This window comes from Zingiber officinale, chromosome 9B, assembly GCF_018446385.1.
Source record: "Zingiber officinale cultivar Zhangliang chromosome 9B, Zo_v1.1, whole genome shotgun sequence".
NCBI lineage: Eukaryota > Viridiplantae > Streptophyta > Magnoliopsida > Zingiberales > Zingiberaceae > Zingiber > Zingiber officinale.
The window spans coordinates 29,249,356-29,321,444 of record NC_056003.1 but is presented as its reverse complement, the minus strand read 5'-3'; the positions used below and the strand labels follow the sequence as shown (position 1 = coordinate 29,321,444).

Below are 72,089 nucleotides of genomic sequence, written 5' to 3'. Positions count from 1 at the left end.
GTGATCTAAACATCTTTGGTATATGATTTGAGGTCTATCACACTTAGGAATATAGAATTTATGGCAAAATGATCAAAATTATCAAAAATGGCAACTAAGGCTAGAATTAGGTATTTTCTATACCTTTATGTGCTATTTACCATATATTGTTTGCCATATGCCATGTCATGACATCATATTTATTTTATGGTCATTTGAAATGTCATGATAATGCTTAGGTTAGTTATATGTCATGCTTTATTTAAGTTTCATACTTTATGCCATGGCATCATGACATTGACACATGTTTTCATTTATGATATCATTTTATGCCATGTCATCATTTCTTGCATTTATAATCAATGAAATTGATCTAAGGATAAACAACACAATTTGATATGGAGATCAAGTTGTTGTTTTAGAAAATGCATGAAAACTTAGCCTAAGATAACCTAAACCCATATCTCACATCAAAATTGACTTGGATGTGTTTGATACACCTTAGATGTGTGTGAGATATTAGGATGATGAGTTAGGATCAAGGTGCATAGTTCTTGTACCTAGATGAGCCTAATTCAAAAATTGGGGATCATAGGGAAAGCTTATGTACAAGTCATGTACATATAGCCCAAAGATTGTGGTCCCAAATTAAAGGGTTTAAAATCATTTCAAAATTGATTTGAAAAACCTTGATGAAGCTTTTCTAGTGATAGCATTCATCATTGAGCAAATTGATACAAAGTTGAGGTAAACTTGAACTATTTCAAAGTTTTTAAACTTTGTATCAAGATTTGAAAATGGAACTTATTTTCATAGAAAACTATTTTTCCATGATAGTATATGTTATGAGGAATGTATCCTCAAAATTTCACAATTTTTGGAATTTTCTGTGATTTTCTAGAGGTTTCTGAATTTCGGGAGAAGAAAAATTCAGAAATCGGAAATCAGAGGCCGTGGCCCCGATCAGGAGGTTGCCTGATCGGTCCAGGTCTGTGTGGATCGGTCACTGTGACCGATCCAGGGAAGACCTGATCGGTCTGGTGACCGATCAGGGCGTGCCAGTTTCGACTGTGCTGTCTGAAATTTCTGAAATTTCAGCAATGAAGTTGGTGTTTTAGGTTTCTGAAGGTTTGAAACTCTCCAAGACATTGTTGGTGCAATGGTCAAGGGGGAGTTGACCTTTAGGGGGAATTTTACCTATTAGTCTAGGGGGAGTTGACTTTTAGGGGGAGTTTTTACTCCTAAAGACTTGAGTGATATGAGATTATCACTAAGTTAATTGTTGACCTTAGTATCAAGGGGGAAATTAAGGGTTTCAATGAAAGGTATGAGACCTTCATTAGGAAGAAACTCTTGACCTTGATTCACTCTTTTTGATGTGTGTCAAAAAGGGGGAGAGTGTAGGTTTGGGGAGAATGTTCAAGGAAGAACATTAGAAAACCTAAGTTAGGTTATGGTTTTGTCAAACATCAAAAAGGGGGAGATTGTTGGTGCAACCTTAGGTCAAGGTTGATCTGGTTGACCCGACTCGAGTTGACCTGACTCGAGTTGTATTTTGATGTTTGACGAAAACAGAAGAGTTGTATTTTGATGGGAGATTGTTGGTGCAACCTTAGGTCAAGGTTGACCTGACTCAAGTTGTATCTTGGGAGGTTGTGGGTGCAACCCTTGGTCAAGGTTGACCTGGTTGACCCGAGGTGAGTTGACCTGACTCGGAAAAGTCCAAGCAGGGAGCTTGGCGCGGGAAAAGTCTAAGCAGGGAGCTTGGCACGGGAAAAGTCCAAGTATGGAGACTTGGCACGGAGAAGTCCAAGTATGGAAGCTTGGCACATGGGAAGTCGGAGAGGGCTCGGTAGCTCGTTCTCCGGACTGTGGTCAGAGAGGGCTCGGGAGCTCGTTCTCTGGACCGGATGGAAGTCGGAGAGGGCTCGGTAGCTCGTTCTCCGAACTGAGGTCAGAGAGGGCTCGGTAGCTCGTTCTCTGGACCGGATGTGGAAAGTCCTGGTGAGTGAAGCCAGGCAGATGGGAAAGTCCTGGTGAGTGAAGCCAGGCAGTTGTGAAGACCCTAGTGAGTGAAGCTAGGTGAAAGTCCTGGTGAGTGAAGCCAGGCAGTAGGAAAGTCCTGGTGAGTGAAGCCAGGCAGTTGGAAAGTCCTGGTGAGTGAAGCCGGGCAGATTGGAAATGATGGTGAGTGAAGCCAGGTGAAAAACCCTAGTGAGTGAAGCTAGGTGAAAGTCCTGGTGAGTGAAGCTGGGCAAGGGAAAATCTAGATGGATCAAGGGTGATCGGACATCTGGTGTTGAGAAGGTCAAGTAGATCAAGAGAGTGACCGGATACTTGACACGAAGAGAAAAGTCCAAGTGGGTCAAAGGGATTGACTGGACACTTGGTGGGGAGTCTTAGCAGGTCAAGGGAGTGACCGGATGCTAAGCATGATGTACCAACAGGTCAAGGTTGACCGGGTATTAGTTTGGACTTGCTTTGGGCAAAAACCGAGCTCTGGATCGATCAGTGGATCGATCCAGTGATACACTGGGTTATCTGATCGGTCTGGTGACCGATCAGTAACCAAACAGTATGCTACTGTATGTTATCTGATCGGTCTGCAGACCGATCAGAAAGCGAACAGAAGGCAAAGAGAAAAGGAGGGGATCGGTCTGTGGACCGATCCACATGCACCCTGATCGGTCCACAGACCGATCAGGAGACGATCAGAGAACTTGGGCGAGTTCTCTGTGAAGAGTGCTGATCGGTCTGGGGACCGATCAGCACAGGTCCTGATCGGTCCCCAAGACCGATCAGAGAGGATCTGGACCGATCAGGCTTCAGCCTGATCGGTCCACGCACTAGCCGTTGCGACACAACGGCTAGATTCTGTGTCTTCTTTGTCTTCTTCGCAGGTGCAGGTATAAGACCTCTACAGTAGACGAAGGAGCATATAACTCTCTTCCTCACGAGACTGTGATTTGAGCTTTGCTGAGCTCTTTGTTTCTGAAGCTTCGTGTGAGCTTCCTCGGCTGGTCAGCTGCTGCTGTTCTTCCGTGAAGTTGCTGCTTCGTCAACGGAAACCAGTCAAAGGCAAGCAAGGTGTTTTACATTCATATTGTCTGTATTTCTTGCTGTATTTCTGTACTTCATTCTTGCTGTTGCAAGAGATATTGTGGTGAGGTTTCTCCACCCAGAAGGAGTTCTTATTAGCCGGTTTTCCGGGGACTCATCCACCGACGGATTGATAGGCTTCGTCCACCTTACGAACACGCCGAGGAGTAGGAGTTTATCTCCGAACCTCGTTACATCGACGAGTTTGAGGTTTGATCTTTCCGCTTTCGTTTCTATTCGTTTTATTTCCACTGCGCTAACTCTAATTGTAGAAAGAAACGAGAATTTGGGGTCGGCTATTCACACCCCCCTCTCTAGCCGCGATCATCGATCCCAACAAATTCTACTATATAAAAACTGTAGATGCTTATCAGTAGCCTGAGCTTCTTTAATCCGCTCTACAATGGGTGACTAGGCAACCATAGTTAACAGAATACCCCGCTTAGTTTAATCCTGCTCTAGTAATCCCAAGTCATAAAATTTCTGTACTAGTTCTGTAACCATCACATGGTGACAAGCAAGAACTCCTCGGGATTTTCTACTCAAAGCATTAGCTGCCACATTGGCTTTCCCTGAGTGGTAATTGATTGTACAATCATAGTCCTTCAAGAATTCCATCCATCTCCTTTGTCTTAAGTTCAATTCTTTCTGAGTAGATAGATACTTAAGACTCTTATGATCCGTGAATATCTCGAAGGTAATCCCATATAGATGATGTCTCCAGATTTTCAGTGCAAATATAATAGCTGCTAACTCTAGGTCATGCACTGGGTAATTCTTTTCATGCTCCTTCAGTTGACGAGAGGTATAGGAAACAACCCATCCATGTTGCATGAGCACTGCGCCTGACCCCTGTAATGATGCATCTGTATAAAGTACGAAGCCATCATCTCCAGAAGGAAGCACTAATATAGGTGCAGAAATGAGTCTTCGCTTGAGTTCCTGAAAACTCTTCTCGCAAGACTCTATCCAGCAAAACCTCACTCCCTTTCTGGTCAGCCAAGTCAAAGGCAAAGCTATGCTAGAGAACCCCTCAACAAATCTCTGATAATACCCAGCTAGACCGAGAAAGCTACGAATCTCTTGTACAAACTTTGGTTGCTCCCAACTGGTAACAACTTCTATCTTTTGTGGGTCCATGGATAAGTCACTGTTGGAAACAATGTATCCCAGAAAACCCACAGAAGATAACCAAAATGCACATTTACTGAATTTTGCATAGAGACGTTCTCGCCAGAGCGTCTCCAAAACTATACGAAGATGTTGTCCATGTTTCCCCTCGGATCAAGAATATATCAGAATATTATCGATGAATATAATAACAAACTGATCCAAAAACTTTAGGAATACCCTATTCATCAGATCCATAAAGACCGCTGGAGCGTTGATAAGCCCAAATGACATTACCAAAAACTCACAATGTCCATAACGAGTATGATAACCATGATTTAGCTACATTATTTTGATTCATAATGCATGTTCTTAATGGTCTACTCTTAGCTTAAACTCACATTTATATTGCATTTCATAAATTGCATTTGATCTTGGACTTAATTACAAATTAGACAATTATTATGGTATTTGATGCTAATATTTGATTATTATTTTGTAGGCATCAAAAGAGTCATGGACCCGATCAGATAAGACCACATTTGGGTTCAAATCTAGGGCTAAACAAGTCGATCAAGCTTTGGAGCATTATGGACCGTTCACCCAAGATCAAGTAGATCTGAGTCATCCATTGAAGATCCAGCCCATCCAACCTAATGAGGAGTAGATCTTATCTGTTGATGAAGATCCAGAAGCTTTGATCCAGATCTGATATGTTCTAGCCGTTGATCAAACCCAGAAACACTCTGGACCGCCCGATCAGATTTGAGGAGGATTTAAAAAACCTTGAGAAGTTACAGTCCTTCCTGGGCTCAGCGTGTTCGCGATTTCTACACTGTTCACTGTCTTCTTCTCCGTGACACTGAGGCTTCGTTCCACATTTCAGATCCGGGAGTTGAGCTTCTTCTCCGCGCGGCGATCTCGAGCTACCGACGTTCATCCTCAGAGATCAGAGAGTGGCAGAAGGGAGGTTTCTTCAGCTGTGATTTTGATTGTGCTTCACCGCCGCATACCTGATCAAGGGAGGTTCCCGATCGACGTTATTCGCATTCAACAGAGCTTCGAGGGAGGTTTCTTGGAGTTTCTGATCCTTTACCGATTTCCATTCCGTAGCTAAGCTAAGTAGATTTGATCAATCGAATTAGTATGGCAATTTACAAAATCTGAGCTTTGTTCTTCGGCTAATGAAGTTACCAGACAGGTGTGAGCTTTGAGGGAGGTTTCTTGGAGCTGTGAGTGCCCCTGGTAATAGTTGGAAGGTTGTTCATTGTTTGTCGGGTGTTTGAGGGGAGGTTTCCAAGAACACCTCTGTTTAACAACAGAGAGGAGAGTTTGAGTTCGGGTTTGGTTGTGGAATGCTTTAGGTTTTATTTTCTTTATCTTTGTCTTTGAATTATTCTTGAACTTGCTCAGATCTGAAGATTTGATAGATAGATTGCATGTAATTCTTTGTTTAGCATTTCATACTTCAATTTGTGTTTGAGTTTACTTCTGTAATTTCATTTTTTAATTTCCTTTGCAATTTCATTTTTGATTGAGTTCTACAATCCAAATCTTGTTTTAATTGCTTGCAATTTATGTTCATTTGAACTTGCAATTCTGTTTATGCTAGATTGGAGTTTTGGTTATTAGTTGGAAATTCTTTAATCTTAACATTCAATCTTTGTACTTTGAGCATGCTTATATGATGAATGCTCAATTCGTGTATGTATTTGAAGATTTCAATAGCTACTGCAAATATAAGTGTTTAATGCTTGAATGTTCTACTACTGTGAATGTAATGGAAGATGTGTCAATTGATGCATTTGATAAAATGATACATGAGAATCCGATTTAATTGTTATTTACTTGATGAGATGGAATAGAATCATGTTCAAATGAGGTTGACCTTTCTTGACTCTGTTCTTGATTTTATTAGATAAGATTAATTTGGATTGTGAGTTAAATGAAAAAGCGTAGTTGATCTTGCGTCAATTCTAGAGTTCATACACACTCACTAGTTATCCTTGGAAAAATACGACTTGGGACTCGATTTTACAACTCTTTTCTTGAGTTTAATTAAGTTCACTATCTTTATTAATTTGATGTGTCACGTGACATATACAAAGATGTTGTCCATGTTTCTCCTCGGATCGAGAATATATCAGAATATCATCGATGAATACAATAACAAACTGATCCAAAAACTTGAGGAATACCCTATTCATCATATCCATGAAGACGGCTGGAGCGTTGGTAAGCCCAAATGACATTACCAAAAACTAATAGTGTCCATAACGAGTACGAAATGATGTCTTTTGTATATCTGAATCCCTCACACTACGCTGATGATAGCCAGAGCGTAGATCAATCTTCGAATATGCACAAGTATTCTTGAGTTGATCAAACAAATCCTCTATACGTGGCAGTGGATATTTGTTCTTAATAGTCACTGCATTCAGCTGCCGATAGTCGATGCATAACCTCATCGATCCATCCTTCTTCTTCACAAAGAGTACTGGAGCTCCCCATGAAGAAACACTAGGACGGATAAATCCTCTATCCAGTAGTTCTTGTAACTGCACCTTCAACTCCAACAATTATTTAAGTGTCATGCGATACGGAGCCTTTGATACCGGTGTTGTCCCCGGAATCATCTCAATCGTGAACTCCACTTGCCTTTTTGGGGGCAAGTCAGGTAATTCCTCTGGAAATACATCAGGGTATTCATGAACTATAGGGATATCCGAAGGTTGTGAAGCATGATTCTGATCAACCTTAATCATGGAAAACAAATACCCCTGACAACCTTGGGACAATAACCTCCGAGCTTGCAATGTTGAGATAACAGAAATCCCATCATCCTTGGTACCCATGAATACCCAAGATGGTTGACCCGGAAGTCTAAATGTAACCACTCTCACGCTGCAGTCAACAGTAGCATAATACTTTGCTAACCAGTCTATACCCAAAATGATGTCAAATTCCAGCATATCCAGAATTTGTAAGTCCACCATAAGGGTCTGACTCTCAAAATCCAATGAGCATTCTTTAATCTCCTGACTAATATTTAGTATCTCTCCCGAGGGTAAAGATACTGCTAATCTGTGCATCCGACGAACCGGTAATCTACAAATTTTACCCAGAAATACCCTGAAAATGAAATAATGGGAACTACCAGTATCTATCAATAATTCAGTAGGAAATGAATACACAGTAACCATACCCCAAAAGACCGATCCCTCGACCTGCTATGCCTCCTCGCGTGTAACAGCATAAACCCATCCTACCTCCGGGCATGCTGGCGGCATCTCAGTGCTAGTCTGAAACTGTGCTGATGGAGTAGTAGTTAACTGCTGAGACTAGATCACCAGACAAGAGCTAGGTGGCGCCAAAAAATACTGATGTGCCAGATACATCTGATGTGATGGGACTGCGGTGGAATACTACATAGTCACTGGTACTGCTGGGTATTGCTGACTCTGGATATGATATACCTGTGCCTAAGAAGGTGGTATACGCTGTTGATGTGGAGCACCCTGTGTCTTCTGCGTTCCCTTCGGCTGTCGAGTCTGAGTAATATGACTTCCTTGAGCAGCAACCTTGGCAGCTTGCATTTGGGCTTTCAGAGTACAATCGCGGCTCCCATGCCCCATAAGCTTGCAATAGAAACATACATTTTGACCCAATGGACAATTGGTCTTAGAGTGACCCTCAACACCACACTGAAAACATACAAGTACACATGATTGATCCTTCCAGTGCTGCTGAGAGGGCCGAGAGGAATTAGCTGATGATCGTGCTGTCTTCGGTAATCAATGAGACTCTCTCGAAGTAGCCTGTGATCCATGACCTTTAGTTCGCCTTTTTTTACCTTGATTCTGTGACTTCTGATTTGAAGTTGCACCTTGAGCTTTTTGTTTATTCTTTTCCCGTTCCTGGGAAACTTGCTGCTGTGTCATCTCTATAACCAAAGCTCGATCTAATGCTACTCGATAAGAGCTAGGAGTAAATCCAAACATCCTGATACAAATAAAGCTGCAAGGTCTTGGGTGAACTGATCTAACCGATCGCTGTCCTGAGCAACAAGATGAGGACAATACTTAGCTAATCGGTTAAATTCCGCATTATACTCCATCACAGATCGATCACCCTGCTTAAGATTTAAGAACTCCTGTCGACGGGCCATATGAAAAGGGGCTGGAAGATATTGTCTCTCGAATGCATCTCGGAATAAAGTCTAGGTGATACTCTGATCCCCAAAAAGTGACTTCTACAACTTCCACCAAGTAACAACCTGATCTCGAAGGTGGTACGCAGCTAATTCGACTTTTTCTTCCTTGGTACACGATAAATACTCGAAAGTATCCTCCACATTTCCCAACCAAGAACGAGCAACACTAGGGTCGGGAACTCCATGGAATAAAGTAAATCGATCCTTTATCGATCGAGCCAATAACGGGATACGAGCTCTATCCCTCATCCAAGGAGTAGCAGCAGGAGTAGGGACTACTGATGGTAATGTAGGAGGAACCACCTGAGGCTGGAAATCCTGATCTCTCATGGGAACCTGGTGGGTCTGTCCACGACTATCAATCTCAACCTCTGTAGGATCCTTGAAAGAATCCACCTCCTGCTCAACTGGTTTAGATTCTACTGACTCAATAGGTTGTTTTCGTGGTCGCTCGGACCACGATGCTGACTAGGGGATGCCTCTCCACACTTCATACCTGATATCAACAATAAGGTAAGACTGCAGAAGTATAATATAATAGAAACTTATATCCTATAGCTTAGAGATATCCTGCCGATGCCTGATCCCAATATCCGAAAAGTCATATCGAGGAGATAAAATACGAATCCCAATTATAAACTTCATAAATCTCGTAAAACTCATAAAACCTTGTAAAACTCGTAAATCTCACAAACCTCGTAAAACTTGGCTCTGATACCAAATAAATTTTCACACCCTACCAAATAAACTTGGCCCTACCAAAAAATCTCGACAGCATCTTCCTTGTACCGGTGACAATTTGAAGCAATAAATACACATAATATATCCATACAACCATCAGCCTACACGGCTAGAACAAAAATGGAAACAACCATGCAGTTAATATACTCAACCTACCTGGTTGGATAAAAAAAATGAAAACAACCACGCAGTTAATATTCAGGCCACACGACTGTATCAAAAACACAGCGGAAAAAAAATGAAAAGGAAACTCACAAATGCAAAGTCCACAATACAAGTATCAAAACATAGTTAGTTCTCACAACACCAAATCCAACGAATACGAAATGTAAGTAAAGAGAAACAAGAAGCCCAAATGTTAACCAAAATTCCCATCAGATCCAATAACCATATTCCCATCAGATCCTTAAACCATATTCCATTTACACTCTAACTTAAACCATCCAATAACCAAAATTCCCATCAGATCCTTTATTATCCCTAATCCTTCCATAATCATCTAACAAGAAGCAAACCTAAACATCACGGAATTCATTTCAGATTTAGGTTAATCTACATTTACAACCTTCAATTACCCAACATAGCAACTCTTATCACTGTTAACTAATCCCGATTAACAAACCACAGAATTTCTAGCAAAACAATACACTCAAAACCTCCAACATCTAAATAGAACAACTCTTGTTGATTCCATCATTGATCTAGATCAAGCAATACATAGTGTTGGAACCTCAAGGTTGTTTTGGTGTGATCAACAAGTTAAGTTAGGTCTTGGTGTTTCTAACCTTGTGTCTAAGTGTGCAGGAGCTTAGGAGCACAGGTACTTGAGCGGAAGACGCAACTAGCGAGAAGGATGGCATGCGGTGCGTTCGAGGGATGAGGTGATGCGGAAGAGTACCCTGGTAGACGAGAAGGAAGCATGCGGTGGTTCCGAGGGACGAAAGCCGGAGCGGAAGATTGCTCGGGGAGCAAGAGACGCAGCTAGCGAGAAGGTCGGCACGGGGTGCGACCGAGGGATGAAGATTGCAGATGAGTACGCTGGTGGACGAGAAGGAAACACGCGGCGATTCCGAGGGACGAGAAGCCGGAGCGGAAGGCTGCTCGAGAAGACCGGAACTTGGGTTCGGGTGAGCCCTCTTCTGGATGGCAGAGATCACCCAAGCGAGCGGATCCGGAGGAGAAGAATCGGACCGAGGCAGGACTGAACCAGAGAAGAGGTCCCGGATGAAAAATTCAACATCTGTTGACTTTGGGCTCCTGGGCGCCCGGAGCCCTCCGGGGCGCCCGGAACCCTTCCGGGCATCCGAACCAAACTTTTGACCAGGATCGAGATTTGACTCGATCTGATTCTTGGGGGATAAAGTTTATCCCCAAGGTTGTTTTGGTGTGATCAACAAGTTAAGTTAGGTCCTGGTGTTTCTAACCTTGTGTCTAAGTGTGCAGTTGCTTAGGAGCACAGGTACTCGAGCGGAAGACGCAGCTAGCGAGAAGGATGACACGCGGTGCGTTCGAGGGATGAGGTGCTGCGGAAGAGTACCCTGGTAGACGAGAAGGAAGCGTGCAGTGGTTCTGAGGGACGAAAGCCGGAGTGGAAGATTGCTCAGGGAGCAAGAGACGCAGCTAGCGAGAAGGTCAGCACTGGGTGCGACCGAGGGATGAAGACTACGGATGAGTACGCTGGTGGACGAGAAGGAAACACGCGGCGATTCCGAGGGACAAGAAGCCGGAGCGGAAGGCTACTCGAGAAGACCGGAACTTGGGTTCGGGTGAGCCCTCTTCCGGATGGCAGAGATCACCCAAGCGAGCGGATCCGGAGGAGAAGAACCGGACCGAGGCGGGACTGAACCAGAGAAGAGGTCCCGGATGAAAAATTCAACATCTGTTGACTTTGGGCTCCGGGGCGCTCGGAGCCATCTGGGGCGCCCGGAACCCTTCCGGGCGCCCGGACTAGACATTTGACCAGGATCGAGATTTGACTCGATCTGATCGTTGGGGGATAAAGTTTATCCCCCCAGGGCACCCGGAACCCCTTCGAGGCGCCCCGACCAAGGTTAAAATATAGCCTTGGTCCAGAAGCTTTTCAACGAACTCAGAATTGTAAATCCAACGCTTGTGCGCTTTAGAGTTTTAGTTGAGCTTCTTTTTTTTTTTACGTCAACGTTGTAAGAGGCTTCTCCGCCTGAAGGAGATTGATATTGGGCTTAATCTTCCTTGGATTAACAACCACATCGGTTGTAACCAAGTAAACACTCGTGCCTCTTATTTTATGCTTTTTAATTTACTTCTTAATCTATTTATGCAAGTGCTAGCTTAAAGAGTTCGAGGAAGGTTGTTTTTGTTTTTATTCTATAGGACTATCCAACAACCCCCTCCTAGCCGACCCAACGGTCTTACAAGTGGTATCAGAGCCGAGACGCTTCAGGAGGACTAAGCGCCGAACGAAACAACGATGGTTGAAGCTGGCGTCTACCCACCAGCATTCGAGGGGGAGTTTGATTCTTGGAGGCAAAGAATGGAGGTATACCTAAACTTAGATATTGGTATTTTTCTAATAATGAAAATAGGTTATGAAGCACCGAAGAACACGAACGGAGAAAAAAATCGACATACGCCTCTGGAACGAGAAGCAACGTGACGAGTCCATGGCAAATGCTCGGGTAGAGTTTCACATTCTAAGCGCAATACCAACTAAAGATTTCGACAGAGTCGGAGAGTACAAAAGCACGAAAGAACTTTGGGAAAAGTTCTTAAAGCTCTACGAAGAACCGGTTGAAGTCGTCTCCTCAATAGACATCGAGTCGTCATCAGAAGAATCCGAGATGGAAGAAATTACCGAGACAGCCCCAACAAACTCAATGGTCGAATTCCATCCCGAAGCCACAGAAAGCCCATCCCGGATGAGCAACGATGAAGGGGGAGAGACTTCGGAAGAAAGCAACTCGACAGGGGGAAAATCAACTATCGAAAAGGTAAGTCAGGTATGGACTCGAACTTCTGATCAATTGGTTCAATCAATCAAAAAATTGCCTGAAGATTTTTTCGAATCAGAAATTGAATCTTCGAAAAAGTTTTTTAGATTAAGAAATCTATTATTAATAGACTCCTGCAAATTAGAATTTTTGTTAAAAAATTCCTGCAAACTATAAAATATTTTTTCGAACGAATCTTGCACATTGCCGAAAGAATTTTTTATATCGTCGGAAAAAATTTTTGGATTAAAAAATCTTTTGTCAAACAAATCTTGTAAAATAGAAAAATTGCCGAAAGATTTTTTACCTATTATTTTGCTGAAAGAATGTTGCCAAATAAAAGTATTGTCAAAAGAGTCTTGCAAGTTACAAAATACTTTGTCAAACGAATCTTGCAAACTTGAAACATGTTTGAAAGATCTTTTTTCAAATATTTCGTCAAAAGAATTTTCTACATGTTTAATATTATTTACTTTATATCTGAAAAAGTGTGATTTAAGAAGTTATGATATATTGAAATGGAAATTTAAAACTTTCTGATAAAAGTATTAGAATAAAATAAATAAATAAATAAATGCATACAAATTTTTTTTTAATATTATCAATTTTCTTAAATTCTCTTGCATAAAGTTTTGGGCTTAGAAAAATTTTTTTATGGTGAAAACTTAGAAATTTTCCAAAAGTTATTCTTAACTTAGAAATTTTCTCTGATATTTTGAGATTGCTGTTGTGAAAATTATTGCAAAATTTTCAAAGTTCTCAAAATTTACTAAAAAAGGTCTTAATGACTTGGAAATTTTTTTTACCTAGAAATTTTTCTTGACTTAAAAATATTTTTTTTCTAAGTCTTTAACCCTTAGATTGTTTTTCTTGAAACCCAATTTTTTGTGATCAAAGGGGGAGAAGGGAAAGTATAAGTCTAGGGGGAGGTAGATACATTTAATTTTTTTTTATCTTTTCTATCTTTTTGCACTTAAATTGTAAATTAAGTAATTTACTTAATTTTATTTAATGTTTATTTTAACCCTAGCTTAACTTGGGTTGATCACACCAAAAAGGGGGAGATTGTTGAAACCCCAAGGTTATTTTGGTGTGATCAATAAGTTAAGTTAGGTCCTGGTGTTTCTAACCTTGTGTCTAAGTGTGCAGGAGCTTAGGAGCACAGGTACTCGAGTGGAAGACGCAGCTAGCGAGAAGGACGGCACGCGGTGCGTCCAAGGGACGAGGTGTTGTGGAAGAGTATCCCGGTGGACGAGAAGGAAGCGTGCGGTGGTTCCGAGGGACGAAAGCCAGAGAGGAAGATTGCTCGGGGAGTAAGAGACGCAGCTAGCGAGAAGGTCGGCACGGGGTGCGACTGAGGGATGAAGACTGCGAATGAATACGCTGGTGGACGAGAAGGAAACACGCGGCGATTCCGAGGGACGAGAATCCGGAGCGGAAGGCTGCTCGAGAAGACCGGAACTTGGGTTCGGGTGAGCCCTTTTCCGGATGGCAGAGATCACCCAAGCGAGCGGATCTGGAGGAGAAGAACCGGACCGAGGCAAGACTGAACCAGAGAAGAGGTCCCGGACGAAAAAGTCAACATCTGTTGACTTTGGGCTCCGGGGCGCCGGGAGCAGTCCGGGGCGCTCGGAGCCCTCCGTGGTGCCCAGAACCCTTCTGGGCGCCCGGACCAGACTTTTGACCAGGATCAAGATTTGACTCGATCTGATCGTTGGGGGATAAAGTTTATCCCCCCAGGGCGTCCGGAACCCCTTCGGGGCGCCCCGACCAAGGCTATAAATATAGCCTTGGTCCAGAAGTTTTTCAACGAACTCAGAACTGTAAATCCAACGCTTGTGCGCTTTAGAGTTTTAGTTGAGCTTCTTTCTTTTAGTACGTCAACGCTGTAAGAGGCTTCTCCGCCTGATGGAGATTGATATTAGGCTTAATCTTCCTTGGATTAATAACCACATAGGTTGTAACCAAGTAAACACTCGTGCCTCTTATTTTATGCTTTTTAATTTACTACTTAATCTATTTATGCATGTGTTAGCTTAAAGAGTTCGAGGAAGGTTGTTTTTGTTTTTATTCTACAGGACTATCCAACAACCCCCTCCTAGCCGGTCCAATGGTCTTACACATAGGACCCACTAGATAACATCTACTGCAACTAATGATTGATCAAGAGAACAGAACAAGAACTAAACGACACATCAATTCTCTACAAATAGAAAAACTACTTACTGCATCTCCACCAACCGGCTCAAGAAGAAAGAACAGCAAGAAATCACCAAGACGATATGTTAACAACAATAACAAACTGATCTCATTACCTCTTCTTCTTCAATCACCGGAGACGATCACAGATCCGATGGAGAAAGCGATCCCTAATAGAGTTGTGGTGGCCGAAACCAAAACACCAATCTTTGTTTCCCAGAAAAACTACTCGAATCAACACTAGAAAGAGGATCGGAAGTTTGAATTCACGACCAAAACCAACCTCTTACCTCCAAGATCACAATTAGGGCAACGATCTGTTCTTGCCGACGAACATAGAAGAAGATTGGGAAGGGACAATGGTTGTTACCTCACCCAATCAGTCGACGCTGGCCAGATCCAACGTCGGTGCCCTCGATTCCCTTCCAACAGTAGGCGAAATCAAAGATCGAAGATCCGTCGCTGCTGTTTATGGAGACCAGAGAGGAGAGAAAAGCCGAGGAGAAGGAGGGTTCGGTTGTAGCTATCCCCTTCCTCTCAACGCTCCAAGATCCACTCCTCGTCGGCGACACCGAGAGAAGAAGAAGAGAATTGCCGATCGTCGAGGAAGCCGTTGGCGTCGGGCCGTTCGTGCGCGTGAGAGAAAGAGGAAGAGAAAAGAGTTCGGGTCGGGTATTTGGGTTCGGATGAGAGATGAAGCCCAATTAATAGAACTCACTTAGGGTTAAGGAAATTAAACCCTAGATAACTCCTCTATCAAACTTAATAATACATATAGATTTAAACAGGCTTCTTCCTGCTCGATATGCCCATCCCCTTAAACAGCTCATACGAGCTCCATATAAATCCATAAAAATTTCTAAAAAAAATCCTAAAAATTTCGTAAGGTTATTCCATGATAACCCTAAAAATAAATTCACATATCTTACATTGGGTTTGGGTGAGCCCTATTCCGGATGACCCAAATCACCCAAGTGAGTGGAGCCGGAGCAGAAAACCCAGACCGAGGCGAGCATAACCAGAGCAGAGGGCTCGGACCAAAAAAGTCAACCATGTTGACTTTGAGGGTCCTGATGTGCGTAGATTTTATATACTTTTATGCATGTTTTGACGCACATTTACATACTTTGAGCATGCTTGATCTATGCATTTTTGTACTTCCAGTCTTTCTTTTAGCATATTTACTCTTTTTGTTCGGAGATCTACTTTTGTGCATTTTCTGTACACAGGAGTCGAATTCGGTGAAGATTCTGCATTCTTGGATAAAACTTATAAGCTAAGCAAGCGAGAAAGCACCTGGCCGTGTACCAAACACGGCCTTGCATTGGTAGGGAGCTCTGGCCGTGTGGAGTTCAGAGGTCGTGTGACAACAACAGCAAAGGAAGAAGTCCAGGCTGTGTGAACCTCACACGACCGTGTCAAGTTTTGAAGCAAATCAGAGTTCAATCCTTACATGACCGTGTGGATTTACATGGCCGTGTAAGGTTTCCAGAGACTAAGAAGACCCTGGCCGTGTGCACCACACGGCCGTGCAGGGTTCCCAGAGCTTAAAAGTGTTCTGGCCGTGTGCACCACACGACCGTGCCAAGTTTCCAGAAGCTGGGGCAGTCTAGGCCATGTGGATCTACACGGCCGTGCTTGGAGGTCTTGAAGAGAGTTGTCCACGACCGTGTACCACACACGGTCGTGTATAGATGGCAGAGAGGGGAAAGGCTTTGGCCGTGTGAACCTCACACGGCCATGCCTCGGGGTCGTGTGACGCCCAAAAGCTTCCCTCTATTTAAGGCCTCTTTGGAGATTTGAAAGGGGATCTTCTCCCCTTTGGGAGAAAGCAAGTTTTGGTGGATTCCTCCCATTCTTGGGAGGATTTTTGGGTGATCTAAAGGGAGATCTTGGCGAATTCGACTCCGGAAGCGAGGATTGGATCCGAAGATGGAGCTATATTGTAGATAAGTTTTCTTTCTTTCCTCTTCTTGGATTAGGATTGAAGAATGCTTGTAATCTCCTTATCTTTGGTCTTCTTCCTTTGTTTTATAGAGCAGGTCTTGCTGTTCTAGGATGGAGGGAGTATTTGTGAGATAAATTGATGTAAACTCTTGTGGATTTGTCATTTCTTGTTTTCTATGATGTTGCCTAGTTTGTATCGATTGGATCTTGAATGATTAATTGTGATTAGGGCTTAATTCTCATTCTTGATTGATCGTTTGGATATCTTATAGACTTTGTAGGGATAAACCCTCACTCGATTTTCTGAGGGATCCACGTGACAGGTGCAAGCCCGTGTAAGGACGTTTGGGGGAAAATCTTGAAGGGGAAATGATAATATTCAAGAGGGTAGGATAGATTTTATGATTCAATCCTTGTATCTTTATGGGTTAAGAAGCTATGAACTTCTATGTTGATATCCGAGGGAAGCATAGTAATAGGTGCAATCCTGTGTAAGGACAACGTAGGTTCATATCTAATTGATTACATTTAGGTACAATTTCAGTCCTAAGCCGGTGATCTATTGCAAGAGAGAACCGGCAACCTTCTACAATTCTTAGACAATTGAGAAATAAGAATTGGTAAACCATATACATTCAAGAGATCTTACAAAGAAATCAAAACTCCTAGAACCTCCTTTTATCATAACTCAAACCCCCAAATTCATGTTTGTTAGTCTTTCATTTTAGATTTGTTTTTCATCCTTAGCATTTGAAACCAATTGATTAGTTGTTTAGCTAATTCGCTTTGAGATATTTCTAGTGTTTATTTCAGTCCCTGTGGATACGATAATCTTTTATATTACTTGCGACATTTCCATACACTTGCGGAAAACAAGTTTTTGGCGCCGTTGTCGGGGACTGCGCTATAACATTGGAGATTATCAATTGAGTTAGACTAGACATAACTTTTCTTTTCAGCTGCATAGTTGTAATCTAACTTTTAGAATTCTATTTTCATATGTTTTTCCTTTCTTAAATAACATTCTTAGCAGTTGCAATTCTAATTCTAATTCTAACTTTGCATTCTTGATTTCTAGCACTCTAATCTAACTTTTCTCTATTTTCTTTTTTAATCTAGTTTCTTTCTTCTTTTCTTTTGTAAACATATCTTGCAATCTTTAGCATATGAATTATTCTAGACATTTTTTTTCCTTTTATCTTTTCTTTCTTGTTTTCATTATGCACTTTCTTTCTTGCAATTTAAATTCTGCATTTTCTTTCTCGCTTTTCATATTGCGTTTTATTTCTTCTCTTTGATTTTTCATTATATAATTTTTTCTTGAATATCCATGAGCAATAACATGTCAAGTAGACCCATGAGAAATTTTTCTATATCCTTTTCTGCAAGATTTTTATCTCCCATTGTGCAACCTCAAATTGAAGCAAAAAGTTCCAACTAGACCCAGAGATAATTTCCATGATACAAGGTCACAAATTTGGAGGAGAAGTATCAGAAAGTCCTTATCTGCATCTTGAAACATTTTTAGATATTGGTGATTTGGTGAAATGTGAAGGAGTATCAGCAGATGCAGTTCGATTGATGACATTTCCTTTCAGTATCAAGGATAAAGCAAGGACTTGGCTATATTCTCTCTGTCCTCAAAGCATCACAAGTTGGGAACAATTGGAGAAGCAATTTCTGAATCATTTTTTCCCTCCAAGTAGAACAGTGTATATGAGGAATTGCATAACAAATTTTGCTCAGGCATATGGAGAATCATTATTTGAAGCATGGGATAGATTCAAGAGTCTTCAAATACAGTGCCCTCATCATGGTTTTGAAAAATGGTTGATTTTGCACATATTCTATGGGGGAATTTCTTTCTCAGACAAGAGTTTATTGGATTCATCAGCTGGAGGTTCTTTTATGGACAAAAGTGTAGATGAAGCTTATTCATTAATTGATCAAGTGACATTGAACCTCCATGAATGGTTGAACAAAAGTTGGATGGAATTTCCCTCAGATATTCAAGAAGTGCAAGCCATAAATGTAAGAGAGCCTGTCAAACAAAATGAAGTTCAACCACCTAAAAATGTTGAAATTCACAAGTCACAGAGTGAGGAGTTCAAACATTTGGGGGAAAAGCTTGATAGTATTGTTTCAAAATGGTTTAAAGAAGATCCCCCTCCTACACAGTCAAGATCTAATGAAAAGTGTGATGATGTTGGTGTTGGTTGCTACTCGGAAAACCTAATGGTTCCACTGTACAAAAATTTTGTACAAAGGTTTGAACCTTTTCCTAGCTACCATGTGTTCTTTTAAATTAAACTTGGATCACCTGCGGAACTTAACACGTTTGATCCAAAGTTTAATCTATTTGTTCTTTTAGGTTTTGACTTGGATCTCCTATGGAACTTAACACGTTCGATCCAAATCACCTAAGTTATTAATTCCATTAAATATTAATTTCCATAATTGGTTCCCAGTACTGACGTGGCGAGGCACATGACCTTCTTGGATATGGGAGCAACCACCACCGACTAGACAAAACCTTTTAAGGAAAGCTAATATTTAATTTCCTAAAATAACTTTAGGTTAACCGAAAGGAACAATCAAATCACAAGGAAAAGAAAAAAAACAAAGAACACAACATCGAAAACAAATTCGAAATACTAGAATCGCATGCCTCTTGTATTTGGTATTATTTCCAAAAATAACTAGTATGATGCGGAAAGGAAAAATATTAGTTATACCTTTTAGAAAGATCTCTTGATCTTCTACCGTATTCCTCTTCTAACCTCGGACGTTGTGTGGGTAACGATCTTCCGAGATGAGAACCACCAAGCACCTTCTTCTTCCTTACAAGTTTCGGCCATCAAAACTTCTCCTAGGATGAAGAGGTTCGGCCACCACCACCATGCTCCAAGGGATGCTAGAAAAGAGGCTTCTTTTCTCTCCTTCTTCTCCTTCTTAGATCCAGCCACCAAAGTTATCTCCACCATGAGAAGGTTTCGGCCACACAAAGGAGAGGAAAGGAAAGAAAGGGCCGGCCACACCCAAGGAGAAAAGAGAAGAAAAAATAGAATAGAGATGTTCACTATGAAGTCTCCTCTACCCCCTCTTTTATAATCCTTGGTCTTGGCAAATAAGGAAAATTTAATAAAAACTTCCTTAATTCTTTTGCCATTGAAAAAGAAAATTTATTTAATTAAAAATAATTTTCTTCTCATCAATTCATATGGCCGACCATATTAAAGCTACAAACAAGGAGAGTTTTAATTAATTAAAACTTCCTAATTTGTCTAGAAATTTATAAAAATTTTCTCCAATAATTTTCATCCCTTCATGATTGGTTAATAAAAAGGAAATTTTATAAATTAAAATCTTTCTTTTAAACATGTGGATAAAAAGAAAGTTATCTCTAAAAATTAAAATCTCTTTTAATCTACAAATAAGGAAAGATATCAAATCTTTTCTTAATCTCTTGTAGAAACTTATAAAAGAGAATATTTAATTTTTAAACTCTCTTTTAAATCATGAACATGGTTAAAAAGGAAAGTTTTCTTAAAATTTAAAATCCACCTTTTAATCAACAAATAAGGAAAGATTTCAAATTTTAAACTCTCTTTTAAACATGTAGATGATTTACAAATAAGGAAAGTTTTTACCAAAAATTAAAACCATCCTTTTAATCTACAAATAAGGAAAGAGATTAATCTCTTCTCTTAATCTTTTGTAGAAAGCTATAAAAGGAAATTTTTAATTTTTTTAAACTCTCTTTTAAAACCATGATATCCACATAAGAAATAATTTTAATAAAAAATCCTTTTTAATATTCTAGTGGCCGGCCACCTAAGCTTGGGACCCAAGCTTTGGCCGGCCACCTACATGACTCATCCACTTGATCTTGGCCGGCCCTAGCTTGGGTTCCAAGCTAGCTTGGCCGGCCCCATTGGATGGGTAAGAAGGTGGGTATGCGGTGGGTATAAATCTCTATATACTAGAGGCTACGATAGGGACCGAGAGGAGGAATTGGTTTTGGTCTCCCGATGAAATTAAGCATCCCGTGTTCGCCCCGAACACACAACTTAATTTCATCAATAATAATTCATTCCACTAAAGAACTATTATTGAACTACCGCACCAATCCCAAATTACATTTTGGGCTCCTTCTTATTATGAGTGTGTTAGTCTCCCTGTGTTTAAGATAACAATCGTCCACTAATTAAGTAAGTTACTGACAACTCACTTAATTAATATCTAGCTCCAAGAGTAGTACCACTCAACTTCATCATCATGTCGGACTAAGTCCACTGCAGGGTTTAACATGACAATCCTTATGAGCTCCTCTTAGGGACATTCTCAACCTAGATTACTAGGACACTTCCTTCTATAATCAACAACACACACTATAAGTGATATCATTTCCCAACTTATCGGGCTTATTGATTCATCGAACTAAATCTCACCCATTGATAAATTAAAGAAATAAATATCAAATATATGTGCTTGTTATTATATTAGGATTAAGAGCACACACTTCCATAATAACTGAGGTCTTTGTTCCTTCATAAAGTCAGTATAAAAGGAACGACCTCAAATGGTCCTACTCAATACACTCTAAGTGTACTAGTGTAATTATATAGTTAAGATAAACTAATACCTAATTACACTACGACCTTCCAATGGTTTGTTCCTTTCCATCTTGGTCGTGAGCTACTGTTTATAATTTATAAGGAACCAATAACATGATCTTCTGTGTGTGACACCACACACCATGTTATCTACAATATAAATTAATTGAGCAACTATATTTATCATAAATGTAGACATTTGACCAATGTGATTCTTATTTCTAGATAAATATTTATACCAAAAGCTAGGCTTTTAGTATACACTCTAACAGTTGGGTTGAGAAATGACAAAAATCATGAAGAACTTCTGAAGAATGACATGTTTAGAATTGAGGAGAAGAATAATAGAAGATCACAAGAACTCAGTTTCATTTCTCTAGGAAGTTCCCAACGGCCACAAGTACCTTTCCCTCAACGATTAATCACACCAACATTAGATAAGCAAGTTGGACCTCCTCCAAAAGCTTAAAGGGAATTTGGGAAAAAGGAAGTTCAGTCTTTCCCAGGACCTTCACTAAGGGTTCCTTTTCCACAAAGGTTAGTGGGAGTCAATGAAAATAAAGACTTCGGCAAATCCTGTGACACTAATATGGTTGAGTGCAGATTTTTGAATATATATGAAGATGAAGATTTTTCAGATGAGGATTTTATTGATAATGCAGTGGTAAATAAGTTTTCAGATCTACCTCAAAATTTTATAAGGTGTTATAGTGACATTGAATTTTCAGATGATGAATGTGATGTGGTAGATCAACTTAAAACTGCAAGTGAAGTTATTGATCCTCTTGTTATTGATTCTCCTATTGAGGACATAGATGTTGGTTTATTTTTTGATGTATGTGTTGATGATGATGATATGGAAGAATGTGTAGGGAGCTGTGTTGTGGAAGCAGCATCTCAAGGATCACCACCTTTGTCAACACAACCCTTAGAGGTTTTAAGAATTGATCATGTTGTGGAACAATGTGTAGGGACTTATGCAGAGCTAGCAAAGTCTCAAGAATCACCATCATTGATATCATCAACACCTGAGCTAGAGCCAGAACCATCATTTGATTCAGAGGAAGTCACATCTACATGTTTAGAAATTTTAGGTATTTCTCAGCAAAGTAAGGTTAGTATTTCTTGTGATCTTTTGGAAAACTTTATGGAGGTACTTATAATTGATTTTGTTAGATGTGATTCAGTTTTTATTACTTATTCATCTTATCTTGATATGGTTCTAGCTCTATACTATATAACATGCTTGTGGGAGATTTGTTTTTCTTTTGGATGTGCAGATTTCACATGGGCCAATAATTGGAAGCTCAATCTGAACCGTCTTCGACCACCTGAAAAAATTTCCAAGAAGACGAAGATGGAGAGAGTTATACTTTACTTTGTAGCTCCTTTGATGAAAGCTCTCTCCATAATAAGAGCCCTTGGTAGGAGAGTTCTAAAATATCTTACCCCTCCAAGAGCAAGATTTAGATGAATTTAATGAGATGGTCGAGCTAATGACCTTAAACAAGCGCTTCTTGGGAGGCAACCCAAGTTCATTTTCCTGATTTTCTTTTATGCCTTTTAGTTCTCTCTTTATAATAAACATGTATCCTCTACTTAATTTTTCTTGTCTATCTTATTGTTGTAGAATTCAAAGTTGTGGAGGAATGTGAGTATTGGATGGAGGAGTATCTTTAAAAACATGAATGTCAACCATTTGGAGCTCATCACTTGGTAACTTCTCTTAAAATCTCCTCCACATTGTTTTTAGTTTTTATTGGGATAATGAAAAGTTTATGTCTGGGGGGATTCATTAGATGCATTTGATTTGCTTTGTTATTGATTATGTCTTGTATTTTGTTTTGATTTTTTGTGGCATACATCTTGAGAACATCAAAACTTCACTTATATGCTTTCTTGTCTTCAAGATAAAATGTTAGCACGTTCATTATCCAGATTCATGATGTTGTAAATGATGCTAGTAGTAAGCTTTATGTACTTCTTTTCTCTATCTTGGGTAGCATGAAATAAGCTAAGAATCATATGGAGATGAGCTTTAGTCTTGGCTTGACTTTAAGAATCTTATTTTCACTACACTTTGACTTGATGCTTGAATGGTTGATATCATTGAAATAGTCATGATTCATCTTATTTGCTTAGTACTTGGTTTCCATGGTGATTTTTCAAACTTCATTTTGGTTACTGAATGAGGCTCAACTCATGCAAGCTCATTTGAAAAAAAATCAAAATATCCCAACATTTGTGCTAAAAGTACACTTGTGAAATAAGATTTGCACAATGCAAATGTTTATGAAAAAAATTGAAAAAAAAGTGAATATGGGATATAAAAAATAGTTGTCGTGAGTGGAATCTAGCAAATCACCCCTTTGAGACCGAGTTAGGTTACTAGGGAAATGACTGTTTAGTTTTTCTTGAGATTGAGCACACCTTTGAGACCTTGGGTTGATTGAGAAATATGAACCAAGTGAGTGGCAAGTAAGTGCCTATCACTGGTTACTTGTCTCTCACCGGAAACATTAGGAATTCAAATTTGATGACGACTTGACTAGGACATAGATTGAAACTTGAAGGGTTTTTGAGTTACTTTTACACTGTGCACAGGATGTTTAAGCTTGAGCCATACTTGATTTATTTCCATGATTATGCTTGTTATTGGAACTCTTTGATACAGTTAGGAAAGTACATTAGGGTTTATGAATGCGTTGTAGAACATATGAATTTAGATTGCAGCATTTTACTTGAGGACAAGCAAAGGTTTAAGTCTGGGGGTGTGATGTGCGTAGATATTATATACTTTTATGCATGTTTTGACGCACATTTACATACTTTGAGCATGCTTGATCTATGCATTTTTATACTTCTAGTCTTCATTTTAGCATATTTACTCTTTTTGTTCGGAGATCTGCTTTTGTGCATTTTCTGTACACAGGAGTCGAATTCGGTGAAGATTCTGCATTCTTGGATAAAACTTATGAGCTAAGCAAGCGAGAAAGCACCTGGCCGTGTACCAGACACGACCTTGCATTGGTAGGGAGCTCTGGCCGTGTGGAGTTCAGAGGTCGTGTGACAGCAACAGCAAAGGAAGAAGTCCAGGCCGTGTGAACCTCACACGACCGTGTCAAGTTTTGAAGCAAATCAGAGTTCAATCTTTACATGGCCATGTGGATCTACATGGCCGTGTAAGGTTTCCAGAGACTAAGAAGGCCCTGGCCGTGTGCACCACACGGCCGTGCAGGGTTCCCAGAGCTTAAAAGTGTTCTGGCCGTGTCCACCACACGACCGTGCCAAGTTTCCAGAAGCTGGGGCAGTCTAGGCCGTGTGGATCTACACGACCATGCTTGGAGGTCTTGAAGAGAGTTGTCCACGGCCATATACCACACACGGCCGTGTATAGATGGCAGAGAGGGGAAAGGCTCTGGCCGTGTGAACCTCACACGGCCATGCCTCGGGGTCGTGTGGCGCTCAAAAGCTTCCCTCTATTTAAGGTCTCTTTGGAGATTTGAAAGGGGATCTTCTCCCCTTTGGGAGAAAGCAAGTTTTGGTAGATTCCTCCCATTCTTGGGAGGATTTTTGGGCGATCTAAAGGGAGATCTTGGCGAATTCGACTCCGGAAGCGAGGATTGGATCCGAAGATGGAGCTATATTGTAGATAAGTTTTCTTTCTTTCCTCTTCTTGGATTGGGATTGAAGAATGCTTGTAATCTCCTTATCTTTGGTCTTCTTCCTTCATTTTATGGAGTAGATCTTGTTGTTCTAGGATAGAGGGAGTATTTGTGAGATAAATTGATGTAAACTCTTGTGGATTTGTCATTTCTTGTTTTCTATGATGTTGCCTAGTTTGTATCGATTGGATCTTGAATGATTAATTGTGATTAGGGCTTAATTCTCATTCTTGATTAATCATTTGGATATCTTATAGACTTTGTAGGGATAAACCCTCACTCGATTTTCCGAGGGATCCACGTGACAGGTGCAAGCCCGTGTAAGGACGTTTGGGGGATAATCTTGAAGGGGAAATGATAATATTCAAGAGGGTAGGATAGATTTTATGATTCAATCCTTGTATCTTTATGGGTTAAGAAGCTATGAACTTCTATGTTGATATCCGAGGGAAGCATAGTAATAGGTGCAATCCTGTGTAAGGACAACGTAGGTTCATATCTAATTGATTACATTTAGGTACAATTTCAGTCCTAAGCCGGTGATCTATTGCAAGAGAGAACCGGCAACCTTCTACAATTCTTAGACAATTGAGAAATAAGAATTGGTAAACCATATACATTCAAGAGATCTTACAAAGAAATCAAAACTCCTAGAACCTCCTTTTATCATAACTCAAACCCCCAAATTCTTGTTTGTTAGTCTTTCATTTTAGATTTGTTTTTCATCCTTAGCATTTGAAACCAATTGATTAGTTGTATAGCTAATTCGCTTTGAGATATTTCTAGTGCTTATTTCAGTCCCTGTGGATACGATAATCTTTTATATTACTTGCGGCATTTCCGTACACTTGCGGAACGTAACAGATCCTGATGCCCGGAACCCTTTCGAGCGTCCGAAACCCGAAATTTATCATCATCGACGTGAACTTTGACCGACGCGTCAGGGATAAAATTCTATCCCACTCTAGGCGCCTGGAACCCTTCCAAGTGCCCTAACCAAGGCTATAAATACAACCTTGGTTCAAAAGTTAGAAGAACAACAAACATTCTTGCATCAACACTTGTACACTTCTTAGTTTTCATTTAGCTTCTTATTTTCTGTGCTTACACTGCTGTAAAGAGGCTTCTCCGTCTGAAGAAGAAATTAGTGCTACTCTATTCCTTGGATTAACAACCTTCCCGGTTATAACCAAGTAAATCCTCTGAGCCTCTGCCTTTTTCAGTTTATTTTTTCATTTATGCAAGTGTTCGTTATTTAAGTTAGTTGTCCGAGAAGGGTTCATTTTTGTTTGTATTTATGCAGGGGCTATTTACCCCCCTCTAGCTGGCCAACGAGTCCTAACAGTTGATTCCCGATCTCTTTCCGCTCGATCCCTCTCTTCTGTTGGAGTCTATAACTGTGCTCAGTGGGGGACCGGCGCATTAGGGGCTGCCCCATAGTTGCCGATTGGCTTCTTGTTTGGTTCCCGAGTGGAGAGTTGTTCCACTCAGTCCCATTGCTCAGTCTGGCGACCTGCCACTGAGGTTGCAGACTCTTGTGCTTCGCGATCGGCCAACGCTTGCTGTTGTTGTTGCTCTACTATCTTCATCGCTCCGGACTGTATTAGCATGTCGAGTTCCTCTTGCATCAACATCACCGTCGTGAATTGTCCAGGATCTTCCATCTTCTCGTTTCGGATGTAGGTTAAATTCCTACAGACGATGCCAAAATGTTCCTGTCTGAAAGCATGAAGCTGGAAAGCTGGGGAGGTGGCAACTCTGTGACTGGATGAAGACTTCACTCCTCTCTGCAAAACAAACCAAACCAGAGAAGGAGTCCCTGACGTTGGCCCTCCGACGCTCAAGTTAGAAACGATAGCATGAAGAGAAATCGAAAATAGTAGAGATAGATATGAATCTTGCCTTTCTTCATACATACCTAACATACTCTTTTATACCTTTCTTAGTGACCCTCCATCTTCTCCTGTTTAATGACATTAATTATCGACAGAAGATATCTTTGTCTTGACTTTTTCACATTAAATGATACATGAAATCTTCTTTTTTGTTTTCTCTTTCCCTTAGTAAGTATCTGTCTTTTCCTCTTTTATTGTTTTATCGATTTGCTATTATGTATAGTGCCAATGGCATACCCCGAGTTGGATGAGTGGCCCATTCGGCTCGTTCTCTAACCGACCGGACTGACCAGACACTGACTCATCCGAATGTCCGACCAGACAGTGGTACCTCCGATCGACTGATGTATCCACTTCCCGCTCGAGTTATACAGACAAGTCTTGCTTAGGACCTAACATTGACCATCTAAATTTTGATCTATACCATACCCATTGATAGGTCCTCTTTATCGTCGCATCTCCTTATCTCCTTCCAAATTGAGTGTACAACTTTACTAGTGGAATCATCACTGATTTTTTTTAAAATCTAGATATAACTTCATCCTGTTAATCTTGAATCTAAATGGCCATCCTCTACGTAACTTTAATCTCATAACAAAATAATGCTGTTAGTGGAGCTAAGTTAGAAAATTTTGCTTGATAAATTTTTTAATAAATAAGTTTGAATAAATTTACTGAAGAAATAAATACGTTTGAACACAATCAAGTTTAATTCAGCTCATCGACACCCCTATAGTATATCATGAAATTAACGGATAGATAATGATACAATGGTTGTGTTCTCTAATAGATAATTAAAAGATTTAATATTCGAATCTTAATCGATAATTAAAAGATTTAATATTTGAATTTTAATTGTAGGAGATTTTTTCTTGAGAAACATACTTGAAAATGTTAATAGTCTAAATGAGCCTCTATTAATATTTTTTGATTTATTTTAATAATCAATGAAATTTTTTTATAAAACTGACCAATCATCTTAGGATCAATCAATTCGAATAACTAGATAACAACATCAATAAAAAAAAATCAAACAATTCGAATAACTAGATAACAACATCAATAAAAAAAATTAAAGATAATTTTGAATATATTTGAAAATATCATAAGATACCAAAATTTATACTAAACTTTATAACTAACCTTAGTTTAATATATTTAAGGGATTTATAAGGATAAACATTCGATTAATTAGGTATTACTTTTGTATAATTTTTTTTAAAATTTTTAAAATAAATTTAATTAATTCAGTGTTAATTTGAAATAATTGATTTTTAACTTATTCGATTAATTCATTTTTAATAAAATTTTGATTCAATTTGATTAATTAATATTAAATTAATTTTTAATTAGTTTAATTAATTTGTGGATTGAATTAACTAAATGTATGCATAATTTATAGATCTTAATATTGAGGCAGAGATTTATTTCACAAAAGAGTTTTCAATTATTTTCTTTTTAATTTACACACAAGAAAATTAAGTATTTTTAATGAATTTATTTCTTTCTTTACATGTAAATATATTATAAATGCCCTCTTTTATTTAAAAAAATAATAATTCCTTCATATTTTTGTAAAAATTTAAAGTTTGATTTAAACTCGAGTCCAATCAACTGACTCGACCATCAATATAGATAAGGGAGGACAAGAGTGTCTTAGTTTGAAGCAGTCCTGAGCCAATCAGAAGTCGGCAAAATGCGCCTATAAATAGAAGGCTTGAAAGAGGTTCGTCGTTTTCATCGCTCGTCATCCCGGATCGCTTCCTCCTCCCCTGCTTCTCCAGCGTTCGATCTCCGAACCGAAAAAAAAAATCAATAATACCTCGCGGCGCGCCAAATACGAATCAAATCAAAGGTAACGATCTATCGCACCGACTCCTTCGTTCTCCTCTCGCGATCTAGGGTTCGCCTTCCGTGATTTTCGCAATGTTTCTAGGGTTCCGGCAGCGAGGCGGTGGCCGATGGCGGAGGCTTCTTCGTCCAGCACGGTAGATGGAGCCGGAAGCCACGAAAGTGGCGGCAGCGTGCGGGAGCAGGATCGCTTCCTCCCCATCGCCAACATCATTCGGATCATGAAGAAGGGCCTCCCAGCCAACGCCAAGGTCGCCAAGGACGCCAAGGAAACGATGCAGGAGTGCGTCTCGGAGTTCATCAGCTTCGTCACCAGCGAGTGAGATCGATGGCCATCTCCTCTCATTCGTAGTTTTCGTTCCGTTGTTAGTTTGCTGATCAAATCGGAGGGTGTTGATGATGGAAGGGCGAGCGATCGTTGCCAGAAGGAGAAGCGGAAGACGATCAATGGGGACGATCTGCTTTGGTCGATGGCGACGCTAGGGTTTGAGGACTACATCGAGCCGCTGAAGTTATACCTGCAGAAATACCGTGAAGTATATATGTTTATATTCTATGCGATGATCTTAATCGTGCACTCTGACCTTTGTTGTTTTTTTCCCTCTTTTTTTTTTCATCTACCGATTTGGATGGATTTTGTCGACGCTAATGCTATTGTTGTAGTTGGAGGTAATTATCTGTTCCCTCTACTTTGCTACCTTTACCCGCTAACGCATTTGAAGTTTGAACGAGGGTACATAAGTTTGATTTTCTGCCCAGGGTGGAGATGGAACTGCAAGGAGAGAAATGGGGGGATCTCATCCTGGCACAACCACACCAGGGGAATACCAGGTACCATGTTCAATGATTCTTCTACTCTGCTTGTTAAGAGGATCGATTTTTAATTGTCTTCATTCTTTTTGGATACGGTGTAACTAGGTTCATCAACAAAATTCTCTTGCACAGGGCATGAATTACGTGAATCCTCAGGTAATTCTCCTTCCAAATATAGGAAACTTGTTATAATATCATATACAGACACAATTAGAATTAGAATCCTTTGTAATTTCTTGATCTAGTTTACTATGTTTTTTATTTGGTCTAGTTTCTTTTTCAACTATGTGCAGTTTATAACCTTTGGTTAGAGCATACACTTGGTGGCAATGGTTTCTTTTAGAGAGTTTTCTTTGCTTTCAGACCTCCCTGGTTAATAGATGATATGCACATACCAATCAACTAAGGGAGTTAAATCTATGGGGTGAATATCAAAAGTTGTACATTTTCCCTAGTTTTCATTTCATGGGGAGTAAATGACAATTTTGATCTGAAAAATTGCTAACTAAATTTGGTGTTGTCCATACCTCTATTTATCATCTTTTGCAACAATCTGGATGGATGCTTGACCCCTCAGATTTTTGGTTCTTGATTTTGTGACATACATTTTTTATATACATTATCATTCTCAAACTTTATAATTCACTTTATTTGGAAAATTTGGTGTTGGTATTTGGACATACTAACACAATAAGATTGTAAAGTTATCTTTCTGCAAACTTGGTCTATGGAAAGTACAGAAACCATTACATGGTAGATTATACATTTAAATTCAACTCATTCAGGTTTTGACAAATAAAAGAACTGTTCTGTATGCATGATCTTGAAGCACTACCATCACTAGCTTCAGGGTTGCTATATTTCCTGCCATTTGACAAGTTTGTACGTTTTTCTTTGTTTTAATTGACCAATTTTATTAGATTGTTGATCGCCTAGGTAATTTTTTTAGCACGTTTGTACAGTTTTTGTTTGTTTTAATTGTCCAGTTTCTTTTGGTTTTGTGTTTTGACTTAATTTACTTGGTTAATTGTCCTGGTCAACAGTTAAAAAATAGTATGATATTAAAATATTTTTCACATTTTTCTTTAGGTTTAATTAGATTGATAATTTTCACATGTAAGATCCTAATTGTTTAGGTTACCTATACGTATAGTTGTTTTTATTCCACATTATCCTAACAACATCAGCAACATAACAAGGACAAATCTCCTCAGTAGCCTTATTAGCAATAAATTCAACTGGACAACATTTAGCATCATGCATATGATTTTTTTTTTAGTGTGTACCATAGCCACTTCAAAATCTTATGGTTGGAACAATGATGTTCCATCTTTTACAAAAAATTCTTCGACTAATCTTTTTAGCTAAGTGGTGTTTCATTGTCATTGGCAACAAGATGATGGTAAAATAGGTGTAGTGGCTCATTTTATGATTTTTTGTTCTCTATCCATAATATCCAAGGATCATTTAGCTTTGTAAAGAATACTAGAAGAAATTTACAATTACCAGAAGAAAAACAAATAAATGAATTATAGCCTTATTTTAAACTTGCACCAATTAAAGAACTGAAGTATAATCTAATATGATCAATCCAGTGCAAAATGCTCAATTTTAACTTGGTGGTGGTATAAGTATCTGGGTGAAATCTTTTGTTCCCTGCTGATTAACACACAAGAAGGCACTAGACACGGTTGCTAGAACCTCCTTTCTTCATTCGAGACTGTGAATGATAAAGTAAGACTAGGGTTCCACAACGAGACTTCTTTAAAGTAAGCCTCTTCCTCCTTTTCCTTTGCTTTTGTCCACCTTGCCCTCCTTGGAATGACTAACATTCAACTGAAATGGAACAATATTATCATGTTGAACTTTGGCCAAAACTTCAAATCAGGTTGAAACTTTAAAAGTGAGTGCAAGTTGATTTGTAAATCAACTCAAGCCAACATTTTGACCATGGGTGAGCTTCAAAATATTATAAGTAGAATATTGATACTTTAATATGCTTAAAAGAGTTTATTTTAATACAAAAAATTAATCTCAATTTGTTTTGTAAAATCACATGCCCTGTAATTTAAGGTATTTTGTGAAGAAGGATGCTTTTTGGTAAAACAATAGGGCTTGCCTTTTGGTAATTTTGTAATTTGGTCATTTTCCATTAGATGTGATACTTATGTTTAAGAGAGATTATATTAGTGTTCTAAATATCGGTCTAGGTGACCTCCTAGGCGCCAGCCAGTCACACCGAAAACATGCTAGTTGGCCAGCCTAGGCGGTCTTGGCACCTACGCGAGATTAGATGACCCTAGGCGTTGACTAATTGATCGAATCGTCTAGGCACGATAAAAATAGTGCAGGGTTTTCATGATTTTTTTTAGTTTGGAATTTTAGAGTTAAAGCCCAATTAAAAAAATAGAAATGTAACATTTATTTTTATTGGGCTTAAGTTTTATAAGTCCTAAACTTTGGTCCAACAAGAAAATTGATTTGTTAGCTTGCCCTAGTGGTTAGCACCAAACTTCATCTTCAACGTACTGAGTAATCAAAGTTGGAGAAATCAGAGCAAATGAAGAAACCCACATTTATGAGAAATTTGAGAGCTAAAAGACTAGAGAAATTAATTTGAAGACAAATTTGTTGTTTGATCCTTCTTAACTGAGCGACTTGGAAGCGATTGAATTGAAGGTTAGCCAAAGCCTCATCCTTTGGAAACGTCATTTCATCAAACAAATCCGAAGAAACTCTAGAGTGAGAGAACTTCATGAGGATGATTTTGCATCTGAAGAAGAAGAGGAGGATCACAATAATAATATTGAATTTATGTTTGATGAAGAATAAGTTGTTGAAAATTATAGAGAAGTAGAATAAATTTGTGATATTTTTTTAGCTGTGTAATTTTAAGTTCATTTTAAATTTGATGTTATTGTGTTGGAGTTATAGAATGTGATATATTATGTAATTTATGTTGATACCGTGGTATCTGTCTAGTAGCGCCTAGTCCCCGCCTAAGTGTCCTAGGCACTAGGCGCTGGTCTGGCGCGTTTAGAACCTTGGATTATATAATGAAAAATATAATGGAAAGCTATTTTTTAACTTATGCCTTGTAATTAAGGGTATTATGGAAAGGTGGCCTATTGTTTATAAAAGAAAATTATAGGGGTTCTTTTTGATCATTCTCAATTATAAAGGGTGTGTCTTGATAAATTGCTCAAAAAAATTCCACTTGAGCATGATAATATTGGAAGTCCGAAGTATCTAATTCAGTTGTATGATACTTGGAAGCACCTAGTTGACTATATGCTAATTTGGCACATGTAATATTGTGGCTGATACAGAACTTTCTTTAGTCAGTAAAATTGATGTTTCTTTTATCTCCACATTGTAGTTCTATAACGGCGACATCTGACTTTCAATATCATCTGTTTACATTCTAGGAGATATTTCTTCCAGGTGAGTTTGCTGATCTTTTACATGGTGACGTTCACTTAACATTTGAAGTTATATCTTTTGCGATTAATGCTCAAATGGAGCATTTAAGTATCACATTTTTTTTTTGGCCAGAATCTGTTTTAGTTTCCTAAAATATATGTTAAAAATAAGACTACACAATAGCTGTTTCTGTTGCTTGTTCTCTACTGTTCTAGTAAATGTGTTCAAGGATTGCCTCACAAAGCTGAGTTAGTGGTATTAAACTAATGGTTGTTTCCTTGTACCAATTGTTGGCGTAGAGCTTTATGCCTTGACGAAGGCTTTCTTTGCTTCATTTTTCGTATTCCCTAATTTTTACAATATAATGCCTCAGGTTCTCTACATAAATTATAAGTCAAGAGTTAGGATTTAGCAATTTGAATGGTAGACGTGAAGATTTTGTGTGCTGAATATATCAATGCCTATCCTCGTTCTTATGTTTTTCTTTTGGATTTTATATTGAATTTGGTCCAGCAAAGTACAGGAGATTTGTTGTCCATCAGGTTACGAAATCGTATAATTAAATCATGCACGAAGTATCCGCATTTGTCAATGTGGTACACGAACTGTTTTTAACACCAACAAACCTTTATTTTATGGAGATGGATGGAAAGCTGAAAGAGAGACCAATCAATCATCTATTCAGTCTAGGAATAATTGTCTAGTATTATGACAAATTACCTAAGGAAAGATAAGAAGGAAGGACAATAAATAATATTGGAAAATAATTAATTAATTTGTTTTTTTTTTAAATTAACTACAAACGTGAATAATGGCTTATTTACTTGTGTGGATAGAACAGGAGATTGGTTAAACACAAGGGGAGGAACATAAAGATGCAGAGGGAAAGAAAAGTGTTAAAATTAGAGAGCTCAGTTTATTAAAGTAGCAGGTCATTTAGGTTGATGATAGCTCAATATTTAAGCTCAAAATACCAGCTTTTCTTTTATGTGTTCCCCCTTTCATATCTGAATTTATTGCAGTGCTGATTCCACTCTGTCAATTAAATTTTGCTGGTATAACTAATCCGTTCGCTGCCTTTGTAATACAGGTTCGGCCTGCAACGCAAGAAGTATTTCTTCATGGTGCCTTTGTTTTTTTTTTCCCTTTTCATTTGGTGCAAATTGTTTATTTTTGTAGATGGCCAGTTTTCCATAATTCCAACTACTGATCTGGTATAATTACCGATCCCATTTAACTTAAGACAGACCTGTTAATTTTGTTTTTTTTTAATTAAAGTATTTTATTTGTTGGTCTCTGCTTGCTCGACGCACTTGTATATATTTTTTAAGATAACAAGATCGCATTTGGATGCACTAGTTAACCATATAAATAGAAGAGTCACGCTCTTGAAGCCCTAAGAAATAGGCTTGATCGGTTCGAATCCGAATAAGGGCTCTTTCTTATTCTTTCTCTTGAAAAGGGGAGTCACTTACCCAGAAAAGATGTTGCTAGGTAGGCGGTACCCTCGGCAGCCTTTACTTGGAGCCCCCTCCTTTCACTCCATGAAATAGGCAGGCTCGTTGAAGCAGACCTAGGCAGAAGGAAAAGAGGTCTTTAGATGGCATTCGGAACCAGCAGCGAACAATGCGAATTTCCATCACACAACTTGAATCGTACCTTTTTCAGCATTTTCTTTTTCTCTCTTTTGAAACGAGTGATTATCACTAACGGTTCAGTTCTCTTTGTTTTTTTTCGAAAAAGAATTAAGAATTTAATTATCATAAAAGCTTGAGACTTGGATGTCTTATTAAATGATCGGTTTTGTACTTGAGAGTTCTCAGGTAATTAAAGCATTAAAATTTTAGACAAAACTTAAAAGAGCATTCTACATTTAATAAGCTCTTTTTATAAAATCATCAAATGGACACTTTTAATATTGTAATTAGTTGTTATAATGTGTAATAATTATTTATCATTGATATTAAAAATGTAATATTTAAATTTAAATTATTATATATAAAACATTTTTTCAATTTAATTAAAGTTAATCATTTTTATTTGATTAAAATTATTTTAATTTGTTTGGGTAAAAATAAAAATGCAATGATAAATTGGCATTTTTTAAATTAAAGTAGGGCCTTCTATTTAAAATAAGCTATCTAGAATTATTTTGGGGACATGTTTTAAGGAGATATTATGATACTTATTATTTTTTAAATGAATATTATTTGATCATAATCGTCTATGTAAAAATTAATAGGTAGTTGTTATAATATGTAACAACTAGTTGTTAGCTTCTATAAATTATAATAATTATTTAGTAATTTCTCCATGTTATAGTAGCCACTGGGATATCTCTAGTAACAACGTTCATGAATATATTTGAGATAAAATTATTTATGAAACTCCCGTTTAATATATTTTTTTAAAAATAGTGGTACAACACCGTAAGAAGCAACAAAGATTTAACATATTTCAACAAAAATAACAGCAGATAACAGCAGCAGCAGCATATTGAAGCCGTCTTCGGACTAAACTGAAATCATCTCTTCTTGTGTATCGTTCCTTCCGGCTTAATAAACGACTTCTTCAGTCTTCACAATCAGCCAATTGAAATCCCAATGCGAATCAAGCAAAGAGCAATCGAATCGCCGAAGGAAATAGGAAATAAGAAACAGTTTCACAAAAACACAAAATTTGGGAATTAGAGTCTTCCTTCGAGGGAAGGAACTGGCAGATCCTGGGAAGTCGACGAAAGCACTCTAGAAGGCAGAGGAATATTGAAGAGAGTTCACACGAAGCAACCTGAAAAACGAAGAGGGTCTTACTGTGGGTGTTCTTCCGGAGCACAGATCTCTTGGACCACTTTTTTATGGTCCAAGGGATGTGGTACTCGTATTTGCAACCGGGTCGTGGTCGTGATCCGGCCGCAAATTATTACGATCCCTTCTTGGGTTCACCGTCCCTATCAGGTTATAGTTTTTGTTCGGAGCGGACGGCCGGAGACCGCCCGAAGGCCTCCGATGGTGGATAAGTGGCCAGGTTACTGGGCGTCGAGTGAGGGTGTCCTTCGGACGGCCTCCGACTGCCCGCTCCGAACAAAAACTATAACCTGGTGGAGACGGTGAACCCAGGAAGAGATTGCAACCATTTGTGGCCGGATCGCGGCCACGATCTGGCCGCAAATACGAGTGGCACATCCCTTACACCACAAAAAGTGGTCCAGGAGATCCTGCCTCGTTCTTCCCGTCGTTGATTCCAATCCCTAATCGAGATGGTCTGTCAAATCATCTCTCTGCTTTAGGAATCACCTTTCACCGATCACTTCACTGTGTCGTTGCGTGACTGGGCACGATTTATTAACCCAGTAGGGCCGGGAGGTTTAGGGGAGAAGCTCCTAACTTCTCTCTAAGATTTTTAATGCATCGATAAGTCTTTTGTTACAAGTAGCTTTCAATCATGGTCGAAAGTGGTTTTCTTCCCACTCACCAGTAGGAAGAGGGCTTGGTACTGCACTGTGGAGGGCATTGTTAATGGTATTTGAAGGCCTAATCACTGAGGTAAGTGTTCATATAATTGGCTTCTTTCGGTTTTAGTGTTCTATGATAGTTTTGGCTTCTCCGATGATTTTTCTAGCAAACTTCACCGACTCTAATCATCTTCTCCGGTCAAGGGCCGCCCCTCCCACCACTACTCTGCTGCCAAGTGGTTGGGGAAGGTTTGGGTGACTTCCCACTCAGTAGTGTTGGTGCAACCTTAGGTCAAGGTTGACCTGGTTGACCCGACTCGAGGTGACTTGACTCGAGTTGTATTTTGATGTTTGACTTAGGAAGATTGTCGGTGCAACCTTAGGTCGAGGTTGACCTAGTTGAGTTGCATGTTGATGTTTGACACTCGTGAGAGAGTTCTATTCTTGATGTTTAACAAGAATAGGTGTTTGGGAGATTGTAGGTGCAACCTTAGGTCAAGGTTGACCTGGTTGACCTGATTCGGGAAAAGTCCAAGCAGGGAGCTTGGCACACGAAAAGTCCAAGCATGGAGACTTGGCACTGGAAAAGTCCAAGTATGGAGACTTGGCACGGGAAAAGTCCAAGTATGGAGACTTGGCACTGAAAAAGTCCAAGTATGGAGACTTGGCACGGAGAAGTCCAAGCAGGGAGCTTGGCACGAGGGAAAGTCCTAACTGGGATGTTGGTGTGGAAAGTCCGGTGAGTGAAGCCAGGCGGTGGGAAAGTCCTAACGAGATGTTAGGCGGTGTGGAAAGTCCTGGTGAGCCAGGCGGTGAGAAAGTCCTAACTGGGATGTTAGGCGGTTGGAAAGTCTGGTGAGTGAAGCCAGGCGGTGAGAAAGTCCTAACTGGGATGTTGGTATGGAAAGTCTTGGTGAGTGAAGCGGCAGGAAAAATCCGGATGGATCAGGGTGATCGGACATCTGGTGATGGGAAGTCCAAGTAGGTGGTCATATGGGGATATTGTGAAGGAAAGTCAAGTGGGTCAAAGGAATTGACCGGACACTTGGTGGAATTCTAGCAGTCAAGGGTGACGGATGCTAGGAATGAAGTACCAACAGTCGAGGTTGACCGAATGTTGGTTTGGAAGGCTTGGGACTTGGCTTGGGCAAAACCAAGTCACTAGTTATCGATCGGTGCGACCGATCGGAAGGATCGATGGCGCGAGAAAGGCGCTGATCGGTGCGTGGACCGATCGGGAGCTCTGATCGGCCGTGGCGACCGATCGGAGACGATGTCGCGAAGGAGCCGAGTTGGGATCGATGCGTGGACCGATCCAGGTTGATCGGTCCAGGCCGTCGAGTACGCTGAAGGTTACGTGCACTGACTGATCGGTCTGGGGACCGATCAGCACAGGGCCTGATCGGTCCACAGACCGATCAGGGTTCTAGCCGTTGCGACGCAACGGCTTGTTTCTTCGCTGTCTTCTTCGCAGGTATAAAGGAGTCGAGGGCTGCTGCTGCACGGTAACTTCTTCTTTTCTGCTAGAACTTCTGTTCTTCTGCTGCTGAAGCTTCTGCTTCAACTGAGCTTCATTCCACGACTGGATCAGCTGCTGCTGAGTTGCTTGTTGGCATCCGTCCGTGAAGTTGTTGCTTCATCTGGGACTTCAGTCGACAACGAGAAGGCAAGCTAGTGTTGTTGTATTCATATTGTCTTGTATTTCTTGTTGTATCTCGTGTACTCTTTGCTTGCTGTTGCAAGATTTTGTGGCGAGGTTTCTCCACCCAGAAGGAGTATATTTTAGCCGGGTTTCCGGGGATTCATCCACCGACGGATTGACAGGGCTCGTCCACCTTACGGACACGCCGAGGAGTAGGAGTATCATCTCCGAACCTCGTACATCGCTGTGTTAAGGTTTGATATTCTTCCTTTCGTTTCTAGTTTATTTTTCCGCTGCGCTAACGAAGTGTAGGAAGAAACGCGAGCGATTTGGGGTCGGCTATTCACACCCCCTCTATAGCCGTACGAAGGATCCTAACAAGTAGGAGGCCTTCTAGGTCAAACACAACTAATGTAAAAGTTTCTGATTGGTCAATTTGGGTAGTGAGCTATTTCAAAGGGACAACTGATTGTTTTGCCATGCATGGCAAAGGGAAAGTAGAAGTAGGGATGACAATAGAATAGGGACGGATTTGTTTGAATTTTATCCCTGCCCCCATTGTCACTTTTTCGAGTTCAGGGAATTTTCGAACTCGAACCAATGGGGATCAAACCTCCATCTCTGCTCCCATTCCCAAAATTAATTTATACTATTATTATTTTATTATTAATATTAATTGTAATATTAATATCAATATCAATATTAATAATAATTTTATTATTAATATTTTAAAATATTTCAATATTAATATTATTATCAATATTATTTAATGACACTATTATTAATATTTTAAAAATTATTATTATTATTATTATTTTGGGGGCAGATTCAAGGATGGGGACAGTATTCCTATACCTATCTTGAACCTACTCCCATCCCAAAAAAAATCTCCGAACCCGCTCCCATCCCCGAATAAATCGTGGATCTCTGTCCCCATTTTGGGCTTTTCCCGCGAGACTCCAAATCCGTGGGATAAATTGTCATCCCTAAGTGGAAGACCAAGAGACATTCTGATCAAAAGGCATCTACAGAGGAGGCAAACCAAGATGAGGTGCCATATGAAGTGTCTTATGTGGCAGAGACAATGGAACAAATGGACCAATTGGACCATGATGACTTGGAACAACATGATGACGTGGTTAATGAAGCTGATGAGATAAACACGCCACTTAGAACAAATGTTCCTCCTCATCCTCAGCAAGCTCATGCTCATAGAAGCAACCCACCACCACTAGTGGTGGAAGAAGAGATCTTGTTGGAGGAAGTAGAACAGCAACCTCTGGTGGTGGAAACACAACCAGACCATGTTGATAAAGCTGTAAACAATGGAAGAAATGTGCAACAACTAAAGAAGAAGAATTGGGCTAGCCTTTTCAAGGACAACTAGAAAACAAAACTTGCTATAAATCTAGATCAGTATGAAGCAAAGGGAAAAAGGTTAGCTTTTGATTATGATGACATAAATAGTGTGGAGGATGCAATCGGTTTCTGTCTTGTTGGCTGTTTCATGGCCGACATCCGGTTAGAGGTGGTGTCTGAATCATTGGTTCTCATTGGAAGATTCCCCACAAGTTTTTCATGTATAAGAGTGGGTGGGTAATCTTTCACTTTGATAAGAAGATCAGGAAAAAGTACTACAAGGAGGCCCCTACTTTGTCTTTGGTATTCCAATGTTTCTAAAGATAATGCCCAAATATTTTTTGTTTAATGAGGATGGACATTTTGTGCCTGCTTGGATACAAATTTATGGCCTCCCACCAGATTGTTGGACTCAAAAAAGTGTTAAGTATGATTGGATTGGAAATTGAAAAATTAGTGTACACCGACAATTTGACACGTACAAGGGAACACTTGGAGTATATGCATCTCATGGTGGTGGTCCCGGCTTTTGGAGAGTGGATTCATGAGGTGTCTATCACCCTACCTACTGGTGTACAAGTTGACTTAAGAATTATCTATGAAATGCTTTCGGATTTTTGCCAAACATGTAAGAAGATGGGTCATCAATGGGAAACTTGTTGTAGAAGAATTGCAGAGGTTGGGCAACAACCTACATGGCCCAACAAGGATGCTTATGCTGATCCAAATAGGCAAGGATATGGGAGATCGAGATCTTAATCAGTTAAGGGTCGTTGAAGGACAAGAACAAGATATAGAAACCGAACAAGGCAATAATGGCGACCAATACAACAAAGACCAAATGTTGAAGTACCGGTTGAGCAAAATGATCTTACCATCATCCTAGTAAAGAGTCCCATTCCGGTGGCAATTGAGCCCCCTATTGTTGAGAACAATGATCCCCAAGGAGCAGATCAAATGTCACAACAATAGATTCCCCAAATAGTAGAAACAAATGTAAAAATACCTCAAAGAAGTGCCGAAATACAACCACCACAAGCAATACACCAGCTGACAGATTCTAGCTTGGGGAGCTCTTCATCCTCTTCATATTTTGCGGACTCAAGGGAAAATGAGGCAACAAGTGAGACAATCCATACAACATCTGAGGCATCAACATCTTCTTTGCCCTCAATTGCAACAGTAATTGATAATACACCGACCCCAACAAGTGGTAGACGACTATGGGTACGAGCAACCTGAAGATGTGATAAATGAAGGTAGCTTTTTGAAACGTTAGGGGCTTCCACAAGTCCCTAAAATATGGAGCAGTGCAATACCTTCTTTAATAAAAAGATATCCAAGTTATGACATTAATGGAGATAAAGTTTAATGAGATCTCCTTAGGTCCAATATTACAATGAAGATTTTTAGGTATGGGTCATGCACATAATTTTGGCATCTCTAATCATGATCGCATACTTTTCTTTGGGACTTGTAGAAAATTGATATGAATATTATTATGACTACAGATCAACATATACATTGTCATGTTTGATATCATATTTCTAGCAGAGGCTTCTTGGTGATTTTTGTATATGAGCTACATTTAATTGCTACAAGAAGGCCATTATGGGAGGCACTCATAGATCTAGGAGGCACCTTTTTTTATGCATGGATGATTATAGGGGATTTTAACTCTTATTTATCTATTCATGAAAAGTAAGGGGGATCTCTACTTACAAATCATGAAATGAGGGACTTGTAGATTTTTGCACAAGCTTGTGGTTTAGTGGATCTTCGATCCATTAGATGCTATTTTACATGGTCTAATTGTAATGTTTCTTGTAAATTGATAGAGCTTTAGTAAACTCCTTTTGGTTGATGGTAGATTTTGATGCATATGCGAAGTTTACAATGCCTGGATGTCTCTCGGGTCATTCACGTACCATTGCGTACACATTAGCCAAGGACCAACCACCAAATAGGGCTTTTAAATTTCTTAACATGTTGCTATTGCATGAATATTTCAAGAAGGTTGTAGAAGACTCATGGGCAGCCCCGGTAATGGAAATGCCCAATTTATTTTCAAAACAAAGTTGTTTTGATTGAAAGAACATTTGAGGGAGCTAAACAAGAAGCATTTTAGGCACATTTCAGAGAAAGCAAGAAGAGCAAAGGAAGAGCTAGAAGAGGTACAAAGAGGTATTCCTGATGGAGGTCCAACTCCCATGGAGTATTGTCACATAAGAAAGCAAGTCAACCTACTAATGAAAGCTGAAAGATAATTTTATCAATAAAGAGCAAAGAATGCCTACTTGAGAAGTGCGGGCAAATGTACAAAATTCTTCCATGATTTGGTGAAAAGGAACAATAAAAGAAATGCAATCATTACACTAAAGAAAAGAAATGGAGAGTAAACTACAAGTATAGGTGAAGTTGTGGAAGAATTTGTTGATTAATTTCATGATTTGCTTGAGCAAAAGGATATGTACAACATCTTGGGCAGTAATGAACTCACAGAAAGGAAGCTAACCATAAGACAATCTAAAAATCTGTGCAAGATAATTGAGCTAGAAGAAATAAAGGTTGCTTTGCATGACATTGGATGTGGGAAGGCTCCAAGAACGAATGGTTATTGTTCGAAATTCTTTATGTCCTCTTGGAATATTGTTGGTAATGATTTTATTGTAGCCGTGCAGGAATTTTTTTCAAAATGGCAAGCTACTCAAGCAATGGAATCGCTCTTTGATCTCACTTGTGCTGAAGGAGACCATGTTGTGGGTGTTTCAGACTATATGCCAATTTCTTATTACAATGTGTTCTACAAAGTTATTGCAAAGATCCTTGCTGGCCGATTATCTAAAGTTTCAGATTTCTTATTAGATCTAGCTCAAGTAGCAATCATCAAGGGGTGCTTTATAGGGGATAACACATATATAACTCAAGAATTACTTCGAAAGTATGCATGCAAAAAGATCTCCCCTAGATGCATGATCAAAGTGGACTTGAAGAAAGCCTTTGATATGGTTGATTGAGATTTTCTTATGTTGGCTCTCGTTAGTTTTGATTTTCTCCAACGATATTATAGTTGGATCAAGAAATGTGTCACTATGGTATCTTATTCAATTTCTTTAAATGGTGGCATATATGGTTTCTTTAGTGGCAAAAGAGGACTTAGGCAAGGGAACCCCCTCTCTCTCTTATTGTTAGGACTATGCATTGAAGTGTTATCAAGGAAGCTCAAGACCACTGCCACATTGCCATCTTTTCATTACCACCCAATGTGCAAGGAGGTGGGCATTATACATCTTGTTTATGCAGATGATTTAATGTTGTTTTGACGAGCGGATATATCATCTATTCAACACATAGTGGAATGTTTGGACCACTTTAGAGGAATTTCAGGGTTGTGGGCAAACCCTCAAAAGACACAAGTTTATATGGTTGATGTGGAGGCAAGTTTAAAGAGTCAGCTTCTTGGTCTCATGGGGTTCCTCCAAGAAGGTTCATTTCCTTTCTGGTACTTGGGCATCCCATTGGTGGCAAAAAAGCTAAGGATTACTAACTATGGGCCTCTCCTAGATGCTATTACAAGAAGGATAAATGCTTGGCCAAAGCATACTTTATCCTACGTTGGACGTTTGGAATTGGTGGGTACATTTCTTCAAGGTATGGAGTGTTTCTGACTCTCAATGCTTCCAATTCCTAGTGGAATAATTGACAAGATTAAAGCTCTTTGTCACATGTTTGTTTGGTCTTCAAAACACCCATCTATATCTTGGTCAAAGATTTATTTATCAAAGAAAGATGGGGATATAGACTTAGAGATCTTCTTTCATGGAATAAGGCTTTGTTAAGTAAGATATTATGGGATATCAATGTCAAAAACAAATTCCTTATGGGTCAAATGGGTGTATCAACACTATATGAAAGGGGCTGATTTTTGGGCATGGGAAATCAAGGCTTCGGACTTACCCTTGATCAAGAGACTTATAGAAATCTAAAATAAGATCTTAAGAATCTTAAATGTAGTTGGTAGAGAAAATATGACAATGATGGATTGATTTGTTGGGGAAGAAAAAGGAGTTGCAAAAGCTTATCAATTCTTTATGTCAAGAGGTTCAGAGGTGGCTTGGAATTCTATAGTGTGGAGGCTGAAAATCATGCCAAAGCATCGGTTCATCTTATGGATGTTAGCAAATGGAAATCTAAGAATCAAGGATAGAATGAAGTATGAACCAAACAAAGAATATGTATTGTGTCAGCATCAAGAAGAATTAAATCATCACTTGTTCTTTGAATGCTCTATAGCTTGCGGATTGTGGAGCAAGGTGAAGCAATGATTGGATATTAATATGATTTTCCACTCTTTTGATGAATTACAGTAGGTTCTTGGGTGGAATTACAAAGATGGTAGACGGAAAGTAATGGCTTGATACCTAGGCATATCAAGCATGGTCTACTTCATATGGGAAGCTCGCAACAAAAATCGGTATCAAGGGATTGCTCCAAATGTTGATTGGATTTTTCAAAAAATTCATATCCATATCCACAGGTTTGTGGATCTCAAGCCAACATAATGCTTCTCATTTGTCTTTGCATGGTTCGGTTAGTGATTGCTACATCATGAGGTGTAATGACTATTTTGGTTTTGTGATTGATTGTGTGTAACTTTGTGGTGTGTCCTAGTTTGTCATGATATATCTTATGTATACTATATTGTGATCCATTACAATGGGTAGAATGTTCCCATGTAATGCATAATGGAGTATAGTGATTGAGTGTTGATTATGGAGTTTACCTTAATTATAGAGGGTTAAGCTCCTAGACATTTTGTATACTTTGATATGTTGCTTGAGAGTTTTTACCTCTCAAAGAATATTTATACAAGATACCTATTTCCAGTGACCGAGCGTGATTTTCAACAGTGCTCCATCAGAATTTTTTACAACAACACCCAATAAGATTTTTTTACTTTAGCAATGGTTTAGGTTCGATGTTACGACCTAGTTAATCATGCTTTTAAAAAAAATCTTAAACTATTTTTCTACTATAGCAACATCATTTTGTAGCAGCTATGATTTTGTAACTGCTATAATGAGGTAACACCACTTTATTATAACAGCTACAAAAATGACATACCCGTAAGCTAACAAAATAAACAAAATGATTTATAGAAAAAATTATGTACAAAATGATATATTTTTCTAATGTAGCAACATAATTTTGTACAAAAATGACACCACACACACACACACATATATATATATATCATTTTTTTTTTTTTGTTTAAAATATGGATTAAGTCAATTAGATTTTATGGCAATTTAAATTTTCTATTTAGGGTTTAAAGGTTGAGTTATAGTATTCAAGCTAAAAAAAATTAGACTCTCACGAGATATATACTTTGAGAGCCTAATAGTATTTTTTTTAAATTTTTTTGTTTATTTATTTTAGCTCTGGGTAAGCCAATTAAATTTTACCTTTAGGGTTTAAGGGGTGAGTTATAGTGCTCAAGCTAAAAAAATAAAAAAATAAAAAATTTAGGTGCTCACATGATATAATATATATATATAAGGTTTAGGATTTAAGGAAATATTTATTTAAAAAAAATGAAAAAATTGAATTTAGATGCCTATATCATTGTGGCGCGGACTAGTTCGTGGCATATATATATACCTTATGCCCGTATGCACTTGACTTTTTTAATTCTTAATACTATAATTTAACTCCTAAATCCTAAAACTAAAACCCTATAAGACAATAAAATCTATTGCAACAAGGTGTAGAACTCTGCAACACTTCGTCCGCATACACACACACACACATATCGAAAAGGATGCATATTTCTTTTCATAAATTGGTGCCCTTAAAATTATGGAATTCTAAAAAAATCTTGACTAACTTTCAAATCAGGCGTATTTGTTTTTCATTTGATTCCTTCCATCAATATTAATGTATTATTGTATTTTAAAGAATAATACTATTATGGTATTAATTTTTAAAAATCAACATCATAGTAGTGTTGATTTCAAGCACCACAGTAGTATTGATTTTTAAAAATCAACACCATAGTAATGTTGTTTTTTAAAATCCAACACGATAATGATATTGTTCTTTGAAATTCAACACAATAGTTATAGTGGTGTTATTTTTTTAAATGTAGTACCATAGTTTGTGGGAGAGGTAAATGGAAAAGAAGTGCGCCTTTTAAGAAATTTAAAAGTTAGGCGTGTCTTTTGAGAATTTCACAACTTTAAATACGTCCTTTAGTCAATTGTTGTATTTTTTTTAATATCATTTCTTCAACTGTCTACATTTCTCCTTCCTCCATCCTCTATTTGATTGACGATGGCTTAAGCTAGTGGCAGAGGCACCACCAAATCACCGCCTTATGGTGGTTCAACTAACTTAGTCGTTATTTCATGTATGCCTCCGCTATCTATTTGAACTGCCGCAGATAGGACAGAGAAGTTAGACGTCACAAGGAAAGGGAAAGGGTACTATGGTGTCATTCTTCACTTGCTCGAGCTCCTCCTCTCCTACTTCCTCTTAAGTTGTGATGAGGTAGGTCCTCTAGTGCATCTGTTCTTGGCGTCTTGTGAAACAAAGGTTGTCAATTGGGGGCTGCCATTATCGATGTGATCCCTCTAATCAGGGGTGTATCCAGGATTCAAAGTTACCTGGGGCTAACAGTCAACTATAATTGATATACAATTTAATTAACTCAAAAATACAAAAGTATGCGAAGATTAATTTTTCAAAAACATGACACAAAAATATTTAATATTCATCACATTTAAATGCATAGAATAAAAATATTATTAAAGTTAAGCATAGAATAAAAATATTATTAAAGTTTTGCTCTTCAGTTTTTCTTAAAATGAAACTCATTAATTATTATATCATTATCAATACTTTCAACCAACTCCCATTCAATGTAGATAACCATAAAATCTATTAAAAACTCTTCTTCTATCTTATTACGAAGAGTTGCTTTAACAAGTTTCGTAACTAAAAATGTATATTCCGTTGTTGTTGTAGAGATGAGAAGAGTTAAAACAAGATGAATCAATGTGTCAATTAAATAAATATATAAATATATGATATAGTTATAATATATAAACTATAAGAAATGAGAAAAAAAATTATATGTCAATCAAATTGTAGGTTCGTAATTTATTTGTTTCAACTAATTTTTGACATAATTAAGAAATAGTTGATACATTCTAAAATCTTCCATACTCAACACCAACCTTACAGTGATCTAATTACATTATCAAGTGGTGCAAATCTTGTGCATCCAGATCAAGAGGATAGAATTTCTCAGCAAATCGATAAATGTGATCCAGATCAAGAGGATAGAATTTCTCAGCAAATCGATAAATGTGATCGACATTAAGAAGCTTAGGTAGGATCGTTGCATGTGAGAAGGGGTGGGGTGAATCAAATGTATTAAAAAAATTAGGTTTTAAATTAAACTTAAAAGAAAGTGCAGCGGAGAATAGAAATTAGGTGAAGTAATAAAAATTAACGAACACAAGCATTACCTGGTTTAGAGCCTTTGTTGACTCTTACTCCAAGATCCACTATCACTCGGATCGTATCAATGGACAATTCACTAAAAACCTCTTCCAAAATCGTCGAAAGAGTGAATCTATAAACTATGACACTCAAATAATAATTAAATAATAAGATTATTTGACAGATAGTCTTATTAGATTTTTCAGGAATTTTTAGAAATTTTCTGAGAATTTTTCGGAGCCCGTTTGACATATTTTAAGGGGATCGATTGTGGGCTGTAAGAAAATCTATTTGAAACACCATTTAAGTGGGAGTTAATTGGAATATAAACTTAGTTTGATTGATTAACCCTAAGTTCAATAAACTAATAAACCTGAACCCCACTCTCGATTTCCTCTTCTCCCCTTGCCCCGATCGCGAGCCTTCCCCTCTTCATCGCCGATTCTTCTCTTCACCGTTCCTCTCCTGATAAGATCCTTTAATGGATCTATTCAAATAAATCCTTTAACTTTATTTCCTTTAAGTTTTAGACTTTTTCTTTTTTCTTCTAGATAAGTTTTAATAAGACATTTTCTCTTGAAAATGTATTTTTATTTTATTTTTTTTAGACCTTTTCTTTTGAAAAGGTAGTTTACGTCTTTATTTAAAGAGACGTTATGTAATTTTGGAAGACAAGTAATTTCTCTTTTAATTAATCAATTTCGTTTGATTATTGGATATTGATCCCCTCGAAGCGATCACCCTATCCCCCTTTCCCTTTCTCTTTCGATTTTTTTCCACATGATAGGCCCCTGGGTTCCTACCAACTTGGTATTAGAGCACGATCACTTCATCTTTGCCCTATAGTATCTCGCAGCAACTTCAACAAGCGCATGGTCTTAACCCGACTTCAAGAGAAGAAAATTCACTCTTACATGACGACCACAAGATCTCATCCTGATGCCAAATGGGCTCTAGAATTTGAAGCTAAGCACGAGACAAGGATGGATAAACTCAAAAAAACTATGACATTATTGGTCACAATAGTGCAAGAATTGAAGGATCGTTTAGAAGCAGATTCCAGCTCAAGCATACTAATCAAAAGGGAAATAAATCAGCAGTCTTGACAACAACAATATGGCCAAGGAGCAAACTCAAATGAAGATCGAGAGCACAACTATCCACGTATGAAGGTAGAATTTCCTCACTGGGAGAACAACGATCTGATTGGATGGATTTCAAGGGCTGAAAAATATTTTCGCTTCCACAGCACATCGGACAATGCAAAGTTAGAACTAGCATCTATAAACCTCGAAGGCGATGCCATCCAATGGTATGACTGGCTTGAAGCATGCCATGGGCCTCCAAAATGGGAGGAATTCAAAGAAGAACTCATCAATTGATTTGGTCCCTCCGGTTATGAGAATGTTGATGGAGAATTAGCCAAAATTCGACAGACTTCAACCGTACTAGAGTACCAAGGACGATTCGAGTGACTCTCTAATCGAACTCGTGATTTGTCAGAAAAGCAACTACTGAGCACTTTTATTGAAGGGCTTCGCCTTGATATACGACGAGAAGTAAAAATGAATCAACCCTGCACCATGAAGGCTGCCTTATCCTTTGCACGACTACAAGAAGAGAAGATCAATGAGGAAGGAAGAAGAAATAACAAGGTAGTTCATGAAATCCCATCACATTATTCAACAGCCCGTAGATTAACAAAAGAACAGATCAAGGAAAGGATGGCAAAGGGATTATGCTGGCATTGCGATGAAAAGTGGCACCGTGGTTATCAATGCAAGCAAAAGAGGATATTGATGATTGAACCAATAGAGAACTCTGAGGAATAAGATGATTTCGATGAAGGTGAAACACAAGATAATATCAACGAAGTACAAGATGACTCTATAGCATTATCAGTACATGCCTTAAAAGGACTACAAACTCCGCAAACAATGAAGGTAAAAGGATTCATTAAAAAGCAACCAGTAATGATATTTATAGATTCAGGAAGCACCAACAATTTTCTAGACTCAACCTTAGCAAGAAGGCTTAAACAAAAAATAGAGCGAGCATCTACATTTGATGTTAAGGTGGCGGATGGAAGATTACTTACAAGTCCAGGAAAATGCGAAGGTATTAAAATTTTCTTACCAAATTATGAATTAATCGCAGATCTCTTTCTTCTACCCCTGGATGGATGTGATGTTGTACTTGGAGCACAATGGTTGAGAACATTAGGAGACATAATATGAAATTTCTCTCAACTAATAATGTGCTTCCAAGATCAAGGAAAAGAAGTTTGCATCAGAGGCAAGAGTGTAATGCCCGAAAATTCTCAAAATAATTATTAGAAATATCCTAGTATTTTTATGGAATTTTAGGATATTTTTATGGAATTTTTAGAGTAGCGGAAGTAGAAAAAATAAATGGAGTCGTAAAATAGCTTACGCGGGAATTGAACCCGAGACCTATTGGGTCCTACGACTTATAGCAGACTCTAGTAACCAAGTGAACCCAGCAGAGTCGTGCTGAAAGAAAAGGGAGGCAATTAAATTTATATTAGAGTTGAGCGAAATTACCCACTTAATATAAATAGGGAATTAATAAGTGAAGAGTTATTTTTTAACGTAACTTTTCCTCACCCTCACCCTAGCCACGTCGCCCCCTTCTCCTTTTCTTCTCTCGGCGCCAACCACAAGCACACCTAGGGATTCCGTCCCTAGGGCCATAGGAGGAATTTCCAGCGACATATTGGATACGAGGACGCTCTGTTGGAACCCCAAGGTTGTTTTGGTGTGATCAACAAGTTAAGTTAGGTCCTGCGTTGTTTCTAACCTTGTGTCTAAGTGTGCAGGAGCTTAGGAGCACAGGTACTCGAGCGGAAGACGCAGCTAGCGAGAAGGACGGCACGCTGTGCGTCCGAGGGACGAGGTGCTGCGGAAGAGTACACCGGCGGACGAGAAGGAAGTGCGCGCGGTGGTTCCGAGGTACGAAAGCCGGAGCGGAAGATTGCTCGGGGAGCAAGAGACGCAGCTAGCGCGAAGGTCGGCACGGGGTGCGACCGAGGGACAAAGTATACGGATGAGTACGCTGGTGGACGAGAAGGGACACGCGGTAATTCCGAGGGACGAGAAGCCGGAGGGAAGCACGCTCGAGAAGACCGGAAGATGGGTTCGGGTGAGCCCTATTCCGGATGTCAGAGATCACCCAAGCAAGCGGAGCCGGAGCAGAAAGACCCGGACCAGAGGCGAGCTGAACCAGAGAAGAGAGCACAGACCAATATTCAACTGGGTTGACTTTTGGCTCCGGGGCGCCCGGAGTTGTCCGGGGCGCCCGGAACCGTCCGGGGCGCCCGGAAGGGACTTTTTCACAGGATCGAGCTTTGACTCGATCCAACCGTTGGGGGATAAATTTTATCCCCCCAGGGCACCCGGAACCCATCCAGGCGCCCCGACCAAGGCTATAAATATAGCCTTGGTCCAGAAGCTTTAAAAACAATCACGATCATTCTATTTCCAAACACTTGTATACTTTAGTTGTAGTTAAGCTTCTGTTTTCTGTGCCTAAACGCTGTAAGAGGCTTCTCCGCCTGAAGGAGTTTTTGAGCTTAATCTTCCTTGGACTAACAACCACATCGGTTGTAACCAAGTAAACATCTGGTGCCTCGTCTTTTCTTTTATGCTTCTATTTATCTGCTTAATTCATTTTACAAGTGTTAGCTTAATCGTTCGAGGAAGGGTTGTCTGTTTTTAATTGACAGGTTATTTACCAACCCTTCTAGCCGGCCCAACGGTCCTACAAGTGGTATAAGAGCCGAGTACGCCTCAGAAGGACTAACCGCCGTCTGAAGCAACAAAACGATGGCCGGAGCTAGCGAATATCCACCAGCATTCAAGGGGGAGTTTTCTTCATGGAAGAAACAAATGGAGGTATATCTTAACTCTGATATTGGTATTTCACTAATAATGAAAACAGGTTATGAAGCACCAAAGACAACGAATGGAGAAGAACTCGATCTACGCCTATGGAACAAGAAGCAACGTGATGCGTCAATGGCAAACGGTCGGGCAGAGTTTCACATTCTAACCGCAATACCAAATGAAGATTTCGATAGAGTTGGCGAATACAACAGCGCAAAAGAACTTTGGGAAAAGTTCTTAAAACTCTACGAAGAACCAACTGAAGCCGAATCCGACTCTTTGATAGACACCGAGCTGCCGACAGAACAGTCTGAGATGGAAGAAATTACCGAGACAGCCCCAACAGCCGAAGTACATCCCGAGAGTGATGAAGGGGGAGAATCTTCGGATAAAAGCAACTCGACAGGGGGAGAATCAACTACCGAAAAGGTAAGTCAGGTATGGATTCGAACCTCTGATCAATTAAATGATTCAATCAAAAAATTGCCTGAAGAGTCTTTCTAATCAGAAATTGAATCATCGAAAGAATTTTTCGAATTAGAAAATCAATTGTCAAACTTGCCTTGCAAATTATTATTAAAAGAATTTTGCAAGTTAGAAATCTCGTCGAAAAACTTTTGTAAATTGCAAAATATTTTTTCGAAAGAATTATGCAAATTAGAAATGATGTCAAAAACTTTCTTCGAATATTTTTTCGAATTACAAATTACTTTCTCGAAAGAGTTTTGCAATTCAGAAAATGAGTCATCGAAAAAGTGTTTCGGATTAAGAAATCTATTATTAATAAATTCCTGCAAATTAGAATTTTTATTAAAAAATTCTTGCAAATTATAAAATATTCTTTCAAACGAATTTTGCACATTGTCGAAAGAATTTTTTATAGCGTCGAAAAATTTTATCAAGTTAGAATCTATGCTATCGAAATATTTTTGTGAACTTGAAATTCAAAAAATAATAGAAATTAACATGATACAAATTGTTGCATGTTTAATATTTTTTGCTTTAAATCTGAAAAAGTGTGACTTAAGAATTTCTGATAAATTAAAATAGAAATTTAAACCTTCTGATTAAAGCATAAAATATATAAATAAATAAATGCATAGAAAATTTCTCTTTATGTTATTAATTCTCTGAAATTTTCTTGCATAAAGCTTTCTGTTTAGAAACTTCTTAATCTTGATGTCGAATGACTTAGAAATTTGTCTTGACTTAGAAATATTTCCCTGAAAATTATTGAAATATAGTTTCAAAATTTTTTTTAATGTCAACCCTTAGATTTCGTTTGTACCCCATTTTTATTGTGATCAAAGGGGGAGAAGGGAAAGTATAAGTCTAGGGGGAGGTAGAAAAAATTGAAAATTAAAATTTGGAATGTTTGAAATTTAATTTTTTCTATCATGTTGCATGTTATTGCAATAAACTGTTTAATTTCATATCTATTGTTGACCCTAGCTTAACTTGGGTTGATCACACCAAAAAGGGGGAGATTGTTGGAACCCCAAGGTTGTTTTGGTGTGATCAACAAGTTAAGTTAGGTCCTGCGTTGTTTCTAACCTTGTGTCTAAGTGTGCAGGAGCTTAGGAGCACAGGTACTCGAGCGGAAGACGCAGCTAGCGAGAAGGACGGCACGCTGTGCGTCCGAGGGACGAGGTGCTGCGGAAGAGTACACCGGCGGACGAGAAGGAAGCGCGCGATGGTTCCGAGGTACGAAAGCCGGAGCGGAAGATTGCTCGGGGAGCAAGAGACGCAGCTAGCGCGAAGGTCGGCACGGGGTGCGACCGAGGGACGAAGTCTGCGGATGAGTACGCTGGTGGACGAGAAGGGACACACGGTAATTCCGAGGGACGAGAAGCCGGAGGGAAGCACGCTCGAGAAGACCGGAAGATGGGTTCGGGTGAGCCCTATTCCGGATGTCAGAGATCACCCAAGCAAGTGGAGCCGGAGCAGAAAGACCCAGACCAGAGGCGAGCTGAACCAGAGAAGAGAGCACGGACCAAAAGTCAACTGGGTTGACTTTTGGCTCCGGGGCGCCCGGAACTATCCGGGGCGCCCGGAGCTGTCCGGGGCGCCCGGAACCATCCGGGGCACCCGAAAGGGATTTTTTCACAGGATCGAGCTTTGAGTCGATCCAACCATTGGGGGATAAATTTTATCCCCCCCAAGGCGCCCGGAACCCATCCAGGCGCCCCGACCAAGGCTATAAATATAGCCTTGGTCCAGAAGCTTTAAAAACAATCACGATCATTCTATTTCCAAACACTTGTATGCTTTAGTTGTAGTTAAGCTTCTGTTTTCTGTGCCTAAACGCTGTAAGAGGCTTCTCCGCCTGAAGGAGTTTTTGAGCTTAATCTTCCTTGGATTAACAACCACATCGGTTGTAACCAAGTAAACATCTGGTGCCTCGTCTTTTCTTTTATGCTTCTATTTATCTGCTTAATTCATTTTACAAGTGTTAGCTTAATCGTTCGAGGAATGGTTGTCTGTTTTTAATTGACAGGTTATTTACCAACCCTTCTAGCCGGCCCAACGGTCCTACACGCTCCCCTCCGCGAGAGGAACGCATAGACGCGAGAAGATCGTCGAAAGGATCGTCTTCTCCGGAAATCTAGCTATTAGAATCATAAGAAACTTCGAGCAGGAGGTAAGAAACCCCTCACCTGCAGTATAAGTAGCTTCCGTATGAATTTTATGTTTCAGTTTAGCAGTATGTAGATTTTCGGCACAAAGGATGTGAACTAGCGCATACCAAGTGTTCGATTAAATTAATAGCACAGTTAAAATGCAACTTAGGCATTTTATTAGCTTAGATAAATGCAATAGAAGCATTTTCACAGCTTATTTAGTCTTGCTACAGCTATCATGGGACTAGATGTCCAATGGGTGGGCTCCCATAGTCGCCTCTAGGTTTAGACAACCTAGCTCTAGGTTCAGATAACCTAGAAAGAGCAAGACAAGCAATAATTAGCTATATTCAGTATTTTACTTTTAGCAATGGCACTGTACTGGATTAGATATCCATTGGGTTGGGCTCCCATAGTCGTCTCTAGGTTTAGATAACCTAGTAACCCTACTGAATTCGGGACTTGCAAACCCGGGTTTAGTTAGGGATGCGCACATAGCAAGTACAGTTGCCGGGCCCAAACAGCAGCATGATTATGTATTTTCATCTATCTATGGTTAAATAGTTTTCAAAACTCACAAACCAGTTGTGTATACAGTTTAAACTCAGTTCTAGCTTAGTTTTAGTTTTAGCTCAGTTCATGCTTCAGTTTAGTTTTCATTATTGATACATGTGATAGTTCTATGATCGGTTTTGCTTTCCATGTGTTGTATGCCATGCCATGCTTAGCATATTCAGTATGTATTTCAAATAGCATGTTTTAAAAACATACTTTGCATCGTATGCATGTTTTGTGAGGTAGATGGTTTCTTACTAAGCTCTCAAGCTTACAGATACTATTTTCCTTATACTGTAGATAAAGGTAAAGGGAAGATGGACTAGTGGAGGCTGGAGGTCAATGCAGTGATGAAGATGTGTGTGGATGGAACTTGGAACAAAGATCTTAGGGGAATCTCAGTGAGTTTTGTTTTGAACATTAGAACTTTCTAACATTTTAATATTCCACACCTTAGTATGTTAAATTCCATGAACTAGTAAATTATGCACTCTACCATGCTTAGAACATTAGTTATGTGATGCTAGATCGTCTCCTAGTCATTTTAGAACTTGTATGTGTGATTGAGGCACGAAACAGTGCTGAAATCAGACTTCGGGTACGAAATCAGAAACCCCAATCGATCGGCCGATCGATTGGAGGCTTCTCAATCGATCAGTCGATCGATTGAGAAGTTCGTACCGCGAACAGTAAGCTCTTGGATCGATCAGCCGATCGATCCGGATGCCTTCTGTCGCGAACAGAAAGCCCTGGGATCGATCACTGGATCGATTGGCCAGTCTGGATCGATCAGCCGATCGATCCAGAATATTGCCCGAGCACAGTAGCGTGCTGAATCGATCACTGGATCGATCCAACCTAAGTTCCGTAGACAGTAGCCACCTGGATCGATCAATGGATCGATCAAGCCATTCCAATCGATCCGTGGATCGATTGGGAGGCCTGATATTAGCAAGAAACTTTTAGTTAAGTTCCTTGACCATTGGGGGGGATGTAATATATGTCATGAATAGTTTAGATTACACCCCTTAGCACATTTAGAACCAAGAACTGGTATTAGCATAGCAAAGTTTTAATTAGTACAGCTTCCGCACCTAGACTTAGTGATGGTCATGGATATAGTTTAGCACAGCATAATGTGACGGTCCGACCTTACAGCCTAGTTAGTAGAAGGCGGGTCGTTACAAAGAGGCAAGATACTATCACATCAATCTGTAGTTATCAGGCAGAGCGGTTATTAAAGAAAGATTGCTCCATTTTTATCATGCAACTCTCCATCAAAAAAGATCCTAAAGGTATCTGATATACCCCTCCAGAATTAGAGGCACTTCTTTCAAACTTTTCTATGATATTTGCTGAGCCAAAGGGACTTCCTCCATCATGTTCACATGACCATCGTATACCTCTAATACCGGGGAGTGCACTAGCAAATGTTAGGCCTTATCTCTACCTTTACATACAGAATGAGTTAATTGAGAAGATTGTACAAGAGATGCTTTAAGCTGGTATTGTTCGCCTAGGTGTAACCCCGTATTCTTCTCCAGTACTGCTTGTGCAAAAGAAAGACGAAAGTTGGTGAATGTGTGTAGATTATCAGGCACTCAATAAAATTACAGTGAAAGATAAGTACTCCATCCCCATTATTGATAAATTACTTGATGAATTAGGAGGTTCCTCATTCTTCTCAAAATTGGATCTTCGCTCAGGCTTTCATCAGATAAGGATGTATCAGCCAGACATTCCAAAAAAAAACTTTCAGACTCATGATGGTCATTATGAATTTTTAGTCATGCCTTTCGGTTTAACTAATGCACCTTCTACATTCCAAAGTTTGATGAACGATATCTTCAGGCCTTATCTCCGCAAGTTTGTTTTATTTTTCTTTGATGATATCCTTGTTTATAGTTCATCATTCGAAAATCATTTGCATCACCTTTATAAAGTACTCACTCTTTTACGTGAGCATTCTCTTTTTGTGAAAAGACCTGTTGCTTATCGCTTGGAGTTTCCACGAGATTCTAAAATACACCATGTATTTCACGTGTCTTGTTTAAAGAAGAAACTAGGTGATAAATTTACTCCTCAACAACACCTTCCTGAAGTGAATTCAGATGGTGAAGTTAAATTTCAACTTTATGCTATTTTAGAAAGGAGACTTGTGAAGAAGAACAATCAAGCAACGGTTGAGCTATTAATTCAATGGGACAATTTATCTATCGATGATGCAACATGGGAATTATATGATACCATTCAAGAAAAAATTTCAGAGTTTATTGATAAACAACCTTGAGGATAAGGTTGTTTTGAAGGGCGGTGAAATGATAAAATCCTTTAATGGATCTATTCAAATAAATCCTTTAACTTTATTTCCTTAAAGTTTTAGACTTTTTCTTTTTTCTTCTAGATAAGTTTTAATAAGACATTTTGTCTTGAAAATGTTTTCTTATTTTATTTTTTTTAGACCTTTTCTTTTGAAAAGGTAGTTTAGGTCTTTATTTAAATAAATGTTATGTAATTTTGGAAGACAAGTAATTTCTCTTTTAATTAATCAATTTCGTTTAATTATTGGAGGTTGATCCCCTCGAAGCGATTACCCTATCCCCTTCCCCTTTCTCTTTCGATTTTTTCCACGTGATAGGCCCCCGGGTTCCTATCATCTCCCAATTCGACCCCATCGCACCACTTGATTGCCGACGCCGACCCCCTGAGCTCTGATCCGGCCATCGTCTCTCCTCTCCTAGCCATAGACACTCGGAGCTTTCCGGAAATCAAGCAAGGAGCCCTAGATCTCCACGGTTTCGCCGACACATTCAATCCTTTTCTTCTCCGCGAGTTTTCTCCACTAGATCCACTGTCGTCGGTGTTGAGAGCCACCACTCGCGCACCACCAGAGGGTCATCTTGTTGATACTGCCATCGGTGCTGAGATTCCCCTCTTTCTCTCGATCTCGTGGCGACGTCAGACTCTCTGTTGGTATGGTTAGCACTAACGGTCTAACTCAGGTTTTGATGAATGACAAATTAGGTTAAGTTAGTTTTGTCGTTATCTAACACTCTGACCGAGTGTGCAGGCGAAGTCCAGACAGGTCGACGGGTTGACCGGATGTCTGGCACGAAGTCCAAGCGGGTCGACGGGCTGACCGGACGCTTGGCACGAAGTCCAAATAGGTCGATGGGCTGACCGAACATTTGGCACGAAGTCCAAGCAGGTCGACGGGCTGACTGGACGCTTGGCACGAAGTCCAGCTAGGTCGACGGGCTGACCAGATAGCTGGCGAGAAGTCCAGACGGGTCGAAGGGCTGACCGGACGTCTGGCAGGTGAGTAAAGGTAAGTCACTGGAAGAGAGTGACTGTGAGGACGCGTTCCCGGGAAGGGAACATTAGGCGTCGATTCGGCTTAGATCCATTTCGGATATCTAAGTCGAGATCGTAACTAGATTCTGGTCTTGGAAAGACAGAATCTAAGTCATACTCTTTATGTTGAACTTATGAACTGTGCTAACACTTTGTTTTGCAGGTTACACATTATATATTTGCCTCGGACTAACCTTGTCTTGCAGGAGAAGGATTTTCTGGAGAAAGGAGGTCCGGGCGCCCGGAAGGGATCCGGGCGCCCGGAGGTAAATATTATCCAGTTCACGGCGTAGACACGTGGAACTCACTGGTTGGGTCTGCCACGTCACACCAGGTTGCCCGGAAGAGATCCGGGGCACCCCGAGCCTCCTATATAAGGAGGGTCAAAGGCGGAGCTCAAGAAAACAACAAAAAAAATCTCTCAGACCGCTCTACTGTGCTCCTGCAACGCCGCGAGGCCACTCCGATAAAGCACTCTCTTCAATTTAATTCTTTTCATTTTATCGGTATTTTCTTTTCTATCAATTCTTGTACTAAATTTGTAATTCCATTTTTTGAATTGATAGTGATTGCCCAACGAAAGTACTCAACGAGTACGGGCCTTGGAGTAGGAGTCAACACAGGCTCCGAACCAAGTAAAATTAGTTCTGTGTTAGCATTGTTTTACTTTTCCGCTGCGCCTACTCTCGATGAATTTTTATATTCGATATTCACCCCCCCTCTATCGAACGATCACGATCCAACACTCTCCCTCGCGCATTTCTCCCAACGCCATTGCCACATACCCCGTGGGTTGTAACGACCCGGCCCTTCGACCTCTTGGGCGGCCCTTGTGGCGGCCCAACTCGCGGCCCCTTATGTCGTCGGCCCATTTGGCGACCTCTTATGTCATCGACAAATGACCATTGGTCATGTCGTTACTGAGTAGGACTTTTCACCCTTGGCCAGTGGATTTTTGCCTCCCCCAGGATTCGAACTCTAGACCTCCAGGCTTAAGTACTAGAGTTTATGAATCCTGGTAAGCCAAGTGAGAGACGCTCACTTGGCTACCAGGATTCATAAACTTTTATTGTAATGACCCAGCCCTTTGGCCTCTTGGGTGGCCCTTGCGGCGGCCCACTGGCGGCCCTTATGTCGTCGGCCCATTTGGCGACCTCTAATGTCGTCGACCGATGACCCTTTGACCGTACCGTTACTCACTAGGACTTTCCACCCCTGACAGTGGATTTTTGCCTCCCCCAGGATTCGAACTCTATACCTCCAGGATTAAGTACTAGAGTTTATGAATCCCTCTCACTAGGCTACCAGGATTCATAAACTCTAGTACTTAAGCCTGGAGGTATAGAGTTCGAATCCTAGGGAGGCAAAAATCCACTGTCAGGGGTGGAAAGTCTTAATGAGTAACGGCACGGCCGCCGCTGCAAGGGCCGCCCAAGAGGGCAAAGGGTCGGGTCGTTACAATAAAAGGCGCATTTTTATTGTAACGACCCGACCCCTTTGGCCTCTTGGGCGGCCCTTGTGGCAGCCCAACTGGCGGCCCTTATGTCGTCGGCGCATTTGGTGACCTCTTATGTCGTCGACCGACGACCCTTGGCCGTGCCATTACCCACTAGGACTTCCCACCTCTGGCAGTGGATTTTTGTCTTCCCCAGGATTCGAACTCTAGACCTCCAGGCTTAAGTACTAGAGTTTATGAATCCTAGTAGCTAAGTGAGCGACACTCACTTGGCTACCAGGATTCATAAACTCTAGTACTTAAGCCTGGAGGTCTAGAGTTCGAATCCTAGGGAAGGCAAAAATCCACTGTCAGGGGTGGGAAGTCCTAGTGGGTAACAGCACGGCCAAGTGTCGTCGGTCGACGACATGAGAGGTCGCCAAATGGGCCGACAACATAAGGGCCGCCAATTGGGCTACCACATGGGCCGTCCAAGAGGCCAAAGGGCCAGGTCGTTACAATAAAAAGGTGCCTTTTATTGTAACGACCCGGCCCTTTGGCCTCTTGGGCGGCCCATGTGGTAGCCCAATTGGCGGCCCTTGTGTCGTCGGCCCATTTGGCGACCTCTCATGTCGTCGACCGACGACACTTGGCCGTGTCGTTACCCACTAGGACTTCCCACCCCTGGCAGTGGATTTTTTGCCTTCCCTAGGATTCGAACTCTAGACCTCCAGGCTTAAGTACTAGAGTTTATGAATCCTGGTAGCCAAGTGAGTGCCGCTCACTTGGCTACCAGGATTTATAAACTCTAGTACTTAAGCCTGGAGGTCTAGAGTTCGAATCCTAGGGAAGGCAAAAAATCCACTGCCAGGGGTGGGAAGTCCTAGTGAGTAACGGCACGGCCAAAGGTCGTCGGTCGATGACATGAGAGGTCACCAAATGGGCCGACGACATAAGGGCCGCCAGTTGGGCCGCCACAAGGGTCGCCCAAGAGGCCAAAGGGTCGGGTCGTTACATGGGTTGTGCCCTAGCTTGAATCAATCTCGCTGTGTTGCATAGATCTTCCTCCAACCGACGTTGTTGATCCGCCTCAACGGTGAGACACCGATGCTTGCGCTGCCAGCCGCTATCAATCTTGACTGTCGTTGTTTCCCCATGCCGACATCTAGTTTCTCTCTTGATCTAGCTACTGCCGGCCAAGGAGTAAAAAGGGGCATTGTCTCAAGGGTCCAACCACCCTTTGCTTCTCATCTCGCCTTCAAGGGGCAGCCAGTCACTTGAGGTACGAGAGGAGGTTGAGATTTGGTGGGACACTCAGCGCTGAATTATAGGTGAGTAGCGTATTACCTGGACGAGATTTAGGGAGGCATTCGAGAGTCAGTATTTTCCCCGGGCGTATTAGATGACACGTCGGCAGGATTTTCTGAGTCTTCGACAGAATAACCGCTCAGTGATGGAGTATAATGCTGAATTTAATCGATTGGCTAGATTCTGTCCTGAGTTGGTTGCCGAGGACAGATCTCGTATCATCCAATTTGTCCAGGGACTAGAAGGGCATCTTCAGGTGAAGATTGCCGGTTTTGGTAGTTCATTATACACAGAGGCACTGGATAGAGCACTTATGATTGAGTCTGCTCATCAGAGAGTGAATGCAGATAAGAAGAGGGAACAGACTGTTCGCTGAAGGCTCAGCATGTCGCGTCCGGAGTTTCTGTTCCGAGAGGACAGTTTAGTCAGTCCAGGAGATCTGCAGTTTCTTAGGCTTGGCTGGACATTACAGACGATTCGTGGAGGGTTTCTCCAGTATAGCTATGCCATTGACACGTTTGACCAGAAAAGGCGTGAAGTTCACGTGGTCAGAGACTTGTGAGACCAGCTTCCAGAAGCTGAAGCGGAGATTAGTATCAGCACCAGTTTTGGTTTTACCTTCTGGTGATGACGGATTCATACTGTACACATACACATCTCTTCAGGGCTTGGGCGCTGTCTTGATGCAGCACGGTAGGGTAGTCTCCTATGCTTCTCGTCAGTTGAAGGAGCATGAGAAGAACTATCCAGTACATGATTTAGAGCTAGCCGCTATTATCTTTGCTTTGAAGATTTGGCGACATCATCTTTATGGTATTACTTTTGAGATTCTTACTGATCATAAAAGTCTCAAATGTATTTTTACACAGAAGGAACTCAATCTCCGACAGAGAAGATGGATGGAGTTCCTGAAGGACTATGATTGTACTATTAGCTACCATCCGGGTAAAGCTAATGTTGTTGCTGATGCACTTAGCAGGAAGTCCAGAGGGACTTTAGCTTGTCACCGAGTTTTAGTCACGGACTTGATTCAAGGATTCTCCGAGTTGGGCCTTGAGGAGCAGGGACCGACAGAGCAGGGTATTCTGGTTACCATGGTTGCTCAGTCGTCGATCAGGACGAGGATTCGAGAGGCCCAGGCCGGAGATCAGCATTTACAATTCATTAGCAGCCAGATAGCTTCCGGACAGCAGACCGAGTTTACACGCGATGAAGAGGGTATTGTTTATTTCCGAGGCAGATTGTGTGTGCCTCAGTCTCACCCAGTAATGGAGGAGTTACTTCAGGAGGCTCATCGTTCTAGATTTGCTATCCACCCAGGTGGGACTCGTATGTATCGCGATTTGAGACGTTCCTATTGGTGGAACGACATGAAGAAAGACATCGCAGATTTTGTAGCTAGATGTCTTGTCTGTCAGCAGGTGAAGGCTAAGCACCAGAGACCTGCTGGTTTACTTTAGAGGATCCCTATTCTAGAGTGGAAGTGGGAGCATATTACTATGGATTTTGTGGTAGGATTGCCTAGGACTCGACGAGGTCATGATGCGATTTGGGTAATCGTTGACCGATTAACCAAATCCGCACATTTTATAGCGATCCGGAAGATAGATTCTTTGGATCAATTAGCAGAGCTATACTGTCGGGAGGTTATCAGATTGCATGGAGTTCCGTTGAGCATTATATCTGATAGAGACCCACGGTTCACGTCCCGATTCTGGCAGAGTCTACAGCAGGCCTTGGGCACATAGCTTCGTTTCAGTACGGCATTCCATCCACAGACAGATGGACAGTCAGAGCGGACCATTCAGACTTTGGAGGACTTGCTGAGGTCTTGTGTCATGGACTTCGGAGGTAGTTGGGAGGACCACCTGTCATTAGTGGAGTTCGCCTACAACAACAGCTATCATTCGGCTATCCAGATGGCACCGTTTGAGGCGTTGTATGGTAGGCCTTGTCGGACACCCATCCTCTGGGAAGAGGTTGGGGAGGCCCAGTTGGTAGGACCTCAGAGAGCTCAGCAGGATGCAGAGTTAGTTCGCACTATCAGACGGAGGATGTCAGAGGCTCAGGACCGTCAGAAGAGTTATGCTGATCAGAGACGGAGACCCCTGGAGTTCTCCATTGGTGATCATGTATTTCTTAGAGTTTCACCCACGAAAGGGGTGAAGAGATTTGGTCTCCGAGGTAAGCTAGCTCCCCGATATATTGGACCATTCCAGATCTTGGAGAGGATTGGAGCAGTAGCTTACCGTCTGGCGCTACCACCATCTCTAGCTGGCATTCACGATGTATTCCATGTATCTATGCTGAGGAGATACGTATCCGATCCGGCACATGTTCTATCAGATATATCTGTTCCTATTCAGCCTGATGTTACTTACGAGGAGGTTCTGGTGCGGATTCTGGACCATAGAGAGCGTCAGCTGCGGAACAAGACTGTCCGACTGGTTAAAGTCGGATGGCAGCATCATTCTGACGAGGAGGCTACTTGGGAGCTGGAGGATACGATCCGAGTTCGATACCCCCATCTTTTTACTTGAGGTATGTGGGTTAGAGTTTCTTTCAGCATTTATACTGTTTGGTTATATCATAGTGTTTGCTGTTGGTTATAGCGAAATTTGGGGGCCAAATTTTTATTAGTAGGGGAGGATGTGAGATCTCGAAAATTTTAATTAATAGGGTTATTTGGAAAATAGCCTTATAGAATTTTTCCGGAATTTTTAGGAATTTTCTGGGAATTTTTCGGAGCTCATACGAGTAGTTTTGAGGGGATCAATTTCGGGTTCGGATTAAGCTTGTCTGGGATTCCTATTTAAGTGAGAAAATGTTTATTATATAAATTCCTTTTCTTTTAATTCTTTCCCCAAATAAGAAACTTCGATCCCTTTTTAATCCCGAACCTGAACCTCTCTTCCCCTCTTCCCTGCGATTTCCCGATCTCCTTCTTTCCCCTTCCTCTGTTCTCTCTTGCGGACGAAGCAAGCCGAGAGCTCCGGTGATCTCCTTCTGCCGGCATCAACCAGTACGCTCAGATCCAGCCAAAGTCCCTTGTCCTGCCCGATCCTTTCTTCTTCTTTCCAATCGCCTTCGATCGCCGCTGAAGCTTCACCATCCCGACTTTGCCGTCGACCTAGGGGAGCAAACGCCGGTACAGATCCAATCGTGGATGACCTTCTCCAGTCTTAGGTGAGAGCATCGATTTTTTTTTTCTCCCGGTGTTGTCGGCGACGCCATCAATCCCGATCACCTGAGAGCTCATCACAGCCCTAGGTCACCAACACACCTTCTCTTCTTGGCGGCTGAATTAGGTCACGGATTGGAGGGGATCAGTGAGTTGTGCTTGGGTTTTCGGGTAGAGACCAGAGGAGTTGTGCTGGATCAGTAATCTTTCGTCTTGATTCCAATCTTGATCCGATCAGTGAGGTAAGATTAGGTAATCACTGCTTAATTTCTGTTGTGATCCGTTTGATTCCTGTGAGGATTTGTCTGTGGATTTCAATTTGTGTGCTGTGGATTGTTCTTGATCCAGTAGCTCACCTTCATCTTGGCAGAACCTCCATCCAGCAACATCTTGGTTGACAGCAGCTTGATTCAAACAGAGGATTGATTCCAGTGAGGTTGAGTGTTTTGTGGATCTGGAATTGGGTTCTGTGGCTTCCTGTTCCAGCAGATCACCTTGTTTTCCAGCAGTTTAATTGAGGTAAGGTGTAGGGATTTTGGTTACATGTTGATGAATTAGGGTTTATGTATTAGTTAGTTGAATGTAGGTTTTGATCTTAGATGTAGATCATGTTTTGAATTTGGATATTTGTTAGATGATCACGTGTTAGATGAGTAGGTATGATCTTGATACCTATTGATAATTTATTCATCATTAGGTGGTGTAGATTAATTAGGTTATATGGGTTTAGTGTTTATCCCTAAATTTCTATTTAGGATTTATTTATCTATTTGTTTGTATTCTAGCTAAATAAAAGTAAATGTATTTGTTTACACAGGACTCTGATTCGAGACGGGCGTCTCGACTTCGGATTCGGATTCGGATTGACTTGTACCTTCTATTTGAGGCGGGTACCCTTTGACTTATCTTTTGATAGTGTCTTATGATATGTGCAGTTTATATATACTTACTAGTGTTGGTAGTTAGTATTTTCCTGGATTTAGTTTAGTTGATACCTGCTACATGCTTCTACTGTTATCTACTATACATTAGGCTGGTATACCTTTACTTCTTACCATGTGTATATATGTTCGTGGATATGGATATTTATAGTGCTTCACTATACTGGATTAGTTGTTATACATGCTGGATATGTGATGTTGGGTTTATGCTCTTTATTATCATTGTTATATATGTGTTTGTCTGTTTGGCATCTACACATATAGAGGAGGATATGTTCAGGTATGACATACTGTAGCCGCATGCACCATATCGCATGATTGCATGCTGGGCGATTGACGACTCCATTATTGTTGAGCTCATCGGCCGGCTACATTGACCTGCGCACCACGTGACCACTGCATGGGTAGTGGCACAGCACATAGGGTGTGTAGGTTGCTCGGTGGTGCTCCGCTGGAGGCTCCACTCATGGGTAGTGTGATAGGCAGCGTGATAGCACACCGGGGTCCCTCCCCGTCATTGCATACCGGGAGATGAGAGCATTGCGCTCCCTCCTATAGTTGAGGTTGGAGGATAGGTGTACTCCGGTGCATCCCGTCCACTCGGTCACTCTTCATGGGTAGTGACGGCAGAGTGTACGGTGTCACAGCCCTACCCACGCGGTCTCACCATTGTGTGTGAGATGCTGACTGGCGTCAGGGGTGACCATGTCATATTGCATCATATGCACAGATTGCATTTATTGTGATTGTTGCATATTGGATGGTGCACTTGGGTGACTGCATATGATTGACATGCATACAGGATACATGCGTATTTGCTCTGACTATCTTTATCTGTGTATGTCCACAGTCATTCGCCCAAGCCTCGCAAGTGAGTACAGTTTATTTCAGTTATGCATCTTCTTATTATTCTTGCTATAGACTGTACTTTATGCCTATTACTGGTTATTACAGTTTATTTCAGCTATGCATATCTGTTATACTGTTAGGAGACTGTACCGTAGATTGTACTGTTAGGAAACTGTACTATAGATCCTATGGTTTAGGAGACTGTACCTTAGGATATTGCTAGTAGTTATATGTGGTTGTACATATCTATTGGATTACCTGCTGAGTTCTTTGAACTCACCCCGTTGTTACTATTTTTCAGGTTGAGACCGTCAGGAGAGATTCCAGTCGCTAGCCCCTTTATCGCGAGGATTTCCTGTTGTCGGGATCTGTTTTGTTTTTGCATCATATATACTTGTGATGTGGGTTTTGTATTGTGGACTTTATAACGAACACTTGGGTTTACTACTTTTGGTTTTCCGCTGCGGATATATTTTCACTACTTCGTGGATTTTGTCTTTCTTCGTTGTAGTGGAGTAGGATGTTTACATATATCTTCGAGGATTCTATATCGTTCTTTCTTTATATAACTGCGTGGATTGTTCATATTATATCTATGTGGAAATGTTGAATATAACTGCGTGGATTGTTTCTTATTTGTATTGTATTATTCCGGCCGTGTGTGGCCGAAGTATAGAGATATATATATTTTGGATTCATATTGTCATCCATACAGGGGAGATGCTGCCGAAATTTCTTCGGACAGGGACTACCTAGGGCGTGACATATCCACTCAAGGGCACCTTCCAAGCGCTCCGAGGCACCTCCGAAGCTCTCTAAGGTACCTCTAGCGCACTCAAAGGTGCCTTTCCACTACGAGAACTTTATCCTCAAAGTTTATCCATGTGAGGGTGCATCCACTGGATCCAGGGCCCCTCCACGCCACTTTGAGGTGCCTTTGAGCACCTCTGAGGCATCTCGAACATTGTTCATCTGAGGTTGCTTTTTGCACACTTACTCCTGCAATGTATGTTAGTTAAAATAATAAAAAATAATTTACAAAATAGAGTTAGTATAATAAAATAAAATAATTATTAATTAGATTGTGTTAAAACATGCACAAAATTATATATAATTTATGCACATCAGTAATACTTTGAATTGATGGTGAATTGTCCAACAAAAGTGATCAACAATCACGAGCCTTAGAGCAGGAGTCGTTTTAGGCTCCGAACCAAGTAAAATAAACTTATTAGAAATTATTTATGTTCCATATCTTTCTTTCTGCTGTGTTTCTTCTGATCAATTGTTTTACGTGAAAAAGTGAAAAAAAAAAAAAAAAAAAGAAGTCATGAGCGCTATTCACCCCCTCCCCCCTCCTCCTCCTCTAGCGCATTTGATCAAACAATTTGGTTAACTTGGTCAACCCTAATAAAAGGTTGATTACACTAACAATTCATGTCTCCAAGCCACCTTAACTCTAGACCACTCCTAGCTCACGCTGCCCTAACCTGCGCCACTCTTGATTCCATGTTGCATCGACTCCTCGCCATTCCCGGCTCCATGCTACCCCGAATCTACATCACTCCCAGCTCCGTGAGATATCTGTATATGTACCATTGCTCGCAAAAGATAAAGATAACGCAACCATTTTCTTCGGAGTGTGTGGGGAAACACAGTCATTTATTCCAAAAGAGGCAGGCAACTTCACCATTTATTTCAGGGAATGTGGGTATGCAAGATCTTGGAACACGTGGAGAACATAAGAGTATAGACGCAATTCTATAAAAGGTTGTCTTCTGCTGCAAACATAGGTACGCAAACACACATCCATACTATCCAAAAACCCTAATTACTTTCCTTCTTCGTCATCCTTCCTTGTCGGAGACTTACTTGAGTGTCGGATTGGTTGAGATGGGGAAACTCCCCGACTATTATTCTAACCCTCTCTCTCTAGTGTCTTCTCTCCAAGTTCTAGGGGATCTTTCTACAAGCCCTTGCTATGCCAGGGTGGTCGACGATAAAGTCAACATTCATATCAACTCATCAGTAGCTCATCGTAAGTTGTCTCAGTCAAGATCAATAAGTTTACTCTTTAATTAGGTTTCAAAAGAAGGTGAAAGTTGTAATATAACTCAATTAGGTACGAGATCAATTCAATGGAAGTTAGTTCAAATTAGTTATTAAAATTGTATGCTTCACTGTGAATAAGTTTTTATTAAATTTTTTTATTATAATATTTTTATTATTAAATTCATCAACTTAAGCTTTATAGTTAAAACTATTAATGACAAGTTAATTGATCTGTTAGTCAAAAAATGATAGGTTAGCCTCACTGATTAGGTCTGGGGTGACTGATCCGATCTTATAAAATTTTTCCATCAACCATCAGTGTAAATCAGGAATCACTCACGGCAGGCGACCAAGAAGTCCAACAACTTTTAGTTGCGCGCCCCATTTAGAGAAAAAATTTCTACAAATGTATTATAATTGCAGATCAAATTGTAGGTGAAATTGATTCATTAGTAAATGTGACATATATTAGTGGTACTTTTAAATTATTAATTGAAGTGTTTATGTCACGCCCCAGGTAGTCCCTGCCAGAAGAAATTTTGGCAGCATCTCCCATGTACAGGTGACAATATGAAACTTCCTACAATTCCCTCAGGATCACATATACCTCGGCCAACACGGCCGGAACAATACAATGAAGAAAATAAGCAAGCACCCACGCAGTTTAATAATAATAACCAAACTAAAGCAATGATAAGAAAAATCATTTCAAATATCCTACTCAACTATACCCATAAAACACAAATTTGATATCCTACTCAATTACACCCATAAAACACAAATCACCAGCATACATCCAAACGAAACCCATCAATAATAAGGGATCGTAAAGATACAAGTCTGAAATCATAGACAATAACATAATAAGAAAAACCAAAATGTGCGAACTCGTCGCGACGCGAAGTGGTGGGGGACTAGCGACTGGAACTCCTCTGAACAGCCTCAACCTGAAATGGTAATAACGGGGGGTGAGTCCAACACTCAGCGGATACCTAGTTGGCATGCATAGTAAATAATAACCAGCAGTAATAAATATGCGTATAATCTCCTGAATAAATATCATATGGAAAATGAAAAATTGTAAGGTAGAGGAGTATCTGTACTGACTAGGACCTGGATATAAGGAAAATCAAAGTCGTCAGACTGAGAAGTATCATAATCCTATATGCATGTCAATCAAATGCATGCATCCAATATGTAGCAAACAAAGTGCAGCAAACACAAGTAATAAATGTATCATGCATATGATGCCAATGACATGTCCTGGTCACCCCTGACGCCAGTCAGACATCTCATACACGATGGTGAGACCGAGTGGGTAGGGCTGTGACAACCGTGCACTCTGTCGTCACTACTCTTGATGAGTGACCGAGTGGATGGGATGCTGTCGGAGTACACCTATCCTCCTACCCCAAATCATAAGTGGGGGAGCGCAATGCTCTCATCTCCCTGAGACAATCCAGAGGAGGGATCCCTTCCGGCTACCACGTTGCGTCACACTACCCATGAGCAGACCAACGGAGCCAAATAGAGCAACCTGCTGCAACACACCCTGCCTGAATAAAAATCACTAACCCATGAGTGGTTGTGTGTGCAGATCCATGTAACTGGCGATGTGCTCAACAATAATGGAGCTGTCAATCGCTTAGCATGCAATCATGCGTAATGATGCATGACACTAAGCATAGAAATATCCTGATCCTATCTACCTCAATAAAAACATGTACCAAATACGTAGATCAAATAATATGATCTAGGTACACATGTCAGGTATGGTATCTAACCAGTCCGATATATCATAAAACATGGCATGTCACTACCTCTATAATATAAGTAGTAAACAGGTCATGATTGCTAAACAAGTAACAAACAAAACATGCTCGGAAAATAAATAGTGACATGTCGATGCAGATATAAACATATTTAGTACTACTTGTTAAAATCTACTAAACATATCAACAAGACATATCAAAATAGATAGGTCAAGGTACCCGCCTCCAATGTAGATCGAGCTAATCAACCTCTACGTCGAAGTGCTCATCCCGAATCCGAATCCTATAATAAATCACACAGTTTAGCTAAGTGTTATTGTAAACAAAATAACTAAACCAAAATCCTTATTTACCAGGAACCCTAACTATTCCAAATTTCCATTTTAGGTGTAACTACAGCAAGGATAAATTCCTCCTATAAACAATCACAATTGCATTGGATTAAGCATTCCATAACCCATTAATCATCAATTAAATCTGATTTATCCCTCTACGAAATCTATTTCTCAGTAAATCTAGCGCCTCAAATCAACACAATCACTTCCTCCAATTCACATTCATATTTAGAAATTCATACACCACCAAACAGGACACCATCATCAATTAACAAACCAACTCTAATGTATAAATGAAATCACCTCTAAAACTTACCTAATTTGCCCTCCTCTGTTGAATCACAGTTGGAGAAGTTGCTGCCAGAATGATGCCCGGAGCTAGGTGGAGCCGCTAACCTCCAAATCCAACACTAAAATTCCCAACCCTTGTTGTATAGATGAATTATCCATCATATAGCTTACAATTCCAGTATAGGTCATGAAATCAAATCCTACTAATCCAATACCTTGCAAGATTCACCCCCAATCCAGATTTGCAGCCTTCTCTCTGACGAACTCCACTGCTACTATGGTGGTGAACCGGCAAAGGGATTGCAATGGTTCTAGCGCATCGGGTCAGAGGTAATCGAGAGGAGGAGGATCGACAGTGACTACTGGGGTGTCGAGCCAAGGCAAAGGAGAACAACGCGACGCTTGAGCGAAGCGGCACCGGCGTCTGCAAGATCGGGAAAGAGCCCGACAGTCGGTGTCACTTGGAATGAGGTGACGCTACGGCTTCGGGCTCACGATGGCATCACTGGGCGAGAAGAACTGCTCCAACGACGAAGAGGAAGAGGGGAAAAAACCCTAGAGCACCGGGCAAGGGAGGAGATCGGCGGAGATCGGGTGAGAATGAAGACAACAGTAGGGCTTTGGGGCTTCCCTTGGTCAAGGGATTTTGTACCGGAGGGGAAGAGGAGCGGACGCGAGCGATGGCGGCGCTTCGGTTGGGCGGTGTCGGCGCGTTCGTTGGGGAAGAGAAGAAGAAACGAACGGCATCGGGCTTAGGGTTCGGGCATGCGGGGAAGGAAACGAAGGAAAAGGAATAAAAGAAAAAGAAAAGAAATAAAAATAAAATCAAACATTTCCTCGCTTAAATGGGGTAGCCTAAACAGGCTTTCCCGAGGCCCAATATTTATCCCCGTAACTTAAGTCATACGAACTCCGAAAAATTTCTGGAAAATTTCTAAAAATTCTAAAAAAAAATCCCTTATGGTTATTCGCCCTTTTTCAGTATTTTACATTTTCTCCCACTAATAAAAATTTGGTCCCCAAATTTTCGTTATCTACCATCAGAAAGTACTAACAACAGATAGATAGTATAACTGTTGAATGGACAATAACCCACATACCTCAAGTAAAAATGTGGAGGTATCGAGCTCAGATCGTATCCTCGAGCTCCCAGGTAGCCTCCCCGTCGGAATGATGCTGCCATCTGACTTTAACCAGCCGAATAGTCTTGTTCCGCAGTCGACGCTCTTTCGGGTCCAAAATCCATACCGGAACCTCCTCGTAAGTAGTGTCAGGCTGAAGGGGAACTGGTATATCAGATAACACATGTGTTGGGTCGGCTATGTATCTCCTCAGCATAGATACATGAAATACATCGTGCACGCCAGCCAGAGCCGGTGGTAGTGCCAGGCGATAAGCTACTGCTCCAATCCTCGCCAAGATCTGGAAAGGTCCAATGTATCGCAGAGCTAGCATACCTCTGAGGCAAAATCTCTTCACCCCTTTCGTGGGTGAAACACTCAGAAAAAACATGGTCACTAGTAGAGAACTCTAGGGGTCTCCATCTCCGATCAGCATAACTCTTCTGGCGGTCCTGCGCCTCTGACATCCTCCGTCAGATAGTACGGATCAACTCTGCCTCCTACTGAGCTCTATGAGGCACTAGCAACTGGGTCTCCCCAACCTCATCCCAGAGGGTAGGTGTCCAACAACGTCTACTATACAACGCTTCAAACGGTGCCATCTGGATAGCCGAATGAAAGCTGTTGTAGTAGGCGACCTCTACCAATGGAAAATGGTCCTCCCAACTACCTCTGAAATCCAAAACACAAGACCTCTGCAAGTCATCTAGAGTCTGAATGGTCCACTCTGACTGTCCATCTGTCTGCGGATGGAAAGCTGTACTGAAACGGAGTTGAGTGCCCAAGGCCTACTGCAGACTCTGCAAGAATCGGGATGTGAACCGAGGGTCTCTATCCGAAATAATACTCAATGGAACACCATGCAATCTAATGATCTCTTGGCAATACAGATCTGTCAATCGATCCAGGGAATCAGTCTTTCGGATCGCTAAGAAGTGCACCGATTTGGTTAATCGATCAACGATTACCCAAATCGTGTCATGGCCTCATCGTGTCCTAGGAAAACCCACCACAAAATCCATGGTAATATGTTCCCATTTCCACTCAGGAATAGGAATCCGCTGAAGTAATTCGGTAGGTTTCTGGTGCTCAGCCTTCACCTGCTGACAGAATATACATCTAGCTACAAATTCTGCGATGTCTTTCTTCATATCGTTCCACCAATAAGAACGTCTCAAATCTCGATACATGCGGGTCCCGCCTAGGTGGATTGCAAATTGAGAGTGATGAGCCTCCTGAAGTAGCTCCTGCAAGACCGGATGAGACTGAGGTACGTATAATCTACCTTAGAAATATATAATACCCTCCTCATCTCGTGTGAACTCGGTCTGCTGCCCAGAAGCTATCTGGCTGCCAATGGACTGTAAGTGCTGATCACCGGCCTGGGCCTCTCGGATCCTCGTCCTGATCGACGACTGAGCAACCATGGTAACCAGAATACCCTGCTCTATCTGTCCCTGCTCCTGAAGGCCTAACTCAGCAAAACCCTGAACCAAGTCTGTGACTGAAACTCGATGGCAAGCCAAAGTCCCTCTGGACTTCCTGTTAAGTGTATCGGCAGCCACATTAGCTTTCCCCAGGTGGTAGCTAATGGTACAATCGCAATCCTTCAGGAACTCCATCCATCTCCTCTGTAGGAGTTCCAATCGCTACGAAATTTGTTTCTCAGTAAATCTAGCACCTCAAATCAACACAATCACTTCCTCCAATTTACATTCATATTTAGAAATTCATACACCACCAAACAGGACACCATCATCAATTAACAAACCAACTCCAATGTATAAATGAAATCACCTCTAACACTTACCTAATTTGCCCTCCTCTATTGAATCACAGCTGGAGAAGTTGCTGCCAGAATGATGCCCGGAGCTAGGTGGAGCCGCTAACC

At 40.5% G+C, this 72,089-nt stretch overlaps 1 protein-coding gene and 1 non-coding gene across 3 annotated transcripts; one reads left to right on the top strand and one right to left on the bottom strand.

Moving 5' to 3' along the window:
• Positions 1-17,971: 17,971 nt before the first annotated feature.
• LOC122025827 lies at positions 17,972-18,077 on the bottom strand. The gene has a single exon (XR_006123853.1). It is a non-coding gene; the product is annotated as a small nucleolar RNA R71 (small nucleolar RNA).
• Positions 18,078-28,172: 10,095 nt separating this feature from the next.
• LOC122025679 (nuclear transcription factor Y subunit B-like) lies at positions 28,173-33,815 on the top strand. 2 transcript variants are annotated; one of them, XM_042584518.1, is made up of 8 exons: positions 28,173-28,288; positions 28,370-28,603; positions 28,691-28,820; positions 28,948-28,953; positions 29,044-29,115; positions 29,203-29,253; positions 32,477-32,541; positions 33,611-33,815. In XM_042584518.1, exons 2-7 carry the CDS (start codon positions 28,395-28,397, stop codon positions 32,495-32,497), a joined length of 489 nt encoding a protein of 162 aa, XP_042440452.1. In that variant the 5' UTR covers positions 28,173-28,288; positions 28,370-28,394; the 3' UTR covers positions 32,498-32,541; positions 33,611-33,815. The 2 variants fall into 2 exon arrangements, with proteins under 2 accessions (XP_042440452.1, XP_042440451.1); XM_042584517.1 differs by lacking the exon at positions 32,477-32,541.
• Positions 33,816-72,089: the final 38,274 nt, after the last annotated feature.

Bases quoted from the DNA above. Each gene is read 5' to 3' on its own strand.
- LOC122025679 (XM_042584517.1), top strand. From the start codon at position 28,395: ATGGCGGAGGCTTCTTCGTCCAGCACGGTAGATGGAGCCGGAAGCCAC. The intron at 28,604-28,690 runs GTGAGATCGATG...TGATGATGGAAG, and splicing joins ATCAGCTTCGTCACCAGCGA to GGCGAGCGATCGTTGCCAGA. The intron at 29,254-33,610 runs GTAATTCTCCTT...TTTGTAATACAG, and splicing joins TGAATTACGTGAATCCTCAG to GTTCGGCCTGCAACGCAAGA.